Source organism: Uloborus diversus, chromosome 1 (assembly GCF_026930045.1).
Source record: "Uloborus diversus isolate 005 chromosome 1, Udiv.v.3.1, whole genome shotgun sequence".
NCBI lineage: Eukaryota > Metazoa > Arthropoda > Arachnida > Araneae > Uloboridae > Uloborus > Uloborus diversus.
In genome coordinates, this window is record NC_072731.1 from 185,682,291 (window position 1) to 185,737,967 (window position 55,677).

The following is a 55,677-nucleotide window of genomic DNA, read 5'->3' on the forward strand; positions in this document are numbered from 1 at the left end:
TGTAGAGATGTTGCAAGTTGAAACTCTATTTTTAAATTTATATTTAGAAAGGAAAGTATATTTAATGTTTTATTCTTGCTTTGGTCTTTTACGAGTTTACGACCGTAAAAACATTTTTGATTAATGTAGATAAGAAAATAACTCATCACTAGTTAGAAAAAAAAATCAAGTCTGATTTGTTTGAAGGTCTGATGTAATGTACCGAATTTCCAGGAATTTACAAAGCGAGGTCACTTTTTCAACATTAATCAATATAAACTAAAATTCCCCTTTTCAGATTTTAATGATGGCTCTGAAACTTTTCAAGGAAATAATATAAATACTTTACTTTCATTTTAAGCAAAAACGGTGAAGTTTTCTTGTTTCACTGATTTATAATAAAAACTTCTCCAGAAGTTGAAATAAAAATTTTCACCCGTTCTCCAGCAGTGAACGAATTGCCAATAAAGTTAGCCGCGATCAAAAGCAGTGGCGCAGCGCAGCTATGGTAGAGTTTTCACGTTAAAAACTCTCCCAGAGCTCAAACCTTCTTCCCCCCCCCCCCCCCCTCAATCCAGTGTAACATATACTTAAAGTTGAGCATCTTACTTTTAGGTATTTCTTGCATCCCCGTTCCAGATTTAACAATTAATCTAATGCTAGATTTAAAAAAATCAAGGGGAAATAAAACAATATTTAAACTTTTAAAAAGTGGATAGGTCTCTGCCAAAAATTGGGATGCAATCACAAATCACGTTCAAATTCCTAGAACATGCAAGTAATATTTTGTGATGCTCACTCCTACAGGTATAAGAGAGCAAAAATGTTCTTAATAAAGCACAAAAGGGGAACATGGTCACTCAGTACTTTCAATGCTGCAAAAGGGCTTTTTAGAGAAATCTAATGAGAGGAAGCTACCAGATTACTGAAGGAAGCCTACAGTCAGACTGGAATTTTCGGTGGCTCCTTTTCAACTCTTATCGAAAAATCGAAATCGTTATTAACTTGCATTTGACACTCATAAAACATTGATGATGAAAAATGGGTTTTAAATGATCTCGCCGAATAAAACCCATGAAAAAAGAATATAATTTTAAAATAAAAGTAAGGAAAATTTTTGCGTACTCCACCCCCCAGCCATTCCCCTTTCTTTGTTTCAAATGCATCATGATATCAGTGAGAATTATGAATTATTTTTTAATCAGGTGAAATAAATGAATAATTACTAATCCATAGAAACCGTTGAATAATATTTTCACATTATAAATGAATGCGATAATGTTAAAGAAAGCAACAGTTTTCCATTTTGCAAATCCCTCTCAGAAAATTTCTTTGGCTACAAAACTGAACAAAAGTGAACTAAGTAAGCGTATTTGATGCGTTTTATTGTGTTCCTTTAAAAGAATGTACACAGTTCTTTCTTCTCCAAACCCTGAACGTCACTGAAGACAACCGAAAGTTTTGTTTTTCAAACTTTAATTTCGGAAAATATTTAGTATTAGACCCTGACCCTCTAACAACATTTATTTATCTTACCTTATTAAAATTCGAATTTATCTATCTATCTATGTTTGTTTGTAAGTCACTCAAACTTCTTCCAAACGCCAGAGAATTGACGAGCAATAGATTCGTAATTTCGTGAGCTTCATGTTTAGACAATTTTCGTTTTTCTACAACTTTATTTAGCGGAGATATTAGTTAAAACGTCAATTCTTAAGGGTGTTTATCTCATTCGGAGCAAAGTCTAGATCGCCGAGTGCCAATTTCTACCCTTGGAACTTCTTTTCTCGACTCTATACATCTGAAAAGCTAGGACCTTCCTTCATGATTCCTTTGAAATTCCATTCTGAATTTTTTACCACACATGCACTACATAAGTTAGCAAAAAAAAAAAAAAATTCTGATTTCTGAGAAATACACTTTTGAAAATATTAAAAGTGAAATAACGCTTTTAATGACCTTGAAATATTAATGTCACATAACCTAGCCAAGTGATACATTATTGTATAACAGCTTATTCAAAGAAAGACTTTAAAAGGAGAATTAGTAAAACACTAACTCTTATAGAAGCTGAGAAAAATGAATTTTTGTAACTAGCAGAATTTCAAATTAGTCCCTCCCCACCCCCCGTTTCTTTTTGAGCACTTTAGGAGGATCTCAAACAAAAAAAACTGAAGGTCAAAAAACGTTTTTTCTGTCTCAGAACATGAATGGACTCAAACCTGTAAAATTTTATTAAAATTACTTCACATGAATCTGAAAAGTGCATTTCTTTCGTTGATTTGATATGGACTCGTTCTCTAAATCAAGTTTTTGAATTGGTTGTTCCCAGAAAGTTGTTGAAACATACAATTATTATCAAAGTTTGAGTCTTTAGCAAAAAAATATATAGAATATAATTATTCTAATACGGATTCATTAAATGAAAAATTTTGTTCTAAAAACCAAAAATTAGTTATTTGTTTAAATTTTCTCTTTGATCTCTTAAAACGAACAATTCTTTTTATTGCTATTTCACTGTAATAATTGATACAAAAAATTTCAATTTAACAAGCATTTCATGAGATAAAATCTTATCTTTCCAGAAACAAATTACGATGAATTATCTTTCAAGAGATAAACATTCGTCAACTGTGCGATGTCTAACTTTTATTCAGGGAAATGTGATCGAGTTGTTGACATCTTCGAAGAAGTGACACTGGTGTATGAGTTACGAACTCAGTCTAGAAATTCGGAAGCGAAAAAAAATTGCAAAAACTGATTAATGTTTTTACATTTTTCTTTTCTTTTCTTTTCTTGTTAGTTGTTAATTTCGGAAAAGTTCCGAGGGAGAATCCCGGAACCATTTTTTCATTGAAGATTAGCTAAAACTGCGCTTTTGGAACTCAATTTTTTAAAAGTTCCAACTAAAAGAACCAAACCCCAGCCTTTTCGGCCATCAAATATGATCTATAAATAGCAATTTTACTGCTTCAATTTCATAATAATTGGGAGAAGTGCCCTCAAAAAGTCATAAAAGATCGTCTAAAATGTTGTTTTTGGAACTTCAGGTTCAAAAAATGACCTGGGTAGAATATATCGACCCTATCCCTCCCTTAACACGTAACCAAAGAGGGCCTCTAATCACGTTTTCATGACTTAAATTTCGAAAAGATTGTTTGACTCGAAATTTCTCTTCTCCTTAATACTGGCAAGGATCGTCTATACTATAAAAATTCGTGATTGGAATTTCAATTTTAAAAAAATCCGGGGAAGAGTTCTGAACTATATCCTTCTGTTCCATCTCTTACCTTAAAATTAAAGATGGCCTGCATTTGTGTTTTTCAGAATTTCAATTTTGAAACATTTCTGGGGGAGAGCCCTCGAACCCGACTTCCCCGATTGCCATGATTTTCGATTTTGAAACTTAATATCGAAAAATTGCCGGAATAATCGCTGTCCTAAGGTTACTAGAAATGGTCTTCAGCTACGTTTCATGACTCCAATTTCGAAAATTTTTCCTCTCCCTAACATCACTAAAGATCTTCTCAATTGCGTTTTAAGGCAACAATTTCAAAAAAATTCCCACCGGAATCCCCTATTTTAAGCTTAATATTACATTTACGACTAGGTTCACATTGCAAAATTCCCTTTCTGCACATTTATAACCGTAATTTCCAGATTTTTATGCTGATAATCTTGTAATATGTACGATTATCAGTATACGAGATCAGTCAAGAGTCTTATTGTGGTGAATTCAATTTAAATCCTCATATATATAATAGCCAGTGATCGAGTAACGCTCCTGACGTCATCAACAATGAAACTCGCGCCACTGCATGATTATTTGATAATATATTTTGGTACTGTTTAAAATGCAAGGAAAAGCTTTATTGTGACACGGCTGAACTGGATCTAGTAGCTTAACTGTTTTACTGGTAAGACTGTGTCATTTCAGGGGAATGAAGAAACGAAAAAGTGGTCAGCAATGAACGCTATCCACTGGAGTTTAGGGTTAATTCACTGGAGTTAGGATTAAAATTTCAACTATCAAAAAAAACCAAAACAGGCAATGGCTTCCTTCAAATGTAGAAGTAATTTTCACTCGTCATATGTTGACGAGCGATTTTCTAGTAAAAATAATAAGAATAATAATAACAATAATAATAATGATAATATTCTAAGAATGAGGAGGAAGATTGAAGTAAAAGAAATGTGTACTGTTTTGATTTCTAACACTTAAAATGGTGTTAACTTTTAAGGAGGTGTGGGCTTTTCGTTCTTCTTTTATGCACTGATAAACGGGCTTGCATTTGACAGCCCCTAAACAGCTGTTTGCTGAGTTTTTAACTCTATTTTAATACTTTATTTGTACTTTACACACGTTGTTGTCGTTTTACTCATTCCATATTACAAAATTTTTGACTGCTTTTTTACAATCAACTGTAATATCTTTTCAATTCCAATTATGCTCCCCCCACCTCCACCCCCTTCAATTTTCACGATACTATTTTTTTTTTTTTTAATTATCAAGCGTGAAAATACGCTTTAGTAACTTTTTGAGACGTACACAGTTCTTATTTCTAATGCGTTAACTACGCTTCGTGGAGGCGTTAAAAATATCTCTGAGCACATGCTATGCAGAATACGTTTTAGAGAATTTTACGCAGACGGGATGATTAGTCTGCTCTTTTCGATAAACGCTTCTTGCGGATGTAAAAAAACAAGAGAGCCGGAAATAAAGAAAAATATTTTATTTTTCGCTCTTCACAAATCTACTTTAGACGGTTCTTTTCGTTTTAAAAGTCATTTATCGGTCTTTAAAGGTGATGATTTTCCCTTCTTTTCTTCTGGTACGAAGTAAGTCCATTTTGACGTGTTTTGTCGTGACGCCTGTACAATGCACGTACGCACGCGTGTGTGTGCATTAGGGTGGTTGAAAAAACTCATTTCTTTATTTCGATGTTATAATAGCGCAGAAAAGTTGCGAATTACAAAGACAAAAAAAGGAAAAAAAAAAGAAATATGGCAATCGAATCATATCTTCCGGTCGCGCATGAGTCCCAAAGTTTGACAAAATATGAAAAAAAAAACAAAAAAATAAAAAACATAATTTTTGCGACTTTTAAAAAAAATTTAACTTAGATGATTTCTTAATGTAATAGTTGCTAACGTTTTGAAACAGAGCCTCAAAACATTGTGTTTAAATTTGATTTCGATCCGCTAATATCTTCCGGTCGCACATAAGCTATAAAATTTCCCAAAATATTGAAAAAGTTACCTTTTTATGGGTTTTCAGTATTTAATGAAAAATCAGTATTTAAATCTAATAGGCGAAATATTTTTTCAATCAAACTGAAAATGAGATAGAAAAACAAAAACTGTCAGGTTCAAACAATGTTTTCCAGTCGCACAAAACCTTAGAAACTCTCGTTCGGTCGGACAACAATACAGACAACGTCACTCGCCTGGTTGAGGTGCTCCCCTCTACTCCATCTCCTCCTTCCTAGGACCACGCCAGCTGTTTCCCTGTACAGTAAAACCTGTCTACAACAATACTGTTGGGACCTAGAAAAAATATCGTAATAGACAGGTTATTGTTATAGACAGTTGGATTATTCATGCTCACATTTTGCTGGGACCAAAAAAAAAAACAAATATATTGTTACAGACAGGTTATCGTTATATACGGGTTTCACTGTATTGGTTTTCAGTCTGCATGTCTCAGTAGTGATCACAGCGCCCTATTATTTAGTTCGATTTAGCTGTTTTCATTCTGCAACTCTTGCAGGTTTCTGTCATGATATATGCCTGTGTGCAATGGGCAGTTTGTCTCCTCCATTTCAATGAGTTGCCATTCCATCACATGTTCGAGCTCTTGGATGGCAAAACAACGGGGCCTAGTATCTCTAAAGAGTCAATTGGTGAAAAGTTAGTTGACTGCCGAAATCTCCCGGGAGTAAACTTTCAGAGTCTTGATTGTCTAGTCCCAGAGATTGACAGAAACGTGCTCAGCACAGATGAGCAACATCTCTTTGACATTTTAAAGGCAATTAAATCAAGAAATTGTAAAAAAGATTTTCCTGTACTAAATCCATGGCGTTTTTCACATTCGAGGTGGTAACAAAGGCAAATAGAACTCTCAGATTGTGTATTATAAGTGAAGAAAGCGTCGCACCTGAACTTCAAGGACTAGTTTTGTTTATATTAAAAGCATGCATGCCTATCAAACCATCTTAAGACGGCTCGAAACTTGCTTACCAAACAATACAATATATCAAATATTTGCCAAAACCTTTGCTGTATGTTGTCGACCCTGCGATCAACCGGAATTGTTTTTTTTTTTTTTTTTTTTTTTTTTGCCCAACCAGAAAACATGACATGACTCAAGCCGAGAATAAATTCATAAATGCTATATATTCGAAGAATTTCGAAGGTGAGACCGATAGATACAAGAAGGAAAACAGAACATTCACGCCACCGAAAATCAACTTCAATGCGCAAGAATACTCAGAAATGGTCAACTGGATGTATTCTGAATTATCTTTTCCCCTTTCGTTGGCATAAATCAGTGACGACGACGAAATCAAATCACACATCGTCAGTGACTCAATACCTAACTTTTATAAATCCGTCTCGAGATTCAGCTCCACAAACTTTTCCTGATACTACCGTGACGAGTTTTACACAGCGTTCAATAGACTGCTCGTGCACTCGGAATTGATTGAAAGTAATGTTCCAGACAGCCAACTAACTTTTCATCAATTTGCCTTTTAGAGGTACTATAGACTCTGTTGTTTTGACTATTGAAAAGAGATAAAATGGAGGGAGTGAAGACTTTCATTCATGAAACCCCAAGTCACATGATAGATTTTAAAGCAAAGCATTGGAAGAAATCAGTTTTCTTTCACTTGTTTGAGGTAAAACGTGCCAACCATTCGTCGTTGTTCAGTCACGTGACTTGGGGTACTTGGGTCAGCTTTTTGCTAAGTCAATGATTGGACTTCTTCCCTTCATTTTAATTCCTGCTCTAAGTTTTTGACATCCAAGAGCTCAAACATGTTGCGGAAAGGCAACTCATTGAAAAGGAGGAGACAAACTACCCATTGCACAGGCATATATCATGACAGAAAACTACAAGAGTTGCAGAATGGAAACAGCTAGATCGAACTAAATAATAGGGATGTGTTATCACTACTGAGATATGCAGACTGAAAAACCAATATAGGGAAACAGCTGGCGTGGTCCTACGAAGGATGGGATGGAGTGGAGGGGAGCACCTCAACCAGGCGAGTGACGTTGTCAGGCCTACTGTCCAATCCGACGTCTGCGCACGAGAGTTTCTAAGGTTTTGTGTGACTGGAAGACATTGTTTGAACCGACCGTTTTTACTTTTCTATCTCATTTTCAGTTTGGTTGAAAAAAATACTTCGCCTATTAGATCTAAATACTGATTTTTCATCAAATACCGAAAACCCATCCCATAAAAATGTAACTTTTTCATTATTTTGGGAAATTTTGGAGCTTATGCGTGACCGGAAGATATTAGCTGATCGAAACAAAATTTAAACACAATGCTTTGAGTCTATGTTTAAAGACGTTACAAACGATTACATTAAGAAATCATTTAATTTTTTAAAAAATTTAAAAATCGCAAAAATTATGTTTTTTTCATATTTTGTCAAACTTTAGGGCCCATGCGCGACCAGAATATATCAATCGATTTCCATAATTATTTTTTTCCTTTTTTTGCCTTTATAATTCGCAACTTTTCAAACTTCGTGTACTACTGATGCTGTTAAAAAAAAAGAAAAAAAAAGTCATTGATTTTTTTCCTAAACCCAATCAAATTAGCCAGATTATCCCCATAGCCATTCAACTACTCAAATATCCTCTCATAGCCCTCATCTTCATTGGTCTTTTCTCCGCAGCTCCCAACTTGTTCAATTACAGATGGCCTACAAGAAAACAACTAGGATACAAATGAAGAATCTGCTCCCTCATGACTATTCTCTGGACCAAATTATGTCAGATACACTTCCTTAAAAATATTTTAATTTCTCAATAGTTCTTCCACAGCTACTAAAATCATCGATACGTTCTGCGTATAGCTCCTCCTTTATTTGCAAAGCATTTTCTCCTTTTCAGATGAGAATCAAGAAAATAACAAGGAAACAATTTTGAAAGCTTCTTATGTCCACATTTAAGACTTTGTTTTATTATGAGTATCCAATTGTTTCATTTTTTTTCACACTTGATTTTTTTTTTTTTTTTTTTTTTTTTTTCATTGCTTTCCACTGGTTGGTATGGTTCGAAAACTAATGTCACAAGTAGTTACTTGAACAAAACTAAAAGGGAAAAAATGCTGTTTCTGTCAAAAATAGCCAAAAATTAAATTCAGAAAAACCCTTTTAATAGCGGATATGATTTTCTTTGAAAGGTTAGCAACATCATAAAATATTGAGGGAGTCTGTTAGACACATGGATTCTATCATTGGAAAGTAGTTTTTAAGAATCATTTAATCAGAGCCATCGAGTTAAGCTCTTTCCAACTGGGGAACAATTTGGGAGGGAGTCAAGTGGACATCATGCTCTGAACATGTTTTTTTTAGGATTTGAGATGCTAATGTAGCAATTTAATAAGTTTTTACATATTTTTAAGAATTTACCTCTTTAAATCTTTGCTTTTAGCTGCTCGTCATCTTACCCCATAAGTGGAGTAAGAGATCGAAAAACGCTTTTTGTTTTTGCTGACATATTTTTCATATTTCAAAAGGAGATAACCAGAGTTTTTTTTTTTTTTTTTTTGTAAATCAAACTAAACAATTTGAAGAAGTCGTGGGTATAGGTTCAAAAATTTTAATTCACATCCTGAAGCGAGGAAAAACTTTCGAAGCTTCATACCGGCACCTGTCACACTTTTTCCAATGCTGTAAAATAGTTGAAGGTTAAGAAAAAAAAAAGAACTTTTTTGGTTCGTTACAAATATGAATAGTTTCAAGCCACAAAGTTTCACAAACATTTTCAATGGATTGAAAAGGGAATAAAAGGTGAAAAATAAAATGATCATTCACATACGTCGACCCCTCATTTCAAATTTTTCCAGGGGAGGGGGGCAAATGATTGAGTACTCAAAGCAAATATATTCAGAAAACACAAAAAAAAAACACATCCACTTTTCTGCAAAAATATTCATTTTTCAAAGCCTGACCCCCCTAAATGACAGGCCTGCACATACGTCTCTTAAAATAATCAATGTTATTGTGGCCAAAATTTTACTTTTACACATTTTATTTTCTCTTCCTAGAAAGAAAAATTTGGGATCCTAAGAGTTTCTTGGCATGTCCCAAAGACAATTAAAATACTGATAAGTATTTAGATTCATTGGAAAACTACAATGTACACAATTCCTGAGGAAGGAATTCATGCTAACGAGAGTGGAAAAATAAACTTAGAACCAAATTCTTCATTTATTGAAAAAGATATTCATAATACTTCATATCATTCTGATATTTCTAAATATGAATCTGATTCGAATCTTAGAGCAAGTGAAACGCCGAATGACGTCATCGAAAGAAAAATCAAATCCACAAGAAATATTCAAAATAGTCAGTCTCTATCCCTTATTGACATTACTCAGGAGGCAATTGCTGCAGATAGCGCGACGTTTGATGATGATAAGAGAAGGCCATCTTTTGTAAGTAAGGCGACAACTAAAATAAATGTTTTTAAGAGTTCGAGTTCTTATCTTCAAGTTCAAGATTACCATTCGAATTTAAATCATACCCATGAGTACGAAGAAATTGAAAAGATAGAAACTTTAAAAGCTTCGAATTTCTCGCGGTTCTCTCAAAATGCAGAACTATTTCTGAACGAACCGTTGGTAGAAGGGTCAGCACTGATTCATAGCTCAAGTGAAAAGAATCTCGAGAAGGTATCTGAAGATCTTGTTTTCGTGAACCTCAACAGATTAGAAGACGTCGAAACAAAATCCTGCAAGAACGTGAAAGTTGAACCATTGCAAAATTTGAACCAAAGATCAGGCTCTATGCAATGGATTCAGAACGCATTTCAAAATGTTGGTCAGAGATTCCTCGACTTACGCAGGCCAAGTGATATTGTCGCCGATCACATGCGCAAAAGCAACGAAGAGATAGAGATGGATCAGGATCAATATTGTGTTTTGAGTGAACTGCAGCATGATGTAGCGAGATTCACTGGGAGACGTTTCAGTGAGAACGTAGTTGGAAAGCAAAAGAAGCTTCTGTTTTCTACAGGATTTGGAAATTTGAAAGGGTTGTGGAAGGATCGACAAGCTGCAAACAAGCGCCAGCAAGAAGACGACTTCGATCGAACTCGTCCAGATGTTTGTCCCCTCTTTAACTTTCCTAAAAAAGGAGATGAAGACGAAATTATTCTTGATGCCGTAAGTATGGAAACCATTATTGTTTTTGTTACTTTTTAGTTTTATTTTTAAGCAGTACTATTTTATTTAAAAGAGGTAGAAAAGTTTTTTCCCCACTTTAGTCTGCTACATTAACTTTGTTGCCTTAAATTTTATTCTTACAAATGTGGGGGGTTTCGACCAAAATTGAATGCCTCAATTAACTAATAGTTAATACGAAATTCAGCCCAAGAAACATAAAGTACTTAAAATCCTTCATAATGCTGTCTGGTGCTCATGTTACGTTTTCACTGTGTTAGAAAATGCAGAGGTTTTTCGTTACATCGCGCATGTCGACAAAAAAAAAAAAAAAAAAAAGCGCGCTATAGTGTGGCTCAAATAAGTTGAAACTTGTCCTTGGAAATGCTTCCTTCTTCAGGTAATGGCGATCAGTTAAATTGGGTTGCTTTCATATTCGCGCCAAAAACACTTCCCTTTTCCACGAAACTCCTCAAAATGAGGTATACATTATGAAGGTCAAGCTACAACTTATCAGAGCCACACTACATGATAATATAGCCAAAATTCGAGGACATAGAATTAATGTACTTTAAATGTACACAAAAAAGATATGTTCACTAGGGTGGATCGAAAAAAATGAAATTTCGAATCTTAATTTGGAATACCTACCAAAAGCTGTGCATATGTAAGAACAATAAACATGTAAAATATTATCAAGTTTGAATAACTCCTTAAGGGTCCTACCAAGGCTTGAATTTCTCCAAAAATGGGAAAAAAGGTCAATTTTTCAAAATTTTTATGAAAATAATAAGGTTAAAATTTTTTGTTCTAATACCTTTAAAATGTTTCTTTTTAACACGCTTTTCATGTATCTTCAAAATTATTTACATTTTTTGCAGTATTAGGTTCGCACACAAGTTCGTAAAATTTTGTGAAATTTCTAAAAACTGACTTTTTTCAAGCTTTTTTGCACATTGCAGTATTTTTTTTCTTTTAAAGTCCTTTTTTTTTTTTTTTTTGCAATGATTGTGCAGAATGCAGTTTTAAATGGAAATAAAATTATAGTTCATTACATTAACAGCCCAGCACCTATGACAAGGAGCGTAATTGCTTCAAACTGGACCAATGATAAAGTGTCGCACATGTCTAGCAATTTACCTATTGGTCCTGCGAAAATTCACATGGACCAACAGTTTCACTATCAAGTAATGTGAACAGGTGACGCAAAGGCTGCTCGCATGCAGTTCGCAGATTAACATTTGACAGGATGTCCGATTTTATTATCTATGGCCGCAATTGCACCGTTCTTTTTTTTAGTATTCGTGGCCGTGCCATCACAGCCAAAAGATCCTTAAGGTTTAAATAAATTTTCAGCTCAAAAATCACATTGCTGTCGCGACATGTTTTCCCGTTCCCGAAGTTGGCGTCACATGACCCAAATAAAGAGAATTGAATTTTTCAACCATGGATTCTTAGCTTATGGTTCTTCTGTGGTATATCTATCTCCAACCATTTCTTTTTGTCATAGTTTTGTCTTTTCGGCTATCGAAAAATGTACTTTTCAAACTCTTTCACTTCTAGTTTGCAGGTTTTGAAGAGAAGCACTTGCATCGTCTGTGACACCTGGGACACTTCTTGCGCTGTCTCCGAATTTTATTCCTATCAACGACTTTAGTGTGATAATTATTTGACACAGTACCAAAATCCTGTAATGTTTCTGATGCAATTGCTGCAGCACATCGCACATCTGTCAGAAATACCGTACTGATAGCACATTCTTGATAGCGTTGGCAGAGAAAGCCTCATTTGTTCCACTTTTGAAGTGACATCAACACCAAAAGATGTTGATGGCTCTGTTGACGGGAGTATAGCCGTTGCAAATTTTTCTTCTTCTGGAATCGAAACAAAACTTTGCTGTTCCTCATCAGTGTTGTTACAGCATCTCGTTACGTAAGTAAAAATCTGAAAAAATTATTGATCCTGTCATTCAATGAAATGCCTATTTTTGCCACCCGGAAAAAAATTCTCTTAACAGTGATCACTGATGAACGAAAGTACATGAGAGAACTGGCTTTGCGAAGATTTTGAAGGCCAGACAAGTGGCTTCTGTTCATGAAGAAATAAGAGAATTCTATAATTCAAAGATTAACTTTAATGCATCAAACTACTATGATGTTATCAACCGGCAAGAATGTGCAATAACTGCCACACCTCTCCTATTTTAACTGGCATATCTAATTAAAATATTCAACAAGAGATTGAAAACACCAACGCCGATTTTGCATTCGTTTAGTTCCTCTGTCACACGCAGGTGGTGGAATGCTGTGCTAATATGGTGACAGAAGCTTCTTTGTTTGTGATTAGTCGATCGGCAAGAGATGGCTTCATATGAGCAAAAATCAAACCTCGAAGTAGTCATCGTTTGAATCAAAAAATAGTTTCAAAGAGATTTTATGAATGGATGTGACGAACTGACTATTTTATGTGGCTTTAACTAATTGATACTTTTCAAGTCCCTCATTTTGTGAAATATTGATGTTTATCTGTTAGAGCGACTATGTGTGAGTAAATATACATTCTTGGTAACCAATGCACTTCTCTCTGTTTTTTTAGTTAATACAACTAAATCATCTTGATAGTTTACTTCTAATATAAAATGAATAATATATTTATGCTTAATACATGTGGCTCGGCAGATGGAAAAGGTAGAATGGAACTCGAAATGCAGCCATTTCTTTTTAGTGGATGCTGGGCTCTTAATGTAATAAAATTTAACTTCACTTCCGTTTAAAACTGCATTATGTACAGGCGTTGTAAAAAAGAAAACTGGACTTTAAAAGAAGAAACATTGCAATGTGCAAAAAAGCTTTAAAAAAGTCAGTTTTTGGTTAATTTCGCGAAAACTAACGGCTTATGGGCGAACTTAATGGTGCAAAGACTGTAAATAATATTGAAGATACATGAAAAGAGTGTTCAAAGGAATCATTTTAACCGCATTATAACAAAAAATTTAAACACTAGTATTTTCATAAAAAAAAATTTAAAATTGATCTTTTTTCCTATTTTTGAGGAAATTCAAGCCTTGGTAGGACCCTCAAAGAGTTGTTCAAACTTGATAATATTTTACATGTGTGTTGTACTTACACATGCACAGCTTTTGGCAGGTATTCCAAATTAAGATTCAAAATTTCGTTTTTTTCGATCCACCCTAATGTGCACAGCCGACAGAGTATTTACAAAAATGACGTAAATTATAATGACTTTCTTAACAAAGACAGCAAAAGAAAACTATATATTAATAGCTTTTTCAAGGTAAAAATGAATTCAAAATATTTTAATTGATTTTTCATTGAAATGAGAACCCAAAGCTGCAACTACTGCTCATTTGAATTGTTGTTCACAGGCTCAACAACAAAAGTAATGACCGCACTGGGGAAATAAAATCTTACTAGTTCAAATTGAAAACCAAATTTTTTTTTTAATTTTAAACTTTCCCCTAAGATAATAGAGAAAGGGGGATTCAGTGAACATTGAAATCATAGTGTCTGTGAGAATGGAAGTTCCATGTTTGCTCGGATGCTAGTAGACATTAAGAGTCTTTTTACTTCCTTTTACAAAAAAGGAAGTATTGTATTCGCAAAAAAAATTTCACTCAAAAATCGGCCTTAATTTCCATTTTTCTGAACCCCGAATGAATGTTGAGTTTTTTTTTCGAACCGACCACACGTGGATGTATGCCTAGGAACTTACAGACACCCGAAATATCCATTTCGACAGCCCCCGAGTTAATTACAACGAATTTTCTCGTGACGTCCGTATGTACGTATGTGTGTATGTATCTCGCATAACTCAACAACGGTATGTCCTAGAAAGTTGAAATTTTGTACGTAGACTCCTAGTGAGGCCTAGTTGTGCACCTTCCCTTTTGGTTGCAGTCGGATGCTCTTAAGGGGTTTTTTCTTGCCCCTTTTTGGGGGAAAATCATTGCTAATTTCGATGTAAAACTCAAGTGGTGTTATAATTTGTCGGACACTTGGCGATATATCGCCAGTCTTTTGGTCGCCAAGTTTCGTCGCCAACTTAGCGACAAATTTGGCGATTTTTTTTTTAAATCTGGTTTTAATTTGGCCACTGTTGGAGATATTTAAAGAGTAAACTATTGAATCACATTAAAAATGCCAATAATGTGGAAATTACATTAAATTGAAGAAAAAGTAAGTCATGTGATGCACACATCAGCTCGTTTTCTTTTTTTTTTTTCTAAGCTGGACACTTTTGATAGTTGATGTCTCAATTTTCGTAACAATTTCAGGATGTTAGTGGTACTATGATAAGAAAAAGTGAAGTTTCTTTTTTTTTATTTAACTGATTTGTTTGTCCTTGAGTAATGGTCAAAGTTTAAGGTATTGAAAAAAAAGCGCTAACTATATAATACAAATACAAATACAAAAGCGACGACCAGCAACAGGCTCTGGGCCCAGCTAGACTGGTCCTAGTCAATTTACAATCCCCAGTGAAGATCTTTTCCGGTAAGCTGTTCCAAGGTTCCACTACCCTGCTAAAATAATAATTTTTCCTAATATCCATGTTAGCCTGAGATTTAAATAGCTAAAAACAATGACCCCTTGTCCTGTTTTCAGTGCTAAACTTCAGCCCCGTAACATATTTCATTTTAATAAATTTAAACAACTGAATCATGTCCCCTCGGTCTCTTCTTTGCTCAAGACTGTACATTTTTAGCCTTCTAAGCCTGGAATCATAATCTAAGTGGGAAAGTCCACTTATTAGCTTTGTATCCCGCCTTTGAACCCTTTCCAATATATTAATGTCTTTCTTAAGATAAGGAGACCAAAACTGACATACTCCAAATGGGGTCTTACCAAACTTCTATATAAGGGCTGAAGAACTTCTTTAGATTTGTTTGAAATATATCTATTGATAAACCCAAGCATCTTATTGGCTTTGTTGCTAGCAATGCATCATAGGCGGATTTAGGTCGAAATATTTGGGGGTGCAACAATAACAAGGATCTGGGGAAGGGGGGGGTATTCCCGGAATAACAAGGCAGTGGCGAAATCAGGAAATAATTTTAGGGCGGGACACACTTTTAAATCTAAAAAACGCAATGTAAACCATATTTGGTAAGATTAGGGGGATGGGCAATTCTTAACATTTCAAACTGCAGAAAAAGTCTTAAACGAAAGTCGATATTAGAAGCAATGGATGAATCAGGCTACTGGTTTGGAATGGGATTCACGCCCCCAGAAAAAATTTGAAATAGTAGTTTTGGAAACGCAGTTTTACAGTTCTTGGTGATATTTTAAGGGCAAGAAAGGTACGTGTGGCTCTAAAGCTATTTTTAGAAATTTTAGTCTTATAAATGTGATTATAGTCCATATTTATAGTTTGGGTTAGGAATGAGACTCACAGATTGTCTCCAATCGATTTTTTGAAAAGCAGATAGAAATACGTAACCCCTTCCCCACGCTACCTCTTTAACTTTTCATAATTGAAGTTCCAAAAATACTACGGAGGACAATTTTTTGCTGCTGTTACCGGACGGGGTGTTCTGGAGCTCTCCCCTGTAAAATTTTCGAAATTGAAGTCCTAAAAATGAAGTCCTTCTGCAATACTCCATGGTATTAAAGAAAAAGGATTCTTCCACTTAAATATTTCGAAATAATAGTTTTCAAAACCAAAGTATTAACACTCTTCAATGATATTAGAGAAAGGGGGTCGGAGGCCCTTGTTCGAATATTTTCCAAAATTGAAGTCTTAAACACATGAGTGTGAGACCATATTTGGTAACGTTAGGGCTACTGCAGTTTTTCAAAACTGAAGCTCCAAAAACGCAATTTTAAACGATTTTTCGATGCATTTAGGTGGTTAGAAGATCTTTCTTGGAAATTTTGCGAAAGTGAAGCCCAAGAAACGAAATTTGAGGTACTTTGTAACAATTTTGGCTGAAGAAAGGGCTTTGTAGAAGAAAATTTTTTAGGACTAATAGGAAAAATGAAAACGAGATAGAAAAAATGAAAAAAAAGGGAGGGGGGAGATATGAAAGAAAGAGGATTGTACCAGGAGGGGGGGGGAGGCACACGATTCGCCGCCAATAATCTGAAGCTGTTGAAAAATTTAAATGTCAATATTTCTTTTTGAAAGATAAATTAAGATTTTTTCCCAACATTCTTTTTTTTTTTTCGTAAAATAACTGCGTTTTCCCAAAATGAGATCTTTTCTTCTCTTCAAAAATAAAGAATATATTTTTCAAACATCTACTCAGCATTTTGTGGGGAGGGTCACCAGTCTTGTGTCCCCTTCCCCCTGGATGCACCACTGCAGCAAAATGTCCGGGAGTCCTCCTTCAAAAATTTTTGAAAATTCATCTTAAAAATGTTGGTTTTCGGTTGATTTCGGTGTAGATTTTATTGATAAAGTTTCTCGCAATAGCCATGTTTTTTTTTTTGTTTTTTTTTTTTTTTTTTTGCACTTTATTAGCCATTGTTGTTTTAAAATTGAAGAATTGGTATTGGTATACGAATAAATACCCAATTACAGAACATGCAATTACTATACGAATGTACAGTAATTAATCACGAATGTACAGTAATTAGTTTATAAATAACACAGCACTGAACAATAAATTGTTTGAGAAGTTTCTTTATTTGCATGAAATTATTTATTAGGTTTTTTTTTGCAAAAGGATAAAATTATTTTAATTCTTAACATGAGCACAGTTATGTTTTTCTTGCACTAGCGACGTGTGGTGATACAGTGGATTCAAGTAAATTTACTAGTATAATCAGCTATGATTTTTTTTCCTCAACTGCGTTTCTGAGTGAAATATACTAAACTAATTTTTTTCAAAACACCGCCAATAATTTTGGGGGTGCGGCGCACCCCCTGGCACCCCCGTAAATCCGCCTATGGCAATGCTGCACTGCTGGCTAAACTTTAAATCCTGACTTATTAAGATCCCCAGATCAGTAACTTTGTCTGCCTGACTAACGACTGAACCTTGCAAATAATAACTTGTACACTTATTTCCATGTCCCTAAATGTAGCACTTGACAGTTCCCAACATTAACAGCCATACCCCATTTATCAGCCCACTCCGTAATATGATCTAGATCCTCTTGCAGCTGATTTGCTTGTTCTTAATTCTCTACAGTCCCCATAACTTTGACATCATCAGCAAAACAATTCATGTTCCCAGAAATATTTTTGTGAATATCGTTCATAAAAACAATGAACAAAACAGGCCCTAACACTGATCCTTGAAGAACCCCGCTTAAGACCTTACTCCAATCAGGGGTGCCCACAGGGGGGGGGGGGATTATGGCGCAAGTTGCGCCATCAGAATTTTGGGGGGGATTTTTTTTTTTTAATGAAATTTTTTGAGGAAAGAAAAGTATTAAAATTTTTTCTCCGAGAATAAGTAAGATGCATTAATTATACTTTTTCGACGTACATCTTCCAAAATTTAGTAGCCTTGTCTTTTTTCAATGAAGATCACCTTAGACACAGGATAGCGTCAGAGCATGTTGCAGAAAAGGTTCAGACTGTTTAATTTCATTTTAATTTATCATGATTTTTTTCTGGAACGAGTACAATTCTGTACGATGAATAGATGTGACAGCGATGAAAAAGAAATCAAAAATGGATGAAATAAAATATTTATTATATCTTTTTTTGTTTTTGTAAGAATGTTGACCATCCTGCTCCGGCCTTTCATGGACTCACTAAAACCGGGAAAATTCAATCAGAACTAGGTTTTAAAATAATTTTTTTTGCTCTTGACTAACGATTTTTAATGCACAGGTTTTCTTTATAAAAAAATTTGAGGTTCATGAATAATTTTTCATTTCGTTTTACTTTTATGTTTTGTATCCTTTTTTAAATGGCAGTTTTTTAAATTTACCATTAGATGATTTTTACCAAATTTTCAAAAACGTTGGACTCCACAGATGGAAGTGGATCAGTTTAATCATGAACCATTTTTACATTCTTCGATAGCTAAATACATAGAAGGAAGTTTTCTATCCATAAAAATTCTCGAACTTATATGCTCAATAGATGAATCAGTTTGACCATTTCCGGAGAATATCAATCTCAGTATGTGTGTGTGTGTGACCGTTTTTTTTTTTTTTTTTTTTGGTAGTTATGCGTATTTGGGGCTTCAAATTCGAAAAAAACTTCCAGAAAAACGCCTCCTTACCATCATTAAGGACAGTCTTAAGTTTTGTTTTTAGGCTCAATTTCAAAAAAAATTTTACGGCAAAACAGTGAATTTCTTTCTTCAGATGCATTAGTATCGAAATTCATCTGCAATTGAGTTTCAGGAATTTCAATTTTTAAAACCTACCTGTGGAGGGCCCCTCAACTTCTAACATTAATATTAGAAAAGATCGTCTAAAACACCCTTTTTAAAGATACAAGTTCGAAACTTTCCCAAAGCTGCTCCTCTCCCCCTCCTTCCTCTCTGCAGTTCTCCCAAACAATCTTTAAAATATTTTAAGTTTCGTTTTTAGGTCTGAAATTCTGAAACATGTCCGGGGGAGATCTTCCGAAAACACTTCCCCCAAACATGACCAAAGGGCGGTTAAAATTGCCTTTTTGAAGCTTCAATTTCGAAAAACTGCCAGTCCGTAGCGTTACCAAAAATAGCGTACAATCGCGTTTTTAGCACTAAAATTTCAAGAAATCCCCACCTCTCTCCTTAACATGTTTGAAGCCAATCTACAGTTATGGTCTTGGAGTTCCGATTTCAGACAATTGCCGCAGAGGGCAACGAAAATTCTCTGCCTAACATCTCCAAACATCGTTTAAAACTGCGTTTTTAGACCTAAAATTTCAGAAAAGTTTCAGGGGGGAGCCCCTGAACTCCCTTCTCACTATCGTTACTGAAGATCGTCTAAAACTGCTGTTGCAGTTTTGAATTCGAAAGTGAGTGCCACCGAAACTCCCCCCCCCCTCCCCAAACTTTACTGAAGACCGCCCAAAACCGGGGCCATCGTGAAGGCAGTCGGTTTCCCTCTTTCTTTAGAAAGAGGGAAACCGACTGCCTTCACGATGGCCCCGCCAAAACTGTGTTCCAGGACGAAAATTTCAATAGAAGTGCGTGGGAGAGCTTCCAAACCCTTTCCCCTCCTAACATCATTGAAGCTCGGCTGAAATTGCGTTTGAGGGACTTCAATTTTGAAAAACGGATCGTTACCTAATGGGGTAAAGATCGCTTTCAATCGCATTTTTAACACTTTAATTTCAAAAATTTTCCAGGAAAATCACCCGAACCTTCTTTACCTAACATAACCGAAGACAATTCAAAAACGACGTGGGAGGGTCACCAAGCCTCTCCTCCGCAGAACATTACCAAATATCGTCTAAAACAGCTTTTTAGATTTATAATTTCAAAAAAACTCCGGGGGAGGGCCCCGGAACCCTTCTCCCCTACCATTATAAAACCTTTGTCTAAAACTGCGTTGTTGGAGTTTTGCATTTCGAAAAATTGCCGCGGAAGAGAAACGGAAACCTTTCCTCTCTCTAACATTACTAAAGAATGTATAAAAACTGCATTTTTAGAACTACAATTTCGAAAAAGTTCCCAAAACAGAGTCACTAAGTCACCCTTTTCCTGACATAATCGAAGCAATCTGCAATTGTGTTTTTAGAGTTTCAGTTTCAAAAAGTTTCCATGGGAGGGTCACTAAGCCTCTCCTCTCCTTAAAATTACCAAAGTTCGACAAAATTGCAAATTCGTAAATTTTCCGAAGGAGAAAACCCAGAAACCATTATTTTTGAGTCAATTTTATACTTATGATGGGAGTCGTATTGGCTTACATCGAGTAATGATTCCCACTCTAATCAAAAGCTGAATCCTCTCTCTCTCTCTCTGTGTGTGTCTATTATAAAATATATTAAGGGAAAAAAGGTCGGATGAGAGCTTGCTAAAACTCATACCCTTCCCCCTTAGAATTTTTTTATATCGCGACGGCCCTGAAAAATTGAATGTTATCATTTTAACTGAAGCTTATACATAAATTACAAATGTTGCCGGCACATACAATAAATAGAACAAATCTGTTCGCAGTAACACTCAAATTTAAAGTTCTGAGCAAGCAGCTGAACTAATTTTAGTATTAGCAGCGATTATTCGCAAGATCCTAAATTTATTACAAAAAACTATTGCTTGTACTTTTAATTGCTGTCGGAAATGCAAGCAGTTCGTTTTCGCATCTATTGTAACTTGCAAATTTAACTGGCAATGTGTGACTCTAAAAAGTGTTATGTTTAACTTAATTTAAAGGCTAGAGTGCTGTGAAATTTTTTAGGGGGGATTTGGCGCCATTGAGCTTGGGGGGATGGGCACCCCTGATTCCAATTAGAATAATTTCCCCTTACAAGATGATTGCTTTGCTGCAAATGCAATGAGTGAACCATGACAATTCTTTTAAATACTACTTGATAGGTACATGCTAGAATATAAATATTTTGGTGGCCCACTCATGGCTTTGAGGTCAGAGGTCAACTGAAACTGCTACATTTTTTACTTTTTTTTGCCTTGTTTGGGCCCGGATATCTGCTAAAGCCGTAAGTAACCCTCGAAATAAGTATATGATTAACTACTCACCACAGTATAGTACTAAGAAAAATATAAAATAGCTTTCGCTTCTTTTGGCTTTAGTAGTTAAACAATCTCAAAGTCGAAGATTTTTTAATTATGGCGATTCGAGGGGGGGGGGGGGCAAGGGGGGGCGACTGCCCCCGCACTTTTTTCATCATCAAAGATTTTCTCAACATTAAGATTTTAATTTCAAACCATTCTAGGTAAGATTATACGAACGACACCAAATATTGTCTAAAATTTCAGTTTTAAAACTTGCTTCCTTTAAACTCAAAGATGACATAAATTTGCATAAAATAAGACTCCAATTTGAGGAAACAAAATCAGGAAAAAAATTCCCGCAGATAGCGCGTGAAACTGCGTTTTAAGGCTCCAACTTAGAAAAAAAAAATCCGGAGATTTTTTTCTGAACTCCTCAAAGGAAGTTTAAAACTGAGTTCTTAGGATTTCATCAGTTCAAATATATATATATATATATATATATATATATATATATATATATATATATATATATATATATATATATATATATATATATATATATATATATATATATATATATATATATATATATATATATATTATATATATATATATATGTATATATATATATATATATATATATATATATATATATATATATATATATATATATATATATATATATATATATATATATATATATATATATATATATATACTAGGAGAACCTCCGAACCCTTTTGATCCTCCTTAAGTCATAAAAAGAGAAGTCTGAAATAACGTTTTAAAAGACGTTTAAAAAACGTTTTAAACTTTGCAAAACTTTTAGGCGTGAACCCCAAACCCTTTGCTCTAAGTTTGCTAAAGATGGCTTTAATTTACGTCTTTAACATATCAGTTTAAGATCTTTTTTTCCAGGAAAAGCCTTCTTTACCCTTACATTACCAAAGGGCTGTACAAAACCCCTTACAGTCCCAAACTTCTTCGTTTTTATTATTATCCCTTTCTGTTCTCCAAACGTTGACAAAACTCTACAAAAACGGCGTTTTTTAAAACTACAATAGCCTAAAATAGTCTTCAACTTCCAAAAAAAAAAAAATTGCCCCCGCACTTTTAAGCCCCACTCGCCGCCTCTGTGGTCAAGTTTAGAGGTCAACAACTTTTTGCGCGACGGGTCAAAGCCAATAACTTTGGGACACAGCAGTAGTATTGTCCGAGTGGTGAAGTTTTAGGTCCAGGTTAGAAACCTATGGCAACTAATCAACTTTTTTAATTACGCGGACTCAAAGTTGATAATTTGAGACAAAAAGATTCAAAGTTTTAGGTCAATTGCTCTAAAACCCCTGAGTCAATAACTTTGAGCAAGAGCTATGTAATAATGTAGTTTTAGACTCATGTCAGAAAACCATGAGATCTAATCACTTAATTAAACGTTCTCAAAAATGATGATTTCAGTATAAAAGAGCGTTTTTTTACGAGTTTATATGCGTGCTACTCAAAATCACATGAGCTCAAACTTACATAAATACTAGAAGGAATCAACAGCCCAATGTTCGTTAAGCTCCCAAAATTTCATGCTTTCAGTGTAGTAAAATTTTCTACAATCTTTACTACAACATTTCAATTTGTCTCACAAAGCTGATTCGCCATTTTGGAGACCTATTTTTCAGAGATTCTAGATCCTCAGGATTCGGATCTTGGAAGCTGAAAATTTGCATCAGGTTAGGTTCAAAGACATCTCTACGCCTCTATAAAATTTCATCCCATTCGGGGATAATCAAGCGGGGACAGTTTGATAAATCAGGCGTGGAATCACTCTGATATAACAATTATACATATCTCACCCGCATCTTTTGTTATTGTCAAACAAATCGGTGTTTTTTCTTTTCTTTTTGATGTTATATTTATATTTTTACTTATGAGCCTCAATTAATAAGTTTGTTTATTTATAAATGTTTATTACTTAGTAGTGTATATGCAAATTCTACTGTAATTATGAACTCAATCTCTTACCCAATTGCAATCCTCTTCCTAAAATACATCATTGATTTATGATCCTAATAAAGTCAAAAATATCAAAAGATGCATGTGAATTGTCAGAATGTTATATCAGAGTGATTCCACGTCAATTACCTGATTTTTCAAATTGTCCCTGCTCGATCATCCCCGAATGGGATCAAATTTTATTGAGGTGTAGAGATGTCTTTGAAACTAACCTATTCAAATGTACAGCTTCTGCGATCCGGATCCTGAGCAAGGACGCCCATATAGGGGGGCAAGGGGGGCTCGCCCCCCCCCCCCCTTAGAAATTAGAACTTCCTTGCTTTTAGTACTTTTTTCTTTGCAAAAATGTAAAAACATTTCTTCTCCAGCCATTAATGAATAAGTTATTAAAATGTCAAATTTAATTGACTCTAATCTGTTCTGAAATCTGCTTCCATGGGAAAAATATCCTGCTAAACCATGATTAAAATATCTGAGCCCCCCCCCCCTTATAATTTTTCATATGGGCGCCCATGATCCTGAAGATCTAGGATCTCCAAAATATAGTGCTCCAAAATGGCGGATCAACTTTGTGAGACGAATTGCCATGTTGTGGTAAAAGTTCAAGAAAATTTTATTACACTGGAAGCATGAAATTTTGGGAGCTTAAAGTACATTTAGCTGTTGATTCGTTCTACTATTTGTGTGAATTTGAACTCATAAGATTTTAAGATTAAAGCATGAAAACTCGTGAAAAAACGCTCTTTTATACTGAAATCATCATTTTGCTGACATGAGTCTAAAACTACACCACGTAGAGTATAATTACCGCTTAAGTTATTGACCCAGGCGTTTTAGAGTAATTGACCTAAAACTTTGATTATTTTTGTTTCAAATTCTCAACTTTGAGTTCGCGTAATTAAAAAAGTTGATTAGTTGCCATGGGTTTTTAACCTGGACCTTAAACTAAACCACTCGGACTATAACTACAGCTGTGTCCCAAAGTTGTTAACCCGTCGCGCAAAAGTTATTGACTTCTAAATATAGCCATTTTTAAAAAATCATCGACTTTGAGACCGTTTTAACTATCTAAGCCAAAAGAAACCAATGCTACTTTATATTTTTCTTTCTACTATACCGTAGTCAGTAGTTATAATCATATACTTATTTCCGAGGGTTATTCACGACTTTAGCAGATATCCGGGCCCAAACAAGGCAAAAAAGTTTTAAAAGTTGCATTTTCAATTGACCTTTGACCTCAAAGCCATGAGCCAAAATATTTATGCAAGAATGTACCTAGTATCAAGTTGTATCCACATTTAAAAGAATTGGTTAGGTTCACTCATTGCTTTTGAAGCAAAGCAGTCGTATACTTAGTTATTTTTTTCTCACGACCTTAAACTTTGACCTCCACTCAAGGGCCAACAAGTCAAATTTGAGAGGAAATAAGCTTCACTTTTTCTTATCACAATACTAGTAAAACATCCTGAAAGTTTCAGGAAAGTTGAAGGAGTCAACTATCAGGCTCCCATTCATTTTGTCCAACTTTAAAACAATATTTAAAAAAAATAGACTCTTAAAGATGTTAATACATTTGTTAAAAAATTCAACTTTAATACCTGGTAACTCTATCTCCGAATCTTGTGGAGTAGACAGCCAAAGATTTTCATAACTAGTGTTTCTGATTAGAAACATCAATTGCTTCCCCATTAATTAAGTCTATCTTCACGAATAATTCAGTTTTCAGTACGCTTGAAGTTTGAGGTTGTAAGTGGATTTCAATTTTGTTTCTTATATATTGAAATAATTTGTACCTGGTGCTGATCAGTCAAATCCAGCAATTGACCAAGTTTAACTCAAATGACAGATGTACCAAGTCTTTTGATGTTCTACTATAATATCAAAAATCTTTAAACTGCTCCCTCTAGGAGACATTCTGTGTCGACAATTTGTAAGACAATAACTAGACTTACACTCCTACACACAGATATAAAAATTTTTTAACTTTCCTTAAAACAAATATGTGTGACTCAAACTTCATATAAAAAAAATATTTTTCATTCAACTAAATAGATTTTCACTGAACACAAGTCTATTTTTGGCTCTAGTTAGAGTTGAAATGATTTTAAACAAGGAAATCACATTGGGCCAAAGAAACCCAAACGCAAAGGTAACACTGGCCTAAATGAAAAATAATTAAAAAGGGTAATACTGCCGAGCTAAGCACACAAGTCGTATCTGCACTTTTTACCGAAATTGAGTTGCGGTCACCAAGTGGTTCATCGTCACTTATTTCACCTAAATACAAAGTTTTGTGGTCATTTGTCATTGGTAAATATTTTTTAAAAAAATTTGAAAAAAGTTGCATCTGAATCAAATATATGGAAACGCAAAACTTTAACGGCAATTTCTCATTTTGAACTCAGCTGCAGATACGGCTTTTGCGCTTAGCACGGCAGAATAACACTTTAAAAGAAAATAACAAGTATTCGAATATTAAATTAAGAGTATTCTACATGTGTTAAAAAGGTTACCGCAGCTTAAAAAGAGAAATAGTAACAAAATGTTCGGGAAAAAAGGATTAGTCCAGTCAATGAACACATTGTAGCGTGCATGGAATATGCGATAATTTTTGACTTCAGAATATTGTTAGGAGTAGTTAGTAAGTAAACATACTAAAGGCCCCCGACCCTGGGGGGGGGTGAGCTAAAGGTGGGAGGGAGAGGGGAAGAATATTTTGGGTTTTTCGAGAAAATGTCGGAAACGGTGTAAAAAATGCGTTTAAAATAAAAATTCAAGCTAAATAAAGTTACTATGAAACTGTTTCTACACATATTTGTCAAATTTCCAATAATTTTCTGGGTATATGTTATGAAAAATCGATGATTTTGGGAAAAATTCTCTCTTTTTGTCAAACATTTGCTCCTCGTGTCTTTTAGGATCATTACTCATAAAAATTGACAATGACAAAGTTGTAGAGCTTTAAATTTCCTTCAATTTGATATGCTACTTTGTTATATTTTATTCAACCAATGAAAAGTTACAGAATTTCAAACAAGCACTTTCATGGCAAAAAATGGAACACTTGCCATTTAAAAATTGCAAACTGACTCGAAAGGATCGCGCACTTCTTTCTTCAATGAATTCGACAATCCTGATGGACAGTAAAGAAGTATTTGTGGATTACTACAACACAAATGATGTTTAAGGTGTATGTGGGGGGGGGGGGGGCTTAAAATTGCGATTTTGTGACAAGGGGGAAGGAGAGTAAGAAGTGTGACATCAAGCATTTTTTAAATACGAATATGTTTAAGAAAAGTAGCTTGTAAAAAGAACTTTGTGGCGGGGGGGAGGGTAAAAATGTTGAAAAAAAAAGTGACATTATTTATGGACAGCCCTTTACCAAGGAACAGGACGAAAATTTGCAAACTTACGTATATGCTGTATGAATTGGTCGACTGAGGACTTGCAGAAAGTCAGCACTATACATAGTGTTTAAGAAAATTGATAACGACATTGATTTAATTAAATTTGAATTTGTTGTTATTGAGGATACCTAGTCTACAAAACTGTTAGGCAAAAAGAGACGACTGTATAAACCATATGGACATCAACGTCAGTTAGAAAATTGAATCGACGGTCAAACAAGAAGGTTTCTGTCCAACTTTTATAATAACATTCAGCTGATAAATCCGCTAATGATGAAGCTGTTGAAAAACGAGACAAATACGCTCCGAGCTTTAGGTGATGTTGACGTTGATATTGCGAAGGCGGCTATCATCAGATGGCAAAATTCTTCGGTAGCTATCGTTTGATAGGAAGTCTTCCTGGTTGTTCTCTTGATAGCCAAATCCTCAACTGATCACAACATTCTGCCAGAAATCTAAAATCATACAACATGTATTTAAGGTATATATCAACAGTTCTTCTTCCCCTGAATCCATTGAGGCTTCTGGGGTCATATCTATCTCTCATGGTATGGTGCTCTAGCGACAGAAAAGTCCCTCAATGAGTTTCGTTACAGATCATTAATCAAAGTAGCTGCAAACATCAAGACTGATCTCTAACTCTGCCGTACCACTTAGTTAACCTGTACCTAGGAACTTAATGGTTAAATACCAGATTGGGGGTTTGGGAAAGGAGGAATGACTAACTCGTGCTGAAACTTTCGGAATCGGATGTTGCTTCTGACGGAATCTGGAAGATGATTTTGACAGATTGCTTTTCTACTAGTGACCGCAAGCTCGCATTGCTAGGGCAGTTGCAATAACGAATCAAAATATTTATCCAGGACGAAAGGGACAACGATGACATCAATACATTACCAATTTCTAAGAACAACTTTTCCACTGCTGGCGACATGACCCTTCGGCCTCAGAATAGAACCAAGATGTCACCTTAAAGATGATATTTTCATTTTCTAATTACTGTCAATCCATATTCCATGTAAAAACTTTCAAAATATGATTAATAATAATGTAATAAAAACTATAATTACAAAAAGTGCTGCCGGTCAGCTACATTTACCTTACTTCTATTATTAAAATTTTCATTATCCTGCTATAGCGTCACATAGTCATTTCAATAAGAGTAACGAAATTGAGTACATGCTAGACCTTCATGGTTTTTGATTGCTTGTCAGCTGGGTGTCGTTGTGATTGGGTATAGGCTTCGTATTTCTTTGATATCAGGTTTGAATCTGCAGTTCAAGTGTTCAGCCGGTGGATTTTCAAGACACAAAGAACCGTCAGGGTTCTTGTCACATGATTGCTCACAAGATCCCTTGAGCACCTGCTTGGCACAGACACTCTGACAAGGAGAGGTTACGGTCTCGGAAATTCAGATCGGGATGAGATTTGGCAGATTAGTAGTATCCCTTAAGGGTACTCTCAGGGTAAAGTAATAAAGCGCACTAGCCATAAAATTCCGAGAAAACAGCCTTTAAAGATTTACGCGCAACTTATTAACTAGTAGAGATTGTCCGTAAACAAGCGCCCGGCGGTCATGTGGGCAGCGCGCTGGGCTTCCATGCTGTCGATCCGGGTTCAAATCCACTGCGAGTGTTTTTTTTTTTTTTTTTGTTCATTTATAAAGTAACTGTTACAGCTTTGTACAATTTGAATTGAAGATAATGCGAAATTTTTAAACACGTAAAGCACTTGAATAGAAAAAATGGAGATAAATTAAATCGATACAAGTTAAAATTTGAATTACAAAGGCTACAAAATTACTGTGGAGCTTAATTTATAGATGATTTTTAACAATATAGTTGTTATTTATATACATACACCAGAATGATATTTATCATAAAAACATGGAAAACAAAAACTGTTTTGATATCTCGCACAATTTATAAAGGAAGATTGCTTACAGGATCAACTTTTTTGTGAAAGAGTCGTTGGAAAACATACTTCATTTACATTCAGAAAAATTTCTCTTTTGTCAGAATGTTTAGAAGTATACCAGGTATATCGAATCATTTTATCAAAAATTGGCGATGACAGTTGATGGACAATTGATTGTATTTTTATGCAGTCTTCACGGGCATTTATTTCTCTATTATTTTCAACGAGAAACGCGCAATTATGTATATTTTTTATTAAATTCTTTACCTGTCTATAAAAATAGACGTCGCAAGGTTGAACAAGTGGAGTACATTTTGGTGGAATCCCTTTAACTGAAAAGTTGGAGATTTTTCATCATCCTGGAAAATTTGGTCGTATAGTTCAGGTTTTGTTTGTCCTCCCGAAGAGTCGATAATCAATAGAAATTCTTCCTTTCCCACATAAAACTTCAAGCAAACGGTTTAAAAATTCGATGTATAGTCTTGTCGTTACCTTTCCTGATTTCGAAGATGTTATTATGACATTTTTATATTTTTGTTAGTATTTATCAATTGTTTTTTGAATTCGGGGGCCAAAAATACCAGTTGCTTTTTGTAAAAAAACAAATACAAAGGGCAGAACTTTTCCAGACAGGGTAAAAGAATATTGAGCTGTATATGAATGCATTACTCTATTCATGTCGTGCCTTTTGACGAAAATAGTTTTACTTCCCTTTCGAGCCAAAGTCCTGTTGTACGCCGACTGATACTGACATCCTGGAAAAAGGAAATGGGAATTAAAATATTTTGTCAAAATCAGGCGCGGATCCAGAGAGAGGATTGTGGGGGGGGGGGGGTCATGACCCATCTTTTAAATGACCAAATCTTCTATACATATAATAAAATAAGATGTTTGTGTGTGTGTGTGTGGCGTGCATCCCGGGAAAACGGTAAGGCCTAGAAAGATGAAATTTGGTATACAGGTGCAGTTTTTGCTGAAGATGTGCACCTCGGGCTTCGATTTTTGATATTTTAATTAGAAAAAAAGTTATTTAATGTTTTATGTGATTTTTAGCACTTTTTAGTACTTTTAGCCTCACAGACCCCGAACCAATCGCGCCGGAAAAATATTTTTTGTACTATAGCGTAGGAAATTTAATTTTAAGTATGATGAATGAAACAATTTTAAAGATAGAGCAGTTTTTAAATTTTTTATGAATTTTTGAAAAAACCTTTAATTTGCATTTTTTCCTGGGTTTTATTTTTTCTAATATCATCCTGCGAGAAGTATCAAAGCCTCATTTCTAAAATTTAAGTTGGTAATAGTAAAAACATTTCGCCCTCTTCAGAAAAAAAAGTTCTTAAAAATACGCAATAGTTTTTTTTTTTACAATTTTTTTAATGCTGAACACATCATGTCTTTCCACGCATCGGTCGAAAAAAAAGCGTTCTTCAATCTTTATGTCTCTAACGTCACTACTTTGATTTCGATTCGATATTTACGACGGAATCTTAACCGCAAACAATGTTAATCTTTTTTTTTTTTTTTACTATATAAGCTTACTTCTACATTTTATGACGTGATGACCACGTGTTTTTCCGGCAGCGCTTGCTTTTTTTCTTTCCTTTTTTTTATTTAGGGATTGCATTTATTTCTTTTTCCCATCCCCCCCCCCCACCCCCAAGCTGGACGTATTGCTGTATCTATAAAACGAAACATTTCATAGTTGTGCGCATTTAATTCAATAAAAACAGCGAGATTTTCTTTTCTTTTTCAAACGCTACTTTTTGCACACTACGGGGAGCTTTGGAGATAACTTTTTTTTTGCTCAACTTAAATAAAAAAAGCGGTTTTTTGAGTGATCTTTGTTTTTATTATGAAATGGGCGGGGAGGTTAAAATAAATAGAGGTGGATCGTAAAGATAGATAGCCGCCGAAGGCGGCAATCTTGGCATAAAAATGTGAATGGCACAAAAAAAGATAGAGATGGATTGATTAATACTGCTGCCAAATTTATTTAAACAGCCGCCGAAGGCGGCAAATGCTAAGTTAAAAAGGTAAAGTTCGCCAAACAGCCGCCGTAGGTGGCTGCTTGCATAAAAGGCGAATGGCATAAGAAGGCGAACCAGCTGGTCGCCACAGGCGGCTAGTATAGAATAAAATTGCATTTTTGGGACATATTTTGAAAAAAAATTTCCCATTTCGCACAAAAATTACCCTTTTTTACCCCTCCCTTTCCGAAAATGACCTCCTCCTAAACCAGAAGCTGGATCCGCCCTTGGTCTGAAGATTGTAAAATAAGTTTTTAATTACTTACCAGTTTTGGTCAGCATTGATAACATAATCGTTTTTGAAATTCGGTATCAACTTTAACGTCTGGATTACAAAACTGTCTGCAGAAGCCAAAGTTTCTTCGATCGTCGCAGTTTCTCTTTTTGAAACAAATTTTGTGACTTTTCGCTGACGAATGGCATGCTTCCTTTTGAAATTTTTTTACCCAACTGTCAGATGTTTTAAATTCAAAATCTGTAAACTGTCGTGCTGCTGCTAAAGCCCACTGTTGCAAGTTCCGAGTAGTAACTTGTTGATAATTCTCTCGAGCTTCTAGAAAAACGATCATATGTCCAAGAATTGATTACATCGTATTGATCTAATAGATTTCCTCCATTTTTTATTTCTTTCTCCCATTGCGATAAATATTCATTTTTTTTAACCTTTTTTTTGTAAGGTTTGTAGATTTCATGAGGGGTGAGCCGTTGCTATGTTCACAACTTTAATTTTGTAATCCAAAGGAAGATGCTCTACCTCTCTTCTTTTTTCCTCTTTTGGTTCGTATTCAGCTGATGAGCTTTGAATTTCGACTTGCTCAAAAGGTTCCTCCTCACAGTTTTCATTTTCATGAGCAAGTTCGTCATCAGTTACAAATATTTTTTCAACCAGCATATCCATAGTACGTTCATAAATTTCTTCGCCCATTAACACTGCTTCATGAGAAATTGAACTAGATGATTCTGCTGCAATCAAATGGTTTTCAGTAAGCAAGCTCTCGTAATAAACGACCGCATCTTTTAATCTCTGCTTCAACAATTCCTTGTGCAATGAATTTTGATCCATTTTGCCAACAGATTTTATTTGTTTCAGGATTACTTCAATAACCGACCATTTCGATTCACAATATTTTAAAAACTGAAATCCTTTTTCACGGTATAGAATGTTCCAGTCTAATATACAGTACAGACGATAAATAAATTTAATGATGAAAACAAATATGAACATTGCAAACAATAATAGATGGAAAATAAAGAGTTGAATATTCAATGAAAAATACAGCAGACGATAAATTTACAAATAACAGAATCAAGGAGCAAAACCATTGCTCGATAAGTACGGTTAGGTTTTTTTAAAATTTGACTACCTGCTTATATGCAATAAAACAACATTCTTACTCATCCACAAAGAAACTGATTATGTTTTTATTGCAAAAATCATTTACTTCGTCAAAGTTTATAATATCTAAAAATGTGTAATCACTTGTTTGTGAGAATAGTAAATAGAGTTTTGCAAACTGCAAAAAGCGGTAATAGTCACTTTATAAATGAACAAAAATGAAAAAACTCGCAGTGGATTTGAACCCGGATTGACCGCATGGAACCCCAGCGCGCTGCCCACACGACCACCGGGCGCTTGTTTACGAACAATCTCTACTAGTTAATAAGTTGCGCGTAAATCTTTAAAGGCTGTTTTCTCGGAATTTTATGGCTAGTGCGCTTTATTACTTTACCCTGAGAGTACCCTTAAGGGATACTACTAATATGCCAAATCTCATCCCGATCTGAATTTCCGAGACCGTAACCTCTCCTTGTGAGACAAAAAGAACGTGATATTTTTTTTTCGAAAAGTATTGGTTTTCAAGAACACGTACCAAGGGCGCCCATATAGGGTGGCAGGGGGGGGGGCTCGAGCCCCCCCCCCTTTGAAATTAGAACTTTCTTGCTCTTAGTACTTTTTTCTTTGCAAAAATGTAAAAACATTTCTTCTCCAGCCATTAATGAATTAGTTATTAAAAACGTCAAATTTTAATGACTCTAATCTGTCCTGAAATCAGTTTCCACGGGGAACATAGTCAGCTAAACCACTGGAGAAATATTTGAGCCCCCCCCCCCCCCTGCAACTTCGCATATGGGCGCCCATGACACGTACCTAAAATAACACTGAATGTGACATATATGTATGAAAACAATTTCACGATAGATTTAGTTAACTTTTACCTTTATTCGGAACACATTTTTCCCGCCGTTTCCGAGACATAATCGAAAACCACAAAATTTGGCTCCCCCTTCCCACCTTTAACTTCCCTCCCCCCCCCCCCCCCCCAGCGTCGGGGACTTTCAGTATATTTACTTATTAATTACTTTTAAGAAATTTCTTACTGAGGAAATGCTGGCTTTCTGCACTTCCTCAGTTCACTTTCATTAAATAATGCAATAGGTATGGAGCTAATTCATACTGCATAAACATAGTTCTGCAAATCTTCGTCCAATTTCTTGGTCAGAGAGGCTGTTCATAAATCATGTTACACTTTTTCTCAACATGTTGACCCCCCTCCCCATTTGTCACAAAGTACTTTTCATAAACTTTTAATAAACATATTCGTATTAAAAAATGCTTGATGTCACACTTCTTACTCTTTCCCTCCCCCTTATCACAAAGTCACAATTTTACGACCCCTTCCTAACCCCTAAACAACATTTGAGTTGTAGTAATCCACAAATACTTTATTATTCATCAGGATTGTCGAATTCATTGAAGAAAGAGGAAGTGCACGATCCTTTCGAGTCAGTTTGAAATTTTTGAATGGCAAGTGTTCCATTTTTTGCCATGAAAGTGCTTGTTTGAAATTCTGTAACTTTTCATTGGTTGAAAACAATATAACAAAGTGCCTTTTAAATTGAAGAAAATTTAAAGCTCTACAACTTTGTCATTGACAATTTTTATGAGTAATGATCCTGAAAGGCACTAGGAGCAAATGTTTGACAAAAAGAGAGAATTTTTCCCAAAATCATCGATTTTTCATAACATATACCCAGAAAATTATTGAAAATTTGACAAATATGTGTAGAAACAGTTTCATAGTAACTTTATTTAGCTTGAATTTTTATTTTAAACGCATTTTTACACCGTTTCCGACATTTTCTAGAAAAACCCAAAATTTTCTTTTCCCCTCCCTCCCACCTTTAGCTCACCCCCCAGGGTCGGGGACTTTTAGTATGTTTACTTACTAACTACCCCTAACAATATTCTGAAGTCAAAAATTATCGCATATTCCATGCACGCTACACCCCTGTTTTGAGCACTCATTGACTGGACTAGATATGAAAATTCCTATTCTATAGGTCAAAGTAGCCAGTATTCAAGACAACTAAAAATAGTAGATATTATATTCGCCGACATTAAGTCACTGAACATCATGGTTTTTTTTTTTTTTTTTAACAGTAGAAACAGGTGCAAAAGATACTCACTACACTTTAGCTTTTAGAATTTTATTTGTTTTCTTTGTACTTTTAAACTTTTTTACAGCTTCGACAAGCCATGAGGAAATGTACCATTGATAATCCCGATTCTCGCCCAACATCGGATAGCGTGTTGCTACAGTTATCTCAACTTCTGGATTAACAGACTGAAGGTAAAAATAAGTTTAACTCTTCTTTTTATGTTTTCACAAATTTTGTGCTTGCATCAGTTCATCTGGTTTAATCGGTTTCCCAAATGACAAATTTGCATTCTTTGCATGCTAGGGAATAGTGCTTGCATAAAATTTTACCTTTGTAAAGTCTAACATTGGAGGCAAATACAGTGCAAAATGAGAAGTTGGAGCACACCTTGACAATGTTTACCTGTGTGTGTGTTTGAAAAATAAAGTCATCCCTATTTTCAAAAGAGGCAACCACTTCATTCAATAAGTTGCACGCACGATGGAGCGCCTCCGCAAGTGCGTATTCCTGTTACGACCTTCTGAGGTCGACGTTTGAAGACAGCCATGTCCTTAGTCGATAGTTGCTGCGTAAATGTTCCTCCATGGTCTCCGGATCTTACACCTTGTGACTTCTGGCTGTGGAGCCCTTTTTAAATTTGCGTTCGCATTGAGATCAGATCACGTCTTTGGCCCAGTTTTAAGAAGTGATAAGCCATTGTGTGTCAGGTATTCAATCTGACATGCTTTTCAATATTGTGAGGGAGCTTTCCATCGTCTGACGGCTGTAATTCTATATGATAGGAAACACATTGAATAACTGTTATATTGAAACACTTGTATTGATGAAAATGAATTTGAACTGCAGTGTCACCTTTTCAAAAATGTGACTTTTTTTTTTCATTCTAAACAAAAATATCTCATGTTTCTGAGAATTTATGTGCTAAAATTTTGCTCCTTTAATTTGCAAAATTTTCGTAGTGCATAAGAAATATTACGTTGAAGTCCCATACACCACCACTTCACCACTTATGAAACAAAAAAAAATCATCTCACCATTTAGAGGTTTAAAAAAAAAAAATCAGAAAATTTTTGAAAATAAATTCTACATAATTTAAGTGCATATGTCTCATAGACTCTATGAAAGGTAATCTTTCCTCCCCCTTTTTTTCTCTAACTTTCGCAATAGTATAAGAATAAATTATCTTATAAAATAAACACTTTCCAATTAACGTTTTCCTTTCTTCGAATCACTTTTACTTACTCCGATCGCTGCTGACGCAAGAAATGAATTACTTAGTAACTTTTTCCGACGAGATGCAAAAGGAAAAATAATCGATAAGGGATGAAATTATCTAAAATCAAGCAAGCTCTTTGATAGAGCGTTCGAAAGCGAATGAACTAATGACCTCAGCTTCCGTTTAACTCCCATATTGCCGCCAATGAAATAACCAACAGTGAAAAGAAAACTTGATGAAGTTACAGTGGTGGCGTAGAAGTCTCATTTTTCGCTTTTCTTTTAAGAGTATCAAATGGCTGCTTTACAGTTGACATTTGCACGTTACTTACTGTTTTGCAGCTGCCAGTTCTAATTAACATGAAATCTTGACTTTGAAATAATGTATTAACAGCTGATGCTTTGATATTTAGACTTAGGAATCGGAAGAGAGATAGAGCCTTGAGGACTGAAATCATTTTTTGTGTACAAGTCTTTAAATAGTGGATTGGCTATTCTATAGAAAATAGAAAATATGGGTATTTTCAGACATTTGCAACTGTTGGTGGTGTTAAACATCGAATTTATAAAAAACGAAAAAAGTATTTTTGCTAAAACATTAAAAAGTGGATTTTTTGTAAAAAGTACGAACCATATCACACAAGCTCTCACGTCTCACTGTTATTGAAGATTTCTGACTTTTCCGACGATGACGTCTCATTGCTACAATTGCTGCGAATTCAATCCAACTAAAATCTGACTTAAAAGAGGTGATTTGATGATTAATGCTTTAGTATCTCAATTCACGTGTGATTGAAGTTTAGAAAACACTTGTGGATTCCAATCGCAAAGGATAAATACTTAGAAACTGCTCCGAATATTCTTTAGAATCGAAAAGTTATTTTATTCCCCCCCCCCTTCAACTTTGCAGTGTATGCACTGAACTGTAGAAGAGGAAAATAAGTATTTTGCCAAAACGATAAGAAGAGGAATTTTTGCGAAGTTGGGGATCATATGGATTAGCATATCTCGTGTTTTTAGCATCCAACTGCAACTTCAAGTTTTCTGAACTTATGGAGACTGATTACGTTGTGTTTTCCAAAAACAAAACAGATATCTTTGTAAAACTATCAGAAACTAAATTTTTCGCAAGTGAAAATTTAGGACTACACGCATTCTGATGAAAAGAAAAAACTTGAAAGACAACACGCGTTTTATATTTTCCTGAAAATTGAAGCATCATACTCAAGTTTTCTGTTAGTATTCTAGCTCAAATCCGTGAACATGCACACCGGACAGACTGCACTGTTGGAATATTTCTTTAAAATTTCAACATGAATTCAAAAGAATTGTCCAGTTAGAAAACTTTCAGTTTCTTCATAAGTTGTTCGTTGAAAGTGGCTGGACTCGAAATTTTTCCACGTAAGGGTCAGAGATCACCAAAAGATGTTGCTCCGCTATATCTGTTTCTCAAACGTTTTACTTTTGTGGTTTTGTCTTCTTATGAAAGAGTCATTATCCATCTCTGATGAACTCGTTGAAAGTAATTCAAGTAGTAACAGTTTTAGGGGCAGAATACTCCCGACTCCACTAATTCGAGATTTTAATAATTCTGTAGCCGAGGTATTAATGCAACAAGCAAACAACATGTTTGTTTCCAACATAAGTATCAGTGACTTTATTAGTGATAATGATACACAGCAGATGCTTCTTCGATATCGAGAAAGGTAGTACCCCATTTATCTTTCTTTATGTCATAGTTTCTAAAATTTTTACTAAGGATAATATAGCCTCTCGTTTTTTCCCCCGATAGTTTTTTAAATTATTTTAAGTTGATGAGTCTCGGTTTTAAAGTTAATAGGAAGTAATCGGGGTTTTAAAGTTAACAAAAAATGAATGGCGTTTAATTTAGATAATCAATCATTTTACTTTGCTTTATTTTAATACTAGTGGTACCCGCACGGCTTTGCCCGTAGTAGAAAATTAAAATGTTATTTGGTTCGCCTGTATATTTACAAACAATGGATGGTGAATTTCTCGCCAATTTGCTATGTTCATTTGCTCGTCCATGTTACGGTACCACGTTATGATAATTTGGTAATTTACTCGTCCACATTACGATAGTTTGCTCGGTAAAATGTTCTTAAAATTGGAATAAAAAAAGAACAAAATCGAATTTTCGAAAATTCGCTTTGAAGTGCACACACCCATGCTACAAACTAATTTTGTGTCAACTTTCATGAAAATCGGCCGACCGGCCAAGGCTCGCAGAGATCCTGACAGACAGAGATCCGGACATCCAGACAGAGAGACTTTCAGCTTTATTATTAGTAAAGATAAAGATGATTTCATCATTGGGGGCATTTCAGTCGATTCTCTGTCTTAAAAATATGCTTAAGATTTTTAGAGGGCGGGGGTGGAGGCTGCTTCTTCTTCTTGTGTCTTTCTGCGCTGCGCGTTTGAGAAATAGGTACCTCAAATAGATTTCAGAATTGAAACCACAGTTGGATTAATAAAAAGGAAGTTGCTTATTCGTCGACAACTTCTCGAAAGTACAGTGGCTCCCAAAGGTGTTCGTACACTTTAAATTTTTTTAATAAAACCAAAAATAACGCGAAACTGAATACGAATATGAAGTCCAATATTTTTTCACATCATTCCTATGCCATTATAAATAAAATCTTCTTTGTGAAATGGGTCAAAAAACGAAGAAACAGAGAGATAATACGTCACAAAAGTCATCGTACACTCAAATCTTTTCGAATAAATCCATGATTAAAATTATCATATGTCGTTTTTTTTTATTATTTTTGCATTGTGTTGACCCTTAAGAGTCATTTGGCTTTAATTTTTTGTTTATTTATTCCTTAATATTGTGCTTATTACTTTAAAATGGCTGGTATTCGTAAAAAAAACACAAACACCATTCAGGGGCGGCAAATAGAGGGGTCAAGAGGGGGCGTTCGCACCCCCAAATTTTATGAGAAGAATGATAGAAAATGGGTGAATTCAATTTTTGTAAGTCGGAACTCAATGTTCATTAAAGGAAATCTAGCTGGTTCTCAGCAACTATTTGATGAAACTCGACAGATTCTCAGACTAGAAAAAGTGTTATTCGTTATTTGGGTGATGGCTTAGAAATTCATGAAATATTTTCAGCTTTTTCAGAACATAGAAAACTGATAGAGAAACATGGTTAATTATAACTAAGGAAGACATTGCCTCATATAGGCTAAAAGTTTCACACTTGTGTGCCCAGTGTAACGATGGTATGTCCAATATGAGAGGCTCGTGAAAAGTGGTGTGGCTGCATAGTTTTCACAAGAAAATTCCTTGATATTTTACATTCACTTTTACGCTCATTTTTTAAGTGTATATTTATTTAATGAGTGTTCATCGCTTTCTTCTGCAAGAAACACGTTTCAGCTGCTCAATACATTATACTGCTTTCATAGAAACTTCTTAAAAGTGCATGTGATTATTGAATAAAAAAAGACATATCAACCAAATACCTTTTATGGAGCTCTATAATTATGCAATCGCGGAGTGACACAAGATAATCTTCAAGAGTGAAAACGATAAAAACATTTCTCTATAACTTCAAAGCAGTGATTTGACGACTGGAAAATTTATTGCAAAATGATTCTTTCAATGGTGAAAAAGCTCATGTTCTTTAGCATAGCACAAGCAATATACCGACAGAATGGTTTTCACATCTAGAGACTGCAGTTTCGTCCTTGTTATGGATTCATCAGTCTGGAATAGTGAATAACAGAGCTTGAGGCAGATGATATCTCATTGAAGCTGAGAGTGCCGACATGACTAGATTATTCAGTGATGAAAAGTTTTAGCACCTCACAGTTTTTGAAGTAGCCTGAGGGGTGAGTTTGAAGAGCAAGATACAAAAAGTGTTTTCATACATAACTTTGTGTTACTTCAATTATTTTTTAACTATTACAATCAGCTCAGCTAGTAGAGAAAGATTTTTTTATATGTCTCAGGAGGTTAGAGAAATATTTTCGAAGCACAAAAGGGGGGGGGGATTAAAAAAAAAAACTTTTCCATTTAGCTGAACTGGCAAAACAGCAAGACATTGGGCACTGATAGATTAGTAACTTAACACGATTTCCTGCACTTCCGAATTCCAAAAATCATGCATTATAACTTTTCCAAAAGGTATAAAAACTTTAGTAGCGACAAGTTTTGTATGATAACTTTTTAGTCAATGAATCAAAATTTTAATTGTTTCTAAACACTAATTTTATTTATATTAAACCGATTTTATGACAACTTCTTGTTAGCTAATGTGTGTTTGGTTTCGCTTTGGGGTTATACATATTTAAGAAATTCGACCCCCCAAATGAAATGGTGAAATGCCGCCCCTGACACCATTCGAAACTTGAATTTTTTCCTCAGAGTGGAGGTAAATTGATTTGAAATGTCTCTAAATTAGTTAATTTATTCCATTCTATAGTAAAGTGCTTGATAAAATGCTTTAAAGAAAAGAATCGGACCGAAAACAAGGCAAGGAAAGGTCAACCGGCAAAGTTGACAAAGCATGATCGGAGATTTACAGTTAAAAAAGTTATGAAAAATACACATTTGAGTGCTGTAACAGTTTTTGTAGAATTTAATGAAAAAACTTACATTTAATTTTCACATAAAATTGTTCGCCAAGTTCTCTGATTAACTGGATTAAATGGGAACTCTTCCCGCAGAAATTTCTTGTTCGTGCGAAAAACGGAAAGCTTACGCTTTTTGTCGCAAAATAAATGATAAATAAGCTTTAAAGCGTTTTGGAATAACGTCTTACTTACAGATGAAACTAAATTAAACATTTTTGGTTAAATTGTTGTATAATTGTGAATAGAAGAAAAAATGAGGAACTTGATCTTAAGAACTCAGTTGGATCAGTTTATCAGGACGGTGAAGGGGCTCTTGTGAGAGGGTGCATATCAGTATCAGGACTTGGTAGTTTGGAATTTTTTGATGAAATAATAAATCATGCTGTTCATTTAAATATTTTAAAAACCAATTTTAAACTCTTAGCCAGAAATTTGGTTATCGGAAACCACTTCATTTTTTATCAAGATAACGATAAGAAGCACACGGCTTTCAACGTTTGCGTCTAGTGCCTCAAAAATTATCCTAAAGTTTAGAAAATACCCCTTCAATCTCCAGATTTGAACTTAATGTAACATATTTAGAGATATCTGGAGGCTAGGTTACGAAAATGCGGTTTTGAAACGAAAATAGAGCTAGAAACAGTAACACTCGAAGTGTGCTTGAACACTTACTCAGAAATTACGCAAAAAAAAAGAAAGAAAAAAGAAAGAAATTTATTTCCAGACGTCTAAAAGGTGTTGTTGGTACTGCATGATATTCTACTAAATAATTACTCAATAAAAAGTTAGATTATTCAATAATATATAGGCATTTTTTAAAGTGTACGAAGATTTTTGTGAGATAAAATTTCTGGCACTTTTTGGTTTTTGATTTTTAAAAAATTAGGTTTAACTATTTTTTTTTAAAATTTCCTGTAGTTTTGTTGAAAATTAATCATAGTTCTTATAATTAAATACTTATACCGAAATAATAATTCCAACCAATGGATGGGTCCTATTTCATTGAAAGTCGTAGGTGTACGAACACTTTTGGGAGCCACTGTATGTTAGATGGAAACATGAAGTGTGGTAGAAGTATTTTGTTGGAGATAAAAATACATTATTGCCGTACTTTTATAATCCAGCACTTTTTTTCATAATATGTTTTTTAACGATCCTCAAAACTTTTTAATATTCAAACTTTATATTTAGAACGCTGACCAAAATTTATTCCATAGATAGTAAATATTTGCAATTTAAAAAAGTCAAGTTAAGAGATAAAAAAAAGGAAAGAATTTTTTTTCCCCCCAGCATTTAGGCAACGTGATCTTTGTTTACCAGAAGAACAGAACCAGACTCTTCAGCGATTTTTGTAATTTTTTCTATTTTTAAGTATGTTCGATAGGATGCAAAAAAGTCGGAATAGACATTTCGACGTTAAGGCACTTAAACTAACGAGTAGAGCATAATCTAAGTGACAGACTTATAGACCAGGCACCAGGGGTTCTCAAACTTTTTCGACTCGCGGCACCCTTTGAAGCTTTAGAATTTTCTCATGGCACCCTATTATGTTAACAACTAATAAGTCGTTATTTTAAGGTGTTTCCCCCCACTCCTGCGCACAGTTCATGCACATATGTACAGCATATGCAGCACAGGATCATATCAACCTTCTAAATACTCCGGTGTTATATCTATATACATAAAAGAAAGTCGTGTTAGTTACACTATTTATAACTCAAGAAGGGCTGGACCGATTTGGCTGTATATTGTTGAGCATTTAGACGTACATAGGATACTTTTTATCCCGTTCGACTGCGTTCCCGAACTATTTGTAATTGCAAATTAAATGTTTAATTAATTATTTAGCTCTATGAATTCCTAACAAATGGCGGAGTAAGTTAACTCGAGAGGGCGCCGGCCGACAGTGTCAATAGCTACACTATTGTGGGACTGTTGTGGTTAGCGCTGATTTGATTTTGTAGGATTTTTCTACTGGGTTTTGTTTTCTTTATTTCTACAACGTTTGTTTTCGTTCTTATACCAGGTTGAGTCAAACGTTTTTCCGTAATTTCCCTGCCCTGGATTGACAGGCCTGAATGTAACATATGCAAATTACATTTCCTGCGCATCTGATCTAAAATGGTAGAGCGGAGTTTGACTTTGATAATCCTTATCAGTTGCTTTGATTTTTCGTACCTGTGTAGACATTGCAGTCTCTTGAAATAGCGGATGATAAGCTAGCAATTCCTGTTATTTTGCGTTTCCTCTCGAAAAAAGGTCTTAACGCAAGGGGAGCGGCAAAAGAAATTAATAATTAAGTAAGGATGCCTACCTTTTCTCGGTCCCTAAGCAGGGTTGCCAGTGGCTAAAAAGTGCCCAAAAATGAGTAATTTACTGACTCATCTTTGGGCTCTTGGACTCTTAAAAAACTGTTATCATAAATGAAGAGTAAAAGTTGTAAACAAAACGCTTAAATAAGGTTGCCTACATATTGAGTGTGAACTAACCAGGGTTGCTAGGGTTAAAAGGTGCCCAAAAATGATTAATTTAGCCTAAAAAATTTATTAATTTTAATTCTTTTTCTTTTTTTTTTTTTTTTTTTCTTCTTTTTGAAAGTGGTTAAAGATTTTTTTAAAAAGAAAAATAAGTATTAGCTCCTTTGTTTAGAAGGTGCTGCTACTTTATTTGATCTATTATTATTTTTATTATCTAATTCTTTAGATGAGCGAGGTATATTTATTTCTAGAAATCAGCTTAACATATTTAAAAAATATGTTTGAAATGATTTGCGACTTTAGCTAATTTTGAGAATATTAATCAGATACTAGAAAGTTGATATTGGTATACGGGAAAGTAGGCTCGTTTAGTTCTGGACGGAGCGTCTTGTTTGTACGGCATTAACGCAACGCATCCATGATCACTCGCGTCACTTCCATGACGGTAAGAGCCTTAACTAACAAATCAGAAAGATCATTCACAACTGTCAAGAAATGACTCAAAACTTTCAATGTGAAAGTTTTTGGTTGTGTGCCACCAATTTCGGTATCCTCGTTGGGTTCGTCCTCCTTTGTCACTTTTATCTAAAAGCTCTTCTTCCAGTGAGCTCTGAGATGCGTGTATTTAATAACTTTACTTCTGAGAAAGAGCTCTTAGCATGCAAAACTGCCGTTCATTGCATGTTATCTGCAATTTCAGGAGCTTGGGTTTTGAAAGAGGAGAAAACCATTACTTTTGTTTGAAACTGGAAAAGGATATTTCATTGGCAGTTCTAGAATCCAGCTTCCACCTCCTTCCCATTATAAAAACTGAAAAAGAAACCACAGTTAATCGAAATGAACCCGGAAACTTAGGGAGAAAAGTACGAGAATCGACGAAAGTTGATTTGCTTCGATTAAGCAAATCGACTTAATTTCTTATGCTTCGATTTGAATGGAGCGCTGCAAGATAACGTTAGGTAGACGAAGAGCTCGAGTTTAACGTCATTTCAAGCTATGCTTAGTTTTCAGACTCGATTTTTGAAGCGCGTTTTAAAAATATTCTTCCTTTTCGAACAAACTGAAACTTTTGTAAGAATTTTTGTTTTCAGCTGCTGATAAATATTCCTTCAACTATCAAAATTCAATTGATTGCAACTTTCCTATTTGTACTTGCGAAACAGCCTCAGATTCTGTAGTTCAAAAAAAGTTTATAACTCTAATTCTTTATAAATTGGAAGCAAACTCTGTCTTATGCAGAAAAATTAACTGTTTCAATTGATATCAAAATTTTAAATATGCTGGTATCTTTTCACCACCACATTTGGTGAGAGAAAAGAAATATATTGCCTGTTTAATATGTCCGTTTATTACATTCCTATAAAGATAAAACCGAACTAAATGCGCTCCTTGGAAAGTTCTGGGCACTTTAAAATCTAGCTTGACCTCTGTCCCGGCAATACTGGAGAAAAAGTATGCTAACATACATAAGTTTGATTGTCTAAACGATAGTTTTAAAAACAGAGTGAAAAGCCACTTCCGATTGCAAAGAAAACAATAAGCATGCTTGATTACTTAAAACCTGGTGTGGACACCACCCTAGTAGCACAATTGGTTGGGAGATGGTTGGTCATCAGTAGAGCTTATGGTTGGCCAACTTTAGGCAATCTCCGCTTTCGCAACTGTTACCCAACCAACTATTTACCAACGAAGGGCCAACGATTTGCTACAATGCCTAGCAATTTCCCAGCGATGGCCCATCGAAAATATTCATGGTTGGCCCAGCGATGTCCAGAAACTGTAAGGCCATCGTTGACTCAGCGTTCGTTGCCAACCCACCATTCCTCACTGGTTTCTACCGTTGGCCAACCATCACCCCACCGTGCGTGCTACTTGGGCACACTACTTCCTTTCACGTTGAATAAATTATGGATGTTTTTTAAAAATTCAAAAGAGTGGGTTATAACGAGTGTTAGAAGCAATACTTAAAAAAATAGCTTTTTAGACATTTTCCTAGACATACAAAAGATATGGCAAACGTAGAGACAAATGTAAAGAAAAGTGATGTTTTTATTAGCATCTGTGATCAAAAATTGCATAAGAAGGAACTCTATATGGAACGCGTATAAAGAACGAAAATGGAATATAATAGTATCTTAGAGTGAGCAAGAAAACCCTTTAAATAGTTACATCCCTACTTTGTCGCGAGCCGATTGAAAAAAAACGTCTTCAGATAGACAATTTTTCTTGCTTGAATCTAGCTAAGTATCACCAAATTGAAACCAGATACGAAAAATCTTCTTTTTTTTTCTTCCGCCAAATTTGCCGCCAACTTGGCAATATACAGCCAATTTTGCGACCATAATCTTGGCGACATATCGCAAAGTGGAGAAATTCTAACATACTAAAGTTTGCATTGAAATCGACACTTGATTTGTCTAATACGTGCATACATACGCATATACAGACGTCAGTAGGAAAGTCGTAATAATTTAACTCGGGAATCTTCAAATGAATATTTCGGCTGTCTATTCGTTCTTAGTACATATGCACTACTCAACATTCATTCGGGGATGAGTAAAATGGTTACTTAGGCCGAAATTAAAGCGGAATATTTTTTCACGATAACAATATTTCCTTTATCTCTATATATTAAAAAAAAGTAACGTCAAAGAAATTGTGATAGGATGTCTGTGGCCCCCTAGCCTTGAAACTTTGCACAAAATTTCTTCGAGTTCTCGGGGTTTGCACCTGGGGTTTTATTTTTTAATTTTCACATTAGTTTTTTTTTTTTTTTTTTTTTTGTAATTAATTTTTTAAGCTAAAATTTCATGAAAATTGCCTATTAAGGAGAAGAAAGATTTCCCACACACTTTAACATTATATGTCGTTCGAAAGATATTTTTCTTCTTCATCAAATAAGCTTGTTTCAGTTTTCTCAAATAATTAGAACAGCAGATATAAGGGTTTCTATTTTCGCGAAATGTTTCGCTGTGCTCTTCAAGAACTCAATTCTAGCCCGGAGTTAAAGAGAAAAATATACTTGTACTAGAGACTACGAATCTGAATGCGACTTTTCAAACGCACGAAACTGCCGTTTTGCTACGTTCAAGGTGGCCTTTAAGCTGTGAAATTCAATAAAAAACATTGTGTTTGAATTTGGTTTCGATCAACTAATATCTTTCGGTCGCGCATGGGCCCCAAAATTTTCCAAAATAATGAAAAAGTTACATTTTTATGGGTTTTCGGTATTTGATGAATAATCACTGTTTAAATATAATAGACGAAGTATTTTTTCGGTCGAACTGAAAATGAGATATAAAAAAGAACTGTTAGGTTCAGTCAATGTTTTCCGGTAGCGCAAAGTCTTTGAAACTCTCCTGCGCAGACGTCGGACAGCAATCCATACAACGTCTCTCGCCTAGCTGGTTCGCTCCACTCCACGCCATCCTAGAACCACGTTAGCTGTCTCCACCATAGACTAATAATAAGAGTAGACCGAGCTATGGCAACACTTTTGCTGCTCATAAACCAAACCATGTGACTGGTGGATATCCTAGCAACAGCGGGCGTTGATCGTAGCAGACGATCAACGTGAGCGAGAAATAAAATAAACAGAATTGATGGAACACGGAAGAATGATCTTTTATGGAGTCCGATTTGTAAATTTGTTATTCTAAGTTGAAAATATTTTGTTACTATTATCGAGTTTTTCGTTTAGATAGTATTGTGCATTTTCTTTATTCAATTTCAATAAACTCTCTAAGCAATTAAAGATGTAAGCGCCCAAAAAGAATCAGCAAACGGTAAGATTTTTACCTACAATTTCAATTTAAGATAACGATTAGTACATTTTTGCGTTAACGCAAAACGTTTACGCCATTACATTTACGCCAACGCTGACGTAGCAGTTCCGAATGAAATAAAAGTTACTGAAAACTGTGATCAAAAACTAATTACTAATGTCAAAATAATGCATAACTAAAAGAAAAACAGTTCAATCATCTCTGCACCTGGGGAAAAAAATTATAATAAAAACACATTACGTCTTAAAATAAAGGGTGTCCCAAAATTAATGCAAGATTTGAATTTGCCGCCATTTTTGCAATAAATGGTTGGCAACCCTGAAAAAAAAACAGTTTGACAGCTGAGAGTTTAGGGTAATCAAAAATGGAGCGTTATACGATACAATAACGTGCTTTCATTATTGAACAATTGTTTCAAAAATAATGAAAGTTGAGGCTGGTCAAGCAGTTACTGTTAATGGCGCTCGGTATCGCAACACGGTAATGCACGGGTGGTTGTGGGCTTGTTGACATAGACCTTTGAATTCAAATAACCCCATTAAGAAGAAATTTAAAAATGTTAAATCACACGATCTAGGGTGCCAATTTTTATTACCGAAATAAGAGAATACGCGACCAGGAAATGCCTAATGCAGTAATTGAAATGTTTCACTCTCTCTCTCTAGCTGTATGGTACAATAACACCTCATTTTTACTAACCCTAAACTCTCAACTGTCAAATTGTTCTTTTTTCATGGCTGTCAACAATTTATGGAAAAAATGGTGGCAAATTCAAATCTTGCGTTAATTTTGGGACACATTTTACATAACGAGCGCCAAACTATAGATAATCCTGCCATCTAGCAACCATGCTGCCAAAGTTTTCTCCAAGCCTTCCACCAGTCACATGATGTATCCATGAACCAATTTTTTCATCAGCAAGTCCGGGAAAGCTCTGTCTACTCTTATTATTATTAGTCTATGGTCTCCACGGAGTAGCAAGAAGGAGAGAAATGTCCTACTGGTTTGCTACTGTAAAAGTGGCAACGATTGTTCACTTTTTTAGAGGGCGCTGTCGGCGAATCGCTCCCGTCAATCGCAGCAGATCAATGTAAATGAACTACACGATAAATCCCGGTTATCACAAATTTGCCATTTCAACGGCGCTTGCGCACGGACTTAGCTTTTTGGGCTTTCTGTTTTAAGATTTCGTGTTGCTTGTCAGTGGCGGCGCGAGAGCAAAAAAAGACGTCGGCGATGCAGTTTTGCGAGGCCTTTTTAATCATAAAATATTCTCAGACAAATAATTGAATTCATGGAATTAATTTTTGTACTAACTATTGGCACTTGAGTACCTAATCCACTTAATTGCTAGGACAAAAACATTTTATGACCACTAGCGCAATCAAAAAGAAGTTTTTTTGGTGGGGGGGGGGGGGGGACGACGACACATTGAAGGGAAAAAAATGACCTGATAGAAAGGGGGGTCCGGGGGGAAAATTTTGAAATTTGTAGTTTAAAAATGCCGTTTTAAGCTTTGTTTGCTGATGTTAGGGGAAAAGAGGTACAGAGGTCTCGGTGGAAATTTCTAGAAATTGAAGCCTTAAAAACGCAATTATAGGTCATATTTATTGACTTTAGGGTCAGAGACTGTCCCAGATCAATTCTTAAAAAAAAAAAAAAAAAAAAAAAAAAAAAAAAAGGTCAAAATCAATCCTTTGCAAATTCTCGAAATTGAAGTTTCAAAAACAGAGTTTTAGACAAGGAAGGGAGCTCTTCCCTCGAAAAATTTTGAAAATTACGGTCTTAAAAACTTAGCAATATTTTATATTTAGGAGCCATTCCACTTAAACTTTTTGTTAATGTAGTTTAAAAAACCCAATTGCTTATGATATAAAAGAAAGGCAGTATGGGGACCCTTGCCCGAATATTTTCTGAAATTCAAGCCTTCAAAATGCGATTGTAAGGCCATATTTTGTAATATTAGACTCGGTAATTTTTGAAATTCAAGCCACAAAACGCAATTTTCAGCAATTTTCGATGTTGTTGAATATATGGGGGCTTTAAGCTAGAAATATAGCGAAATTAAAGACCTGGAAACGAAATTTCAGATGCCCCATAATGCTTTCGGTTTGTGTGTGTGTGTGTATGGAGGAGGGAGGGGGTTAGGAAGAGCAGCATTTTGAATATTTTGTTATTTTTAGACGAACGTAGAAAACAATAGAAAAAAGAAAAGAAATAGGATGGGGGTGGGGGGAATAGAGTTGGCTGATCAATAAGTTGTAGCTATTGAATATTTTTAATTCAGGCCCCGACAGAATTGGTACCCGCATTTGCTAAGGCTGGCTCTGTGCAGTCTCCCCTGCACGCACTATTTTGATTACTTTTGTGTCTGTTGTATTTAATAAGAGCTTCAATTGAAAATATGGAAATTTCTTAAAACTTCTGAGAGTTTTGCGAGGCCCTATCTACGCGAGGCCGTCGGCAGTCGCCGACATCGCCGACGCCTAGCGCCGCCACTGTTGCTTGTTTATATTTAGGCTGAGCGAGAGTCCCACCAAATTAATGAATGCGATTAGAATATTTTCACCGCGATTTCGTAATATATATGAAACTACGCATATGAATAACTGATAATCTTAAGAGAAAAATGAGACTTCAATATTTATTGGTTTCGAAATATTTATTTAACATAAATGTAAAACACGTTGTGTACTTCAAAAATGATTGCAATATTAGTACAGAAATCAGTCTTTTGCGGATATTTTACGCTAGTCGTAAACAACTTAGTATTATACATTTTTATTTAGGTTGAAGGTTCGGCTTTGTATTAGAAGTGATGCTGCAATTCTAGTACGCTCTTCTGAGGTTAAAAATTTGGTCCTGAAAAGGTACAAAAAAATCAGACACCAAATCCATTAATAATTAAGACGCAAAATTCAATCTTTACCGAGACCTAAAAACTAAATCAGAGAAAACTTTTGTGATTTCTAATTTTTATCTGTATCTATCTCATATTTATTACCAAATTCAAAACGTTTGTGATTAATTTTAGCAAGATTTTTAAAATCTGCTAAGTCCGTGCGCAAGCGCAGTTGAAATGGCAAATTTGTGATAACCGGGATTTAACGTCGAGTGTAAATGATGCTAAGTTTCTCATTTTTTTAGGGGCAGCTGTTAAAGCAAAAAAAAGAAAAATACTACTGGAAATTGGTTGTAATAAAGGGCTAATATAGTGGACGATGTACGGGTTTCGTTCACAGGAAGTTTGCACAGTATTTTGATGGAAAAATTAATTTTATTTTTCATCACCAACTTGCCGAATTCGTCTGCTATTAATATTGTGCTGTGCGATGTTCTTTTTTTTTACGAGTTGGAATGTTTCTATTCCTGTAAATAACTGACGAAATGAGAATATAGTAGAATTAATTACGTAAATACTTTTTTAAATTAGTTGTAAATTTCGTGACATGTTTCAAGAACTAATTAAAACGAAATAACTTTTACTTTCACGACCTTTAACAGATAAAAATAAATGTTAATGTTCTATTTACTTAAATTCAAGCTGATATTGATTATAATAATTTTATAATTTTATCCATGTATTTACTCATTGCTTAAACAGAATTTTCATCATTTTTTTTATTATTATTATTGCATTCATTTCGACAACCAAATGGAAAAAAATCGAGAAACCTTATTCATTAAAAAAATACATGTACAAAAAGAGTAAATTTTAATTTTTGAAAACTTGATTAATTTCAACAGAAAATCCCACAAATATCTCAAAAAAGCGTTCCAAGGTATAATTTTTTATTTATATCCTCCCTTCTACCTCCCTGGCTGTCTCCCAACTTTGTTTTGGATCATTTGGGGCCCGTGAGCGACCGAAAGATATTAGCTGATCGAAACCAAATTTAAACACTATGTTTTGAGGCTCTGTTTGAAGACGTTACAAACTATTACCTTAAGAAATCATCTAATTAAAAAAAAAATTTAAAACTCTCAAAAATGAAGTCTTTTTCATATTTTGTCAAACTTAGGCCCCATGCACGAACGGAAGATATCAATCGATTTCCATAATTCTTTTTTTCCTTTGTTTGTCTTTATAACTCGCAACTTTTCCGCGCTATTACAACTTCGAAATTAAAAGAAAATGAGTTTTTTCGGTCCACCCTAATATATATATATATATATATATATATATATATATATAATTTTGTTACATGCATTTTTATCAAGTTCTTTTTTGTTTTCGGGTTGGAGTGGGATTTTAACATTTTTCTAAATTTATTAAGTTATTTATTGAAACGCTTATTCTTTACGGGAAGGGGAGCACGTTTTTTATTTTGTTCGTAACGTGTATTTAATTTTATTCTTCTTAGTAGGCGCCTTACACCTTCACGAAAGAAATAAGGTTGCTTCGCAATCTTGGGAGGTTGGGGAGCGTTAACGAGCAGAGGCGGAGCCCCCTAGTTATGTAAAAAGGAACTACAATAACAATATAACATAAAATTTATGACCGCAATTTTTTTGAAGCATTAAATTTAAGTAAATGCGGCTAGTTCGTGTTAATTTGTTGATAAATGTTAACTGCTCCATGTAATTCAAAACTTCACACCTATTATTTCTTACTAATTAAATGAACACTTGTTTCGTGCAGAAAACGAAAAGCAAGAATTATGACAATCCAAAGAGAGATTCTGATGAAGCTGGGATTGGATCAACAGCCAAATGTGACGTCACGCATGTCGGAAGAACAAAGGCGGTTTTTAATGCAGTCCTTCGATAGAAGACGCACCGAATCAAACGAGAGCCTCTCTGTCGTTCCATGTGAGGACGATCAAAACCGGGAAACATAAACACAGAAACGAGTTTCGAACATAAGAACTATTTGGACTATCGAATTTGGGGAGCTCATTGGAAAAAAAATAATAAATTGACATTCTTATTCCTGTCATGGATTTCAATAAATAAGCTCATAGAGTGTAACACAAGTTTTTAATCTTCAATAACCCACAAACCTGTGTGCATATTTTGTCTACAGGATCAAATAGGTTTGTTATCTGTGAAATTAAATTTGCACAATTTAATAGTTGCCGAAAAATTATTATTTTATTTTGGTGGTCTGAGGCTGAATAAAGATTCAAAGACCTGAAACATCTCTCAAGGATTTTCAAGAGCCTAACTTCATAACAAAACGTTTCAAGGACTGGAAACCCTGATAAAAATAATTTTTAAAGCAACATCTGGAAAAATTGCTTTTTACAATGAAAAAAAATCGCATTTTTTAAAAATTTTGTTTTAGCTATCCTTTCTTGTTTGCATGGGAAGGTAGCAACAGTTTCATCTATTTTGAAATAATTGTTATGTAGTGGAAAGAATCATATGGAAGAGATCATTAATAACTAGTATTTGGAACTAATCTATAATCATTTCTAAACAGTGGCGGCGAATCGCGGGGGGGGGGGCGATTGCCCCCCTCCCTGCCCTTTTTTTCATCATCAAAGATTGCCTCAACGTTAAGATTTCAATTTCAAAACATTCTGGGTGAGGTTATCCGAACATTAACATGTCACCAAATAGTTAAAAATTTCAGTTTTAAAACTTAATTTTGAAATTTTTCCGGGAGAAAATCCTCGAGTCCTCTTTTCTTTAAATGCAAAGATGACCTAAATTTGCGTTATAAAGATTTCAGTTAGAGGGAAAGAATTCAAGAAGAGAACCTCCCTAGATAGCGTAAAACTGCGTTTTTAAGACTCCAATTTAGAAAAAAAAAATCGGAGATATTTTTCTGAAGCCCCCCCCCCCCCCCCAAAGGAAGTTCAAGACTGAATTCTTAGGATTCCATCAGTTCACAAAAAAATAAAAATAAATAAAAGCACGGGGAGAACTTCCGAACCCTATCGTTCCTTCTTCTGAAATAACGTTTTAAAGGAAGTTCAAAACATGTTTTAAACTTTTGCAAAATTTCTGGGAGAGAACCCCAAACCCCTTGCTCTAAATTTACTAAAGATGGCTTTACTTAGCGTCTTTAAGACCAAAAAATTTCCGGGAAGAGCTTACATTGCCAAAGACAGTCCAAATTTCTTTGTTTTTATTATTATTATTAATTAGATTTTATTTAAAAAAAAACATTACAGGGACAACCCTGGAAACTCCTCTCCATTCCCCATACGTTGACAAAACTCTACTAAAACGGCGATTTGAAAGCTACAATTCCGAAAAAAAATAAGCGAGAGAACATTAAAAGCCCCCCCCCCCCTAGTCACTCAAGATGTCCTAAAACAGCCTTTAACTTTCTTTGAAAAAATTGCCCCCCGTATTTATAAGCCCCACTCGCCGCCTCTGTTTAAAAATAAACTTAAAACGAATTTAAACTTTAAAAAGTTCAACTTCATTAAATATGTAATCAACTGTAAGCAAAAAGTGATTATTAAATGAAAAAGATCTGCTGTCAGCCATTTACTCATTAAGCTTGGAGAAAAAGTGACTAGTAAGGAAAATGGACTACTAATTGATTTTTTAGGTCTAGTTCTGCTGCTGTTACTTAGGCTGCGTGAAGCTACATTTAAACATAGTTAGACTACATGCAATATATACCAGACAGGCGGGTTATCAGATGTCATCTCATTGAAGCTGAAAGCGCCAACAAACTGGTAGATAAAGAAAGTTTATCTACCAGTTTGTAGGCGCTCTCAGCTTGAATGAGATGACATCTGCCTCCAGCTCAGTTATTCACTATTCCAGACTGATGAGTTCTTATAAAACCGAAACTGCACTCACTGGATGAAATAACCTGGTTTTCTGATATATTGCATGAAGTTCTGCCTTAGCCATGGCTTACGGATGGTAACTTACTGCTAAATAGTTAGACAATTTTTGCTGGGAAGGGGGAGAAATCTTTAAAAATGGATGTTAAGCTGATAATCTAGAAGCAGTAGTCCAACTAGGATAAAATCGTATCCTTTGGATGGAACTCAGCACATGTACTTTTTTTACAATTTGTTTTGATTTTCACACTAGACAGAGTTTAGACTATTTATATCAGCATTAGCATGACAGCCCCTTGTGAGCACTGGCCTTCTTCAGAAGCCTTTCCAAATCCACCCTCCGGTCAGAGATTGGTTTCCAGGTTTTCACCTTTAGAAAAGCAAAATCCTCATCGAGATAGTACCTCCATCTTTTCGCAAGTCTTCTTCTTCATCTTCCACAAACAGGAGTTGCATTAAAGCATGGAGGTAGGTAGGTTTCTACATCTATGCATTAAAGACCTTAAGGGGCATTGTTCGCTCTGTATTCATTTTTTTGAAGGTGACCTGCTCGCTAAGGCTACTTATATATGAAAATAAATCTGAGCCTATAAAGCTCCCCCAAATTTTAGTTAGAAATTAAGCTCTGTCAGCGGTTCAATCCAGTAATTATTACTTGAGTACACACTGCTATTAAACTTGATGTAACAGCAATCCAGTGGGAAAATGAATAACCTTTTTAGTAATGCAACAAGAAACTCTAGACTTATAGGTACCTCGATAAAATTCTGCAGCAAAGAGGAAGGCCAGCATACTCTGGTGATACATACTGTACTCATTATACAAGTTAGCATAAAAGAATATCCCGGTTCAAAAAAATTATATCTCCAATACTATTACACTTAGCACTATAAATGATACATAAAAATAAACTGTGAAAGTTTTTTTTTACTCACAAATCTGAATGCCTTTTGTAACACGACACATACTATCTATAACATACATTTTGGAGTGTTTCACTATCAATTTTCCATAACGCTACACAAATGCGATCTTTCAGTTCTTGCAATGTCGTAAGCAATGGTGGTATATAAACACTGTCTTTGACAAAATCCCAAAAAATAATTTCAAAAAAACACACATGGGGTTAGGTTTAGGGCCAGCCAATGCATAAAGGGTAAATTACCATCACCTGCTCTGCCAATCCACTTTTGCGGAATATCAGTGGCACAGTGAAGTGGGCTGTTTTGGTGGTAACCCCCCCCCCCACCCCGAAGGTCTTGGTTTTTAACATTGATGCAATCCTAATTCAGTAATTAATATATGTGTAAGGACTATTGTGACCAAAACAGCCCTTCCGCAAGGAATTTCTGGCTGCGCTAGTGCGGAACCTGCACGTTTAAGTAGTTATGTATGTTCAAAAACCCTTTGACAGTTTACCTTTATTTTTATGTATCATTTATAGTGGTAAGTGTAATAGTTTATGAAATATACTTTTTTAAAACTGGGATATTCTTTTTTGCTAACTCTATATAACGAATTATTGCTAATTATTTTAGAATTAAGACAGTGATAGTGATGATAACAGATATCAAGATATGATTTACAGAAACATTCACATTTTAAATTTAAGAAATATTTGGAGTAATTCAATAACCATTTCAACTAATATTAGAATTCTAGCGCTTGCCAGTACTTTAGACTTATTAGCCAACTCATGAGTATAATGTTTAGACAGAAATCAATTTTTAATATGTGTTTCTAAAATACAGCAATATAGCTCAAATGTATGAAATGATTCAAAAAAATTTTTTCAAGCCTGTTAAAATTTACAAAGCACATTGATTTTCTTAAAACTTTAGGATGATTTTCAAATTTAATTCACAGAAATTTAAAATGCATTTCAAATTTTTGCAGGTTGAGAACGATTAAAAAATAAAACACAAATATGTATAAAAACAAATACTATAAAATAGTGCAGATATACTAGTAATAATAAGCAAATTTTATTTGCACATCTTTGTACTGAAGATATATAAGGCACAATATGTTATAAAATATATATCACAGGATTTGGAAATAATTTATACAACAGTAGTACATTCTACTGCACTAATACCACATTAACTATTCAATGCACATTACACATACATAACAGTCATAAGAAGGGAAAAAATGTATATTTTTGTTTTGCAAAAAAATTTCAAACAAGGGAAAATATACTTCAGTTGGAATCATTTATAACGTCATAAATAAGTGGAATTCAAAACAACATACCAAACTTTTTTTTTTTTTTCGGACACGTTAATTTTGAAAAAAAAAATGGAATGTTTTAGATAGTTTAAACAAACAACTGAACTACATAAGAGATTATATAATTTAAGCCAAAAATTTTACTGGAATGTTCATGCAAAGAATTTCAGTCAAAATGTCAACACAACTTATTTTACAGCAGGAAAAGAATTAAAATTTATTTTTTAAGTCTTGTATTTTCAAATGATTAAATGAAAACATTTTCCAAATTGTGCTCCATGGAATGCCATTGTTCCAGACAAGGTAAACAAGCATTGCATAAGGCATGTTGTTGCGCTGCAAGGTTTTATGTGGAAACAGGCAACATGTGTGATACTGTTTTCTTCTTTATTCTATTTTAGGTTTAGTAGGTATGGGTGTAATATAATAACCAAGGAAGGAAGTTTTTGAATACACAACAAATTTTTGGTAAGATGTTTGGGAAAAACAGTTTAAGAAAATTAAATTTTCACTTAAAGTTCAAGGTTTTTTTTTTTTTAATTTTCTTTCAAATTATCCATGTTGTACTTTTAAAAGTGGACCAGAAAATGCTTGTTGAAGGCAATTAAACCTTGAAAACATTATGAATGTCATTTACTTTCACAAGAATTGTTAATGGTAAATTCATTGAAACTTCAGCTACACCTTTTGCAAGGTTACAACGCACAAAGAATTTGCGGCATTGAACCAAATGCTTTTCCGTGGGTTTGAGCAAACTTGCCAATCATTTACGATTTGCATTAATATGTCCATTACATAAATCTGTTCAATTAGTCTGATTGTTGTAATAGTACATTAGTAACAT

The 55,677-nt window shown here is 34.7% G+C and overlaps 1 protein-coding gene across 1 annotated transcript; it reads left to right on the top strand.

The window, feature by feature from the left end:
- The first annotated feature begins 9,518 nt into the window (after window positions 1-9,518).
- LOC129217676 (uncharacterized) lies at window positions 9,519-50,972 on the top strand. Its single transcript, XM_054852011.1, has 4 exons — window positions 9,519-9,566; window positions 9,599-10,384; window positions 33,854-33,959; window positions 50,492-50,972. The coding sequence occupies exons 1-3, from the start codon at window positions 9,519-9,521 to the stop codon at window positions 33,947-33,949; spliced, it is 930 nt and encodes a 309-aa protein (XP_054707986.1). The 3' UTR covers window positions 33,950-33,959; window positions 50,492-50,972.
- The last annotated feature ends 4,705 nt before the right edge of the window (window positions 50,973-55,677 follow it).

Bases quoted from the DNA above. Each gene is read 5' to 3' on its own strand.
- LOC129217676 (XM_054852011.1), top strand. From the start codon at position 9,519: ATGACGTCATCGAAAGAAAAATCAAATCCACAAGAAATATTCAAAATA. The intron at 9,567-9,598 runs GTCAGTCTCTAT...GACATTACTCAG, and splicing joins CACAAGAAATATTCAAAATA to GAGGCAATTGCTGCAGATAG. The intron at 10,385-33,853 runs GTAAGTATGGAA...ACTTTTTTACAG, and splicing joins ACGAAATTATTCTTGATGCC to CTTCGACAAGCCATGAGGAA.